This window comes from Xiphias gladius, chromosome 4, assembly GCF_016859285.1.
Source record: "Xiphias gladius isolate SHS-SW01 ecotype Sanya breed wild chromosome 4, ASM1685928v1, whole genome shotgun sequence".
In the NCBI taxonomy this organism is placed as follows: Eukaryota; Metazoa; Chordata; class Actinopteri; order Istiophoriformes; family Xiphiidae; genus Xiphias; species Xiphias gladius.
This window is the reverse complement of record NC_053403.1, coordinates 740-70319: the sequence shown is the minus strand read 5'-3', so window position 1 is coordinate 70319 and position 69580 is coordinate 740. Positions and strand designations below refer to the sequence as shown.

General features: G+C 40.0%; 8 protein-coding genes and 1 long non-coding RNA gene across 21 annotated transcripts in view; 6 read left to right on the top strand and 3 right to left on the bottom strand.

Annotated features, from left to right (window-relative positions):
- The window catches only part of ppp4r4 (protein phosphatase 4, regulatory subunit 4), an 18765-nt gene extending 13909 nt beyond the window's left edge, over positions 1-4856 (bottom strand). Inside the window, exons 1-3 of the mRNA XM_040125519.1 lie at positions 4813-4856; positions 4098-4193; positions 3868-3982 (exon numbers count right to left, since the gene is read on the bottom strand). Of these exons, the coding sequence (XP_039981453.1) occupies positions 3868-3975 (108 nt within the window). The 5' untranslated portion in view covers positions 3976-3982; positions 4098-4193; positions 4813-4856. The remainder of the gene's footprint in view (positions 1-3867; positions 3983-4097; positions 4194-4812) is intronic.
- Positions 4857-9981: 5125 nt separating this feature from the next.
- Positions 9982-15201, top strand: LOC120788864 (ankyrin repeat and SOCS box protein 2-like). The gene is made up of 8 exons (XM_040125056.1): positions 9982-10331; positions 10630-10799; positions 12363-12518; positions 12719-12964; positions 13043-13214; positions 13516-14086; positions 14319-14472; positions 15056-15201. Exons 1-8 carry the CDS (start codon positions 9982-9984, stop codon positions 15199-15201), a joined length of 1965 nt encoding a protein of 654 aa, XP_039980990.1.
- A 5924-nt stretch (positions 15202-21125) lies between these two features.
- On the top strand, positions 21126-35727 carry LOC120789233 (ankyrin repeat and SOCS box protein 2-like). 4 transcript variants are annotated; one of them, XM_040125818.1, is made up of 11 exons: positions 21126-21213; positions 21868-22280; positions 24581-24691; positions 25083-25252; positions 25336-25491; positions 26288-26533; positions 27022-27193; positions 28014-28596; positions 28896-29049; positions 29748-29888; positions 35224-35727. In XM_040125818.1, the coding sequence occupies exons 2-10, from the start codon at positions 21898-21900 to the stop codon at positions 29882-29884; spliced, it is 2112 nt and encodes a 703-aa protein (XP_039981752.1). In that variant the 5' UTR covers positions 21126-21213; positions 21868-21897; the 3' UTR covers positions 29885-29888; positions 35224-35727. The 4 variants fall into 4 exon arrangements, with proteins under 4 accessions (XP_039981752.1, XP_039981754.1, XP_039981753.1 ...); XM_040125820.1 differs by lacking the exon at positions 35224-35727 and adding an exon at positions 32501-34035; XM_040125819.1 differs by lacking the exon at positions 35224-35727 and adding an exon at positions 30886-31265.
- A 5341-nt stretch (positions 35728-41068) lies between these two features.
- On the bottom strand, positions 41069-51265 carry LOC120788824 (E3 ubiquitin-protein ligase TRIM50-like). 2 transcript variants are annotated; one of them, XM_040124985.1, is made up of 9 exons: positions 51015-51265; positions 50700-50826; positions 50257-50427; positions 48070-48165; positions 45831-46106; positions 45648-45670; positions 43914-44044; positions 43090-43271; positions 41069-42065 (listed from the first exon to the last, which is right to left on the bottom strand). In XM_040124985.1, the coding sequence occupies exons 1-9, from the start codon at positions 51113-51115 to the stop codon at positions 41655-41657; spliced, it is 1518 nt and encodes a 505-aa protein (XP_039980919.1). In that variant the 5' UTR covers positions 51116-51265; the 3' UTR covers positions 41069-41654. The 2 variants fall into 2 exon arrangements, with proteins under 2 accessions (XP_039980919.1, XP_039980920.1); XM_040124986.1 differs by having other exon boundaries at positions 45831-46061.
- On the top strand, positions 50344-52699 carry LOC120788829. The gene is made up of 3 exons (XR_005707309.1): positions 50344-50443; positions 50675-50834; positions 52402-52699. It is a non-coding gene; the product is annotated as an uncharacterized LOC120788829 (long non-coding RNA).
- A 139-nt stretch (positions 52700-52838) lies between these two features.
- ubr7 (ubiquitin protein ligase E3 component n-recognin 7) lies at positions 52839-64855 on the top strand. Of its 9 annotated transcripts, none has more exons than XM_040124993.1 (13): positions 57301-57651; positions 58381-58415; positions 58976-59097; positions 59742-59875; positions 60111-60171; positions 60497-60592; positions 60687-60740; positions 61289-61394; positions 61477-61553; positions 63381-63545; positions 63782-63947; positions 64308-64369; positions 64462-64855. In XM_040124993.1, the coding sequence occupies exons 3-13, from the start codon at positions 58981-58983 to the stop codon at positions 64552-64554; spliced, it is 1131 nt and encodes a 376-aa protein (XP_039980927.1). In that variant the 5' UTR covers positions 57301-57651; positions 58381-58415; positions 58976-58980; the 3' UTR covers positions 64555-64855. The 9 variants fall into 9 exon arrangements, with proteins under 9 accessions (XP_039980928.1, XP_039980924.1, XP_039980926.1 ...); XM_040124988.1 differs by lacking the exon at positions 57301-57651 and adding an exon at positions 57658-57821; XM_040124994.1 differs by lacking the exons at positions 57301-57651; positions 58381-58415 and adding an exon at positions 52839-52968.
- On the top strand, positions 52981-56587 carry tmem251 (transmembrane protein 251). The gene is made up of 3 exons (XM_040124998.1): positions 52981-53241; positions 55046-55513; positions 56475-56587. Exon 2 carries the CDS (start codon positions 55054-55056, stop codon positions 55426-55428), a length of 375 nt encoding a protein of 124 aa, XP_039980932.1. The 5' UTR covers positions 52981-53241; positions 55046-55053; the 3' UTR covers positions 55429-55513; positions 56475-56587.
- si:dkeyp-55f12.3 (uncharacterized protein LOC568418 homolog) lies at positions 56481-57164 on the bottom strand. The gene is made up of 2 exons (XM_040124999.1): positions 56899-57164; positions 56481-56605 (listed from the first exon to the last, which is right to left on the bottom strand). The coding sequence occupies exons 1-2, from the start codon at positions 57107-57109 to the stop codon at positions 56508-56510; spliced, it is 309 nt and encodes a 102-aa protein (XP_039980933.1). The 5' UTR covers positions 57110-57164; the 3' UTR covers positions 56481-56507.
- Positions 64856-66337: 1482 nt separating the features above from the next.
- On the top strand, positions 66338-68148 carry si:dkey-85n7.8 (COX8 domain-containing protein). The gene is made up of 2 exons (XM_040125850.1): positions 66338-66573; positions 67550-68148. The coding sequence occupies exons 1-2, from the start codon at positions 66442-66444 to the stop codon at positions 67670-67672; spliced, it is 255 nt and encodes an 84-aa protein (XP_039981784.1). The 5' UTR covers positions 66338-66441; the 3' UTR covers positions 67673-68148.
- Positions 68149-69580: the final 1432 nt, after the last annotated feature.

Below are 69580 nucleotides of genomic sequence, written 5' to 3'. Positions count from 1 at the left end.
CATGTACAACATTAACAGGACACTAAGAGCCTTCATCAAGAACTCAATGGGGCTGTGGAAAACAACTCTGGAGGCCAACTCAAAGCCAATTGCACAAGTTACCATCAAGTGCGGCATATACCAAGGTGATGCACTATCCCCGCTGCTGTTCTGCATAGGCCTGAACCCCCTCAGAGTGGCTACGGGTACCAGTTCCATAGCGGAACAACAATCAGTCACCTCCTCTACATGGATGACATCAAGCTGTATGCCAGGAATGAGCGAGATATCGTGTCACTGACCCACCTCACCAGGATCTACAGCAATGACATCGGAATGTCATTCGGACTAGATAAGTGTGGTCGGATGGTATCAAAGAGAGGGATAATGATCAGAACGGAGGGGGTTGAACTACCAGAAGGCAGCATTGCAGATGTTCAGGACAGCTACAAATACCAACACAGAGTGTAAAATCAAGAAGAAGGAACACGAGAAGATTGAAAAATACCAAGGGCTGAAAGAGGAGCTACAAAAGATGCGGGGAGTAAAGGCAAATGTGGTGCCAATGGTAACTTGAGCACTGGGGGCTGTGACCCACAAACTGGGAGAATGGCTCCAGCAGATTCCGGGTACAACATCTGAGGTCTCTGCCCAGAAGAGCGCAGTCCTAGGAACAGCTAAGATACTGCGCAGAAGCCTCAAACTCCCAGGCCTCTGGTAGAGGACCTGAGCTTGAGGAAGACACACCACATCCCCCATCAGGGAGCGGGGGTGAGAGCGAGATTTTTTTAAATATATATACATATATATATATATATATACACACATATATATACACATGTATATACACACATATGCATATATACATTTACAGATATATACACATATTTACATGTATACATACACATATATACACATATATACATATACATGAAATTTGAAAAGGGGAAACGATGGGGTCATTGTTTATTAACTATTCAGCAATATATTTCACAAACTAGTTAGCAACTTAGTGTAAAGACACCACTTGACTCTGCTCCTCCATCTGCTCAGCTGTGACACTACTCTGCTACATGTGCTACAGACAGTGCTGAGATTATTGTAAACAATGAAGCGCGCTCTGCTGGACAAACTATACAATGACACAATTTGTAACTTATCCAAAGCATCTATTTCTGCATTATGTTCTGTAAAAAAAAAATATCTGAGCATATTAGACAACATATGCCGATACCGATATATATCTGTGATAGGCTAATATCAGCCGACTAAAATTAGCCGACCAATATATCGGCCAGGCTCATTAATTACAGCTCATCCGTGTATAAAGTAATTAAAACTAACACCACTTGGAGCATTGATGCCTCAGGATTAACAACCTAGTGAGGATGATATAATATCAGGAGAACACATACTTTTACTTTGATACTTTAAGTGCATTTTGCTGATAATACTCAAGGTACATTTTCAATGCAGTACTTTGTAATGGAAAATTTTAAAACTGTTCACATTTTACTACTACTTATGCTGTAGTTATATTCATCTATGGAATGCACTGATTGCTACCTTCAGAGATAAAACGATGCCAGGCAGACAGCCTTCATCCCTGCAGCTGCAATGGAACAATTCCCATGTATGTGTGTTATATCTCTTGGAACAGCAACCTCTTCCTTCTGTACTCACTAAAGTGTATAAATGCTTACTAAGTTTTGTGTTCTTTGCTCATTGCCATACACTGCTCATTGCCGTGACCTTTGATCTCTGTATGCTTGAGACCATCTGCAGATGTTGAATTAAACTTACCGAAAAACGAGTTGACTCCTAGTACTATATGGAGCGGAAAGAATTGCCACCACAAATTTTACTTATAACAGATTGTTTTTACTGTGTGGTATTAGTACTTTTACTGAAATAGAGGATAGAGGATCAGAGTATGAACACAACTAAAATGTCCCAAAAAAATTAGCAATATAGCACGCACACACACAAATATATGAGTGTGTGTGCGTGGGAGGAGATGGGGGTGTGTGTCTGTGTCATCATGACGTTAGGGTTTCCTCCCATAAGAAGCCCCCCCAGACCCCACCCCCTCACAGCTTCGTCATCCTAGAGCCCCGCCCCCTCCACCTCCACAGAGTCAGGTGTGAACAGAAGAAGAGGAAAAGGAAGAAGAAATCACTCCGTCTCCTTTATACTGCTCTACATTTACTGTCGGACGTTTTATTTGTCTATCGGAATTCTGACTGTAAGTGTCTCGACTATATGTTTCCCTCAACTATCACCCTGCAGAACAAAAAGTAGAGTCCAACATGTATCTACTGTCTGCTAACAATCCCACAGTGCTCCACAGATGACAAAATGACCACTGAGTGGCTATCAGTGATGAAGCAACATGATAAAGATCAGCAAATGTGTCTGAAAGCTGAATCTGCAGCTCAACTCTGAGTAAAGTATAAAGGGAGTGAGTGAATGAGTGAATACGTGAATTAGTGAGTGATTTCAGAGACAACTGGAGTGTGTGTTCTCGGTGTGTAATTCTAGTCTGTCATTCTTCTTCTTGTATTCTGTTTATTCAACTGTCACATTTATAATTATTCAAAATTTGATTATACTTTTTTTTTAAACTTAAAATTTCATCATTTGGACCTAATTATCATCATCACTGAGCCTGGGCTCGGTCCAGAGTGAGGACACAAGGACACGAAGACAACAATGAATATTAGAAAAATCCGGGGGGGCTCTGCTAATCGCCCTGGTTTCTCCTGTCCCGGTCTTTGGTCTCTGCTGTCAGGTCACTGCTGCCTTGGTCTTTGGTCTCTAATCTCCTGGTTACACATACGGTAACTCTACATCTGGACTAATGTAACGACTCTGTGCTGGATCACTGTTTGTCCTGGTATCTTTACATTTTACTGTGTCGATGTTTATGCACCTTTTTATGTCACATCACACAAACACCAACGATGATAGATATTCTGTTTGTCGTCTGATAAAGACTCTTAAATGTGTTTTTGAACAACAGTGACTCAGTATCTGCAGAGACACACTTGTGTAAAAATAAACTCTGATGGAAGAACTATAAGCTGATCCACACAAAATCAATCTGTAACTGTTTTAATGACCAATTAAGTCCTAGAATATGTTTATGGTTCAAGCTGCACAAGTGAATATTTGCTGCTTTTCTTTGTCAAACATGATGTTAAACCGAGTGTCTTTATGTTTTGGTTTTTGTTGCTCGGCCAAAACGAAACGTCTTAATATCTCCACTTGGACATTTTTAAAAACAATTTTCTTATATTTATTGGACCAAATGATCTTTCGATTGATCAAGAAACTGATCATTAGCCGAAATTTTTGAGTCCATACTTATTAACATATTATCTCATTGCCCTACAGTACTTATCAGTTGAAAATATTTTCTGTTGTCCTGCAGGGACAGGCTTTAACAACAGTCCTCTTCTTATCATGGGATTCTGAAAATTGTGATAAATATCGTCACAGGTGGACGTTGATGTAAAAGTGAGAGAATAACGTTAATTCATTATGACAGAGGTCCTGACAGAGACAAGAGATCCTGAATACTGCTCTACTACAGACTGTCCACCTGTGTGTCTGTCCACCTGTCTCACTACAGACGGACAGACAGAAACTGCGTCATGCTGCGCAGATAGTGGGTCTCCCCTCTGCTTCCTGCATGGAGGCTGCTGATCTTCCTCCCACTGACTCATTCAACATGTCACATTATCGCCTCCATCATTATCATCATCATCGCTTCACATCTCACACATCACAATCTGTGATCAACACATGACCCACTTCTGTGTGTCTGACCAACTCAGTATTAATGTGACTGTATTCAAACCATCAGAGGCTGAGATGTAAAAATACCTTGAGACTCCTGCGAATCGGCCTCTCGATGAAGGCAAGCTCCTGCAGGTCCTCCAGCTGTCCGTACAGCAGGCTGGACTGGTTCAGACTCATTCTGCTGGAGAACATCTGTTCACTGGAAATGGCCCAGTTTCGCACTGGTGGTTAGTGGGAGAGCATGCGGCAGATCTCAGTGCTAACCATCCCTGATGAGAGGACGAGGTGCGAGGAGGGGGGTCGCTGTCACTAACCGTTTCCAAGGAGATCCCTGCTCGTTCAGTCCGGAGGGGGGGGCGTCACGCCAGACTCCGTTCAGAATTCTAATAATATAACGCGTCTTCGCTCATCTGCAGATGAAGAAATCTGTCAGAGGTCCAAAATGCATTTCAGAACTCAACACCGTCTATTCTTCTATTTCGCGCTCACGAGTCCTCCGACATGCAGTTATTTCAGTAAAATCTCCACTATTCCGAGGAACATCTTTTGAATAGAATATCCCAGTTGGTTAGTGTGAGAGCAGGCAGCAGATCCCACAGCCAGCCGCTGTCAGCGACTATCGGCCGAACGGTTTCCAAACCAATCCGCGCTCTCTCCTCTGCGGAGGAAACGTCAAGCTAGCCTCTGGTAAAAGAAATGAACGCTTATTTTCGCGCTAGTTAAGACACAATCTGTTAAAGCTTAAAACCGAAGAGTAGCATACATCAAAAACATCACTTTTCATTTCAGTACACCAGGCAGCACGTATTTCAATAAAATCTTTTACACCTTTTCTGCCTCCTCTGTGCGGAGGGAACGTCACGCCAGGCTCAGTTCAAAACTCGCATTACAGAATTTATTTACTAATTAATAAGAGTAAGAATCTGGGAAACCTCAAACATCAGACATGTGACAAAACGACATGATCTCCTCTTCAGTTCGGCGCACATTCAACACACTAAAAAACATTTATTCAAATAAAATCCTGACCTACTACACCCGCTTCAACTGTTCTGCCCTCTGCGGTAGGAACGTCACGCCGAACTGCGTTAAAATGTAAGCGCTATGACGCGTCTGTGATCATTTGTAAACCTTGTCATCCGTAGGACCTTAAAAAAATATATATATATTTTAGAAATCGGTAAGACCCACTCATTTCGGCCTACATTAAGTACACCAACATGCAATTATTTCAATAAAACGTTTTGGGTTCTGTCTGGTCGCTCCCACGCAGAAGGCGGTACCAAGCGGTGTCAAGCATTATAAAAGTTGAGAGTTCATTTGTATGTGAAGCTTCTTGGTGGATTTTATCAAACTGGATTTATCACAAGATGCTAAAGAACGTTTTGCACGGTATCTCCTTTCCTGCAGTTGATATTTAATATTTGTGAGTGTAGTTTATTAGAAGCCGATGATGATGTGAAGAAGATGACGAAGACTCCGCTGACACCGTCTTGACTGCATTTAAAGGTTTATTACAAAGAAGTACGGCGTCAAATCAAACATTTGCAGATGTGCTCATGAGAGGGTGTGAAGCCAATGAACCACTCTGAAAATCAGCCTTGACCACCGACTCTTAAATAGGCCAAATTGTTTTCCTAAAAACTGTCACTAACATATGGTTTCAGTCACAAAGCATTAACTCCCGGGTGACCCAGCTCGGGTTGATCAAGTCCCAGCTTGCATCCCAGCAGCAACAAGCCATGGGTCTGCCCTCTTTATCCAAAGCGACCTACTGGGTTTTTCTGCACCTTCGTTGATGGAACATATGGCCCCCCCTCTTTGCAGCTTTGGTCATTCCGAGCCCAGTCAGAGCTTTACAGTGTAAGGTCCCTACAAAACCTCGGCAGCCCACTTCAATTGGGTCGCAGCGAGCCCGCTAGCCTTGGCTTCTGCACAGCTCCACAAGCTCCTGGTATTTGGCAAGCTTCCTCTATTGGGCCTCCTCCATGTGTTCCTCCCAGGGCACTATCAGCTCCCACAAGAACACTTTCTTGGTGGAATCAGAGAAGATGACCAGGTCTGGGCAGAGAGTTCTTCTTCTTTGATATGACCAGGGAAATTGAGTTGTCTTCCTAGGACCACTCTCAGCTGTCGGTTTGGGGCTGTGATCATCGGAAGGGCTTCTTTCGAGGTTTAAGGAAAAATGATGGACTTCTTCCTAGGATGGTGTTTGTTTGATTGCAATGCTGTGGTGACCCCTTCTGCAACTGCCTTGAGCACCAGCAGTAGCTAGCGTCCATTGGCTAGGTTTGGGGCAGCTGCTGAGAAGATGTTGAAGGGACCCTTTCCCAGCACAGAGAGGCAGGAAGGTGTTTCCGCCTTGCCCCATGTGTGGGGGTTTGTTCGACTTGGCAAGGTGTCGTAGACCGCTTGGACCAGGAATCTGATGCGGTAGAAGTCTGCCTGCCAGAAATCCAACCAAATGATCCTCCACTGCAGTGTGTTTTCCCACCTTGTCTAGGCTCCTTTCTGAGTGAGTGCCACCGTCTTGCTGACCCGTACCGCCTCTGCACCTTTGCACACTTCTTCCTGGAGGAGATCTTATCGCTCCATTCCCTTGGCTTTCCTGGCCTAGCAGTTTGGAAAGTAGCCTAGGCCTTCTCACCCTGTCGCCACAGTTATGACAAGAGCCTTCTGCCTCAGCTTTGCCTCTGCCACCTGCAGCACTGGGAGCACTCCACTTCCTGCCAGTGCAGACCTCAGTGCCAGCTGCTGCTACTTTGGGGTCCCTGGAGTGTTTGTATTGCATTGCTTCTCTTGTGCCTGTTACCACGAATTCTTCTGTGAAGCCACTGAAGGGGAGCCGTAGGGTGTTGGTGGACCCATACAGAGAAGCACTGCTTAAGCTTCTTGGCAGGCCAAGCCATCTTCGCAGGTAGCTACTGATTTTCTTCTCCAGGGCTTCCACAGTTGACATTGGAACCTCATAAAGTAGCAGGGGCCACAAAACCCTGGGCAGGATGGTGTGTTGGTGTATCCAGGCCTTGAAACGACCAGGCAACCCAGATTTGTCAACCAAGCTTCAAGGTCTCCGCAGGTTTTGTGGATGGCGACTGTGTCCTTCAGGCTGCTGTCAAAAAGCTTGCCTAGGCTCTTGAATGGCTGTTCTGTCAGTGTTGGGATGGCAGTTCCTGAAATTGTGAAGTGGAATTTGTCCACCACTATATTGCTTTACCTGCCTTTTTGCATTGTATCACAGGTTGTATTGCTGTCCTTGCGATTCTTCGTGTTGACAATAAAGCATCACATAAGGCTACCAAACCATCCCATTAGACTACATGAATAAATGTTTAATCAGGCCACAACATTTTGTTCAGTGAATTGCTAATGTAACACACACTGTCCAAGTATTTCTTACTAAAGTTACCAGACACGCATAGGGGGAATTAGGTGGACCTATTTTTTCTTAACTCTGCAAAATATGAACTAAATAGCAAACTTTTGTAATTCTACGCCAGGTTCATTGTTTAGCAATGCAACACTGACATCACCAATCTAGCAATTTCATCAAACCATCACGAGAAAGAATGTTGTCTTCATAGTTAGCTAAACTGCTGTATGACTAGCTAAAAACAAGCAGGTAGCCGCTTACCTACTAACCTTAGATTTGGGAGCTCAGTCTGATTTTCCGACTCCTGTAGACTCATTAATGTTTTGGTCTCCAGGTGGGCTCTGTGCTGCAGGTGATCTACCCATTGGTGGACTGCAGCAAAAAACTGCTGCAAAGGCTCACCCCCTGGCTGCATGAGTGAAGTGATATTCCTGATTGGATACACAAATATGTTAATCTGAGAATCCCCATTCTCTACTCAGGAGGAAGTGTCAAATCTGGGATACAAATATTTTTCATTCGTTCACAAAATGTCATGCACAGCTACAGATCTTATGGTTTTAAGAATTAAATCTATTCGTTCAGATATTTTTTTACACATTCAAACATTTGTATTCATTTGATCAAAACATTTTTACACATTCACACTTGTAAATGTATTCATACAGAATGTTTTCACACAGTCAGATATGGTGATACACAGCTACAATACTTTTGACCCTATTTTGTTTCCATAGAGAAGAGGCTGGGACATCAGTGTGGGGTTAGCAGTTTGAGTAACGTCTGTGGACATTACAGTGAGGACACGCAACACTAGGTGCTGTGGGATGTAAGTCTGTGTGGGGAAGTCAAGTCAAGTCAAGTCAATTTTATTAATATAGCACCAAATCATAACAGAAGTTATCTCAGGACACTTTTCATATAGAGCAGGTCTAGATCGTACTCTTTATAGTTACGTCTACAGAGACCCAAGGCTAAGCGGGCTTCTTCCAGTTTGGTAGAACGCCATATCCTTTCAAGTTTTGGTATCGTTTGCTTCAATATGCGGGTTTGGGAGTTAAACCATGGCGCTAACCTCCTTTGTTTTATTATCTTCTTTTTTAGAGGGACAATAGAGTTGAGTGTTATTCTTATTGAGCCTGCAGCACTACCAACACGATGATCAGTGTGGGAGGGACTAAAGTTAACATAGCAGTCCTCTGTTATAGTGAAACATGGCGGTGAATTAAGTGCTGATGGAATCACTTCCTTAAATTTAGCTACAGCACTATCAGATAGAAATCTAGTAAAGACATTTTTGGCTAATGATGTGTAGTCCAGTGTAGGCCAAACAATGGCCGGGTAAAAGAGGATGTCTTGGAAAGACTATTAAATGATCAATTTTGATGCCATAAGTCAGAACAGGGTTGGTGATTGGGTTTATTTACACTCTGAGCAAAGCCAATTGAGTCTAATAATGAGATAAAAGCAGTGCTAAGGCTATCAGTATCAACATCCACATGAATATTGAAATCACCTACTATAATTACTTTATCTGTACTAAGGAGTAAACTTGATAAAAATTCTGAAAATTCAGATAAAATTCAGAAATTAAGTGTTGGGGCAGACGCAGTCTTTATGGGAAAGAGTATGTGGACGGAGTATGTATACTGAGTTAATGTCATGCGGCTCAAGGCGACACACTCCAATCTCCCATCCAGCTGTCAGAGGACCGGGTGCATTGTGGGTAATGTAGGCACCAGGTTTTGACAAAGAAGAAGAATGTGTGGAATAAAAAGAAAAAGAAAAGATTTCTGGTTCTGCTGCACAATTTTCATCCTTTCTGTCCATTGTAAGTCCGAGAGTGTTTTAGGAGTGTGATGATGAATCTGCGGAGGACTGTGTTAAACTCGTCAGTTCCATATGTGAGCATAGCTGTAATCAGGTCATAGACAGTAAAGTCTGTTAGAATCAGACAGGAAGTTTCTCAGTTTAGTCTGGTTGACTTTCAGCCAGCAAAGTTTCAGTATCAGAACTTTGGCCAACTCTCTTCTGCTGCTGGCAGAAGAGATAGCACCATCAGAGTCTTTCTGCTTTAACTCAACCACAGATTATGGTGGGTTATGTTGTTTGTTAGGCATTTTTGTTATGTTGTGTCATGTTAAATTATGTCATGTTTGTTGTCATGCTTTGTCATGTTATGTTATGTGCGTTATGTTGTATTACGTTATGTTGTGTTAGCTAATGTTAGTTATTGTCATGTAATGTATGCTTTTTTATGTTTGGTGTGGTTTGTTATTATTTTATTTTTATAAGACAAAACAACAGAAATCGCCATTTTTAGAGTTCATACAATGATCATATAAATGTCACTGATCTTTGTCAATATTTGTTCAGTTGTTGAAATTCAGTTCATTTAGTTTTAAGAAGAATTAGAAATGTAAAAACTCCTCCAGATTCAAACAAAAAGAATTGTGTTTCTGTGTTTTCTGTGTGTGAGTTTTCTGGAGCTTCTGCAGATCAGATCAACAGTTCTCGGTGTGTTTGAATATTTTGGCCTCAGGACAGAGAAAAGAAACACTGCTGACCTCCACGGCTTCCAGTCACATTCACTGACCTCATATTTACCAGCAGGTTCAGCCAAAATTTCAAGAGGTCGACTCAAATGACCTGCTGCAGTTTACGTGTAGAGCTGTTATTCATCCCAGTAACTGTGGGAAACACTGCTGATGAAAGTCTAAGAGACTTCTGCTGAGTTGTTATCCAGTATACCAGAACTTTAATCGCTTTGAACCAAACTGACTGGACCTGAACAGTTGATTCTTTCTCCACCCATTAGACCCTACATGGCAGTCTCTGAGGTGAATCTGGATGACTACAATATTTACAGTCACCTGTCCGATGAGGAGGTGCTGCAGATTGCTGTCGAGAGAAGCCTCGCTGATACACACTTTCCTCCAGGATCAGATCAGACCACATCATCGTCATCTTCATCAGCATCATCATCTTCAGACCCTCCTACCCCGGCTGCCCAAAACAAAACAAACCCAAACCCCAGAGAGAGACATCCTGACCCCTCCAGACACCTGTACTACGTACCTCCATCCCAACCTCCGCCTGCAGACCTCCCAAATGTCTCAAACTGTGCAAACCCCCCAACAGCCCTGTCACAGTTTCTCTACAAAGCCTTCAAGAGGTGAGTCAGTCCGGATTGAACATTCCAGAGAGCGAGCAAACGGCCAGCAAACATCTAAAAAGAGCCGATAAACGTCTAACAACAGACAGCTTCTGAATGTTAGCCACTCTTTGCTAACCATTTACTAGTCCTTCAACAAATTTTGGACTTTCGCTAGATGTTTGTATATGGTGTTTAGATCTTAATTAGCGGTGTCCTATTGTTTTCTAGCTGTTTGCAGTTTCTTAATGTTTTTTCTGTCTCTTTTCTGTCTCAGTACCTGGTCTTCATAGTGAGTATTGTTCTATTTTTGACTCAGAGAATTCAGTCCTTTGCAGTCTATGATTATAAATGGAGATGCTGAGGCTTTGATGGATTTGGTCAGACGGAGGTCCACGAGTCTGACGGAACCAGATGATGAAGGCTGGATTGCTCTTCATGAAGCTGCTTATTATGGACAGCTACAGTGTGTCAGGATCCTCATCAGAGGTGAGTAATGCTGCTGTTTTCTGGTACCTGATCATCAGAATGGATTCTACCTGGTGTAACTGATACTTTACACCGATTCATATTAAACTCATCATTCCTTGTAGATTTTCAGACTGGATGGTCACGGTCAGAATATTTCAAACACAAATATTTTGTTCAATTTGATTGCTCGTGCTCTTTACAATTAGTGGTCAAGTCTTCATGACCACTGTTTTTTGCCTTACTACCATGGTGGCTCTAGTGTTGAAAATATCAGTTGGTCCAGACTCAAATCTGATCTCAACATCTATTACACGGATTGTCATAAAATTGACATTCATGGCCCCCAAGAGGTAAATCATAATGACTTTGGTGATTCCCTGACCTTTCTTCTAGCCCCACCTGCAGCTGTTCTTTTTCACTTGTCCAACACTTTTGTTCATGCTAAGATACCTCTAAAACTGACTAGATTTCTAAACCTATGTACTTTAGTAGGCACGAGGGCCTTAAATTAAAATGAAAGTTAATTACAACTTAGGTTTTATTTTCATAGCTCTGGTCATCTGTTATGACAATTAACTCATCAAAGTAATTACTGACATTTGAAGAAAGTGGTAATGTTGCTAAAAAAATGGGCTAAGTGAGGCCACAAACCTGAGCGGTCAGATCAAACTGCCGGGTCGTTACAAACAAGTCTACACTTTTGTCTTCTATGAAGCTTTACTTCAGCTGCCATTCTTGATTTTGCATTACTATCTCCTGCTTGATTTAATCCCAGTGAATGTCCAGTTACTCTACGGTCATTTATTCTGCCCTGTGTACTGCCGACACACTCCAAAATACTTTGTGCTGGCTTCAACTGGCCCTAATTTCCGTGACTCTGTAATAATTTCTTGTCTTGTGTGTTCTACATGTTAAAAACTCTACTGTTTCTGCCTTGGGGCACTAATAAATTGCCGTGTCTCACTTTGGATACTTCATTTAGTACACTGACATGTAGTACACTGTATACACAGTATACTTACTGGCGTAGTGTGTGAATTTCAACAGGGCGGTGTTGTTACTGGAAATGACAATTTCAAGATGTGACTGTGATTGTCGCTTGCCAAAATATCTACTAGCGGCTTTGTTCATTTGAATTAAAATGAAAGTTTTACTTTCTTTTGTGTGCCCCATGTTTAATGCAACATGGGAAATAACACCACCATCAGTGCCAATTACGTGTGCTCTTTCCTCAGCCAACATTTTCACAAGTTTAAAAATAGGTTGGTGGTTCCTCTCCTTTTGCTATGTAGCCAAGATGGTGACCATTGAGGGTGAGAAGTGTCCATCCTTTCACACTCAACTTTTTGACCATTTTAAGTACACACTATCTGGGTTATATATACTTGTCAGTCTAAGCAAACTTATACACCAAAAATAGCAAGTGTGAGTATGGAAGAATGCAAATTGAGACAGAGCAAGTTCCTTGGTTGAGTACGTTTTCAGAGCTATGAAAATAAAACCAAAGTTGTAATAAAGCATAGCTAAACCAGGACAAGTGAGTCAAACACAGACAGTTTGACCTGTGACCTCCACCCTCAGCTGATCCCGACTCAGTGAACAGATTTAGTTTGAAGAACCAGACCGCTCTGCTGCTGGCTGCTGAGCGAGGAAACATTTCCTGTGTGGACTTTCTCCTAAAGCATGGAGCTGACCCAAACATTGCTAACAAGGACAGAGACACACCGCTGTTTGCAGGTGAGATCACATGACTGTTGTAAAGGGAATCTCGGGATTAACATAGTTCACAGGGAGAGCATCATAAGGCTTTGTGCTTTCATACATGCTAAGTTTATAAAGGCTGAGTGAGTATTCAACTGGATAGTATTGCAAATAATGTAATAAAAACCCTCTTAGTCTAAAAAAAAGCTTATGTTCTTATTGTTGTTGTGTTTTAGCCTGTGAGCAGCCAAATGAAGTCATTGTGGACTTGCTGCTGAGGTCTGGAGCTCAGGTGAATCGCTCCTGCAGTCAGGGAGGAACTGCTCTTCATGAAGCCTGCAGACATGGAAGACTGAAGCTCTGTAGGATGTTATTGGAGGCTGGAGCCAATCTACAAAACAAAAACATCTATGGCATCCAACCGTTCTTCACTGCTGCACAGAATGGACACGTCGACATCATCCACTTGCTTGCAAAGAAAGGTCAGCCATGCAGTCCTGTCCACAAATTATTTTTAGTGCCTCTCAGGAGCTTATGTTAAAGTGTTTTATGTTTTTCAGGTGCAGATATAAATGGACAGGCAGGAGATGGAGCTTCGCCGCTGTTTGAAGCCTCTAAGAATGGTCATGTTTCAGTTGTGGAGGCACTGCTTTCTTTGAAAGCTGATGCTAACCGATCCATGAAGTCCGGCCTGCTGCCTCTTCATGTGGCTGTTAAGAACAATCACACACGGTCTGAACCAATCAGAGGTTTTACTGTAGGAGTCTGAAACTGCCTGTCACTGTTTTACCTGCATCATCATCAACTGCTCTGTGTTTCACTGCTGGTTTTATTAATACTCAGACATATCCTCTGGTACTGGGATTTAAGAACTTAAAAGGAAGTCTGAAATTACAAACATCAGTCTCTTTAAATTAAAGACGCAGGGCTCACCAAAATAAGCCAGACTCTGCTGACTCTGCTATTGATAGCAAGATATATTTGGTCAAAAATAAACATGGCACACCCTGAACTCTAAATTTTGTATTTCCAGAATCGTGCCAATGCTGATCCCGGTCACCAGTAGTGTCAGAGTCCGGTACAGCGGTATCAGTCCTCTGCACATCGCTGCAGAGAGGAACAGGGACGAGTGTTTGAAGCTGCTGATCGAGTCCGGCTACGACATCAACTCAGAGCTGTCAGAAGAGTGCTCCAGGATGTACGAAGACCGGCGGAGCACAGCGCTGTACTTCTCCGTTTACAATGGGAACCTGGAGGCCACTGAGATGCTGCTGGAGGCTGGAGCTGACCCCAACCTGGACCTCTTTAATCCGCTGCTCATTGCCGCCCGGCTTGGCTGGATGGACATAGCAGCGTTGCTGCTGAGGCATGGTGCCAATGTCAACGCTCAGATCTGCACGCAGCCAACCTCGTTCCCGTCCGCGATCCTACTCACGATGGAGTGTCTGCCCATGCTCAAACTGCTACTGGACAATGGCTGCGATGCCCGGCCCTGCTTTGACTGTCCATATGGCCAAAAACCCCATCCAGCTGTGACACCCTCACGCCGACCCACTGAAGATATGCAGGTCAGTGGAGATGTGCCACTGCAACGTAGCATTCAGGTGAGTCAGGAGTATAAAGTATAAATCAGTGCATGTGTTTCCGATAAATACAGGGTGTCTTCCATCTTGTTTCAGTTCTGTGCAGTTCATCTTTGTTTCAGTCCTCTCAAAGTGTCCTCTGTCTTTTGAGTGTGTCCTCTGTCCTCTGAGTGTGCTCTGTGTCCTCTCTCCTCTCAGAGTGTCCTCTGTCCTCTCAGGCTTTCCTCTCTTAGTGTCCTCCATCTTGTTTCAGTTCTGTGAAGCCGTCTCCAGCTCGTCTTTCTATCGTGTCACTGGTCCAATCATCTCGGTGCTGCTGGACTACGTCAGTCATGTCCGTCTCTGCTCGAGGCTGCTCGAAGTTCTGGACAGTTGCAGCGACTGGGCGCCGATCAAACTGAAAGCTCGTAAGGAACAAAACAACTCTCACAGATAGGTGGCAGTTTACATAACAAGCTTAAAGGGTTTCAGAGTTTCTGTCGTCAGTCTTCCGTCTTCAGTTTTCTGTCTGAGTTATGGCTCCATACTTTCTAAAGAGGTTTCTCAGTTTCTCAGAGTTTGTAAAAAAATGTCCTAAAGGGCTTTCTCTGTGCTGAAAAAGGTACTTGAGGTTTTAAAAAGATTTATACATTCAGAGTTCAAAATTCAAAATTCCTGTAAAAGTTCTTGAGGTTTTAGAAAGGCTTTTTGGAAAAGTTCCTGCTGTATCTTACAGTCCAGCTGATCAGTTTTAGAATTCACTGTCAGTGGATTAAGTTATGTTTTAAAGGGTTTCTAATATTTCCATAAGAAACACTTGTTCATATAATCCAGTCCAGATCACAGTTGTGAGTAGTGTCTCACTCTGATTGGCTGGCTGAGCTGTGAGTGGAGCTGGCACTATCTGGGGGGTGGGACTCATGCAGCGGGACCACAGATCAGGGATCAGGTCTGTTCAGACTCAGTTATAAAAACCTCTAACCCATCCTTCTGTCTGTGTGTATGGTTCAGTTCCTCCTCATCCTCTGATGCAGCTCTGTAGGCTGAAGATCAGACGTCTAGTTGGAGTCCAACGACTCAAACTGCTCCACACCCTGCCACTTCCGGTCAGACTCAACCGGTTCCTGCACTACGACGTCCACAGCTCACTCACTTGAAGTCACCTGATACACCTGAATCAACTGATGTCACCTAAAGTCACTTGAATTTACCTACTACACCTCATGTCACCTGATACACCTGAAGAAACCTGATACACCTGATTTACCTGGGGCACATTCAGCCCCAACAAAACGTAGCAAAACATTCATTTAAACAGAAACGGTGGTGTGTTGAACAACCACTGTTGTTACGCATGTGCGCTGCCTTTTATATACAGCGGGGATTATATACACGTTGCTTCTGACTGGGTAACACTTCTGACACACCCACCAAATGACTGAAAACATACCTCAAAAGCCTGGTGCAAAGTGTTTCACATCATAGCAAAACAGTGAATGCCATTTTCAGATTGAACATACCCCTGAAGTCACCTGAAGTCACCTGATACACCTGAAACAACTCCTAAAGTTTAAGTCACGGACCTCCCGGTTAGTGAAATTAAGAAAATGTATAAAGGTTTTATAAATTAATTAATTTCAGAAGCTCCTTGCATGTAAATTTTGCACATTGCACATGTTCACATCAAAACTCATTTTGTGTTTAAATTAAACGTGTTGGTTTTCTTTTTAAGTCAGATGAAGTGTCAGTAACATTTTAGCTGTAGCCTGAGTCAAACACTGTGTCTCTGTTATATTACTGGAGCTGTAAAATAAATGTCCTGGAGATTTAAAACTCATCTTACTAGCAATCTAACTGTAACCCAGTCAAAACTGCCCTCCAATGTCCAAATACAGTGACTACATATTTGGTCAAAATTGAGTTTTGATATGTACTGTAAAAATAATTTTCGATTACAAATGTGTAATTTCTGTGAAAACAACTGGTAAAATGTGTGTTAATTGCACTCTGAGCTTTTTTGGACTGATTTGTTTGAGCTAAATTACTTTTAAATCACATATGTAAATGCATTACATTATAATTACACTTCTTAAATTGATTTCGATATAAATATTAATTGCAGTAAAAAGAATAGCATTTCCCTCCAAAATGCAGTGCAGTAAAAGTATAAAGTAGTATAGTAGTAAGTACCATAAACCTTTTCATTTATTCATTCAACCTTTATTTTAACTCGGAAATACATTGAGGTAGAGAACTAAATTACAATATAACCAAAGGATCCTCGTCACCAGGAAACACAGAAAATATATAAAAAAAAAAAAAAAATTATTCTGGTACTCTGATTGCAAACTGTTGGACAATCATCACTAAACTGATTTAGAAATACTCCTGAGTTGGTCATTTTTTCTTTTCTGTTTGTTAAAATTAAGTCAATCAGAAATGACTGAGAGGGGTCTTTTAAATTTGGCCTGGTAGAGTCAGTAACTATCTGTGAAAGATGAATAATGCCACAGACTTGTTTTAAATAATCGGCAGCAGAACTCAGCCAATTTAAGATAAAATCCACTCGTAGGATCACCTCTGAATTTTTATATGGAGCTAAAAGATCAGCTATTTCATTAATAGCTGAGGAGGAAGCAGACGGAGGAATGTACACACCAACCACAGTAACAAGAGGCTACCCCAGAATCACTCACAGTTCATCTTAACCAGGTTTCAGATAATACCACAAAATCAAGATCTATTTGTGTTATCAAGATTTACAGCTGATCCAATTTATCATGCTGAATGATGCTCCTAATATTTAAATGAATGGGACCTAAAACTTTCGTATTCTTAAAATCTAAAGGATTAAGGAAAGGGTGTAGAGTAGACTGAGTTTAAAGAAGCAGTGGGGTCAGACTTTGTGAGTGGTGCATTTAGACAATGTAGGGTTCACAGCAGCAGGAGGAGACTCTGGGGCAATAAAGATAAGATTATTAGAAATATTCTTCTTGACCCTTGAATTGACAGGTCTGTGCCCCCATAAGACAGGGGTAGCAGATGCTGTACGCTGACTATCGTACAGATCGGGGGAGCTAGAAGGGGATGTTGAATGAATACTGGGGTGGGGATAATTACCTGGTTTCTGGTGTCCAGCAGACTGTCCATGAGGTGCACAAACTCCTCATTGACTTTTGATGTTGTTGGTGCCAACAGGAACAACGACTGCAGAGGCAGAGTTACAGTATGTCTGCAGTAAGCTGCAGAGCGGTGGATGTTATATCCTTTATGCAAACACCTGGATAGCAGAAAGTCTGACTACTGTGTACCACCAATTCCCGAACCATAAAAGTGCTGACAACAAGCAGCACGGGTGGATGCCAGGCCTGAGCTTGCGTGCCTGACTGCCCGGGGGCACAGCGGGGGTGAGAGGAAGCCTGATGTTGAGACCTCCACTGCCAGGCATTGGCTGTACCTGGAACTGCAGGTTACTGGGGTTGATCGGGCTGGTGATCCCGGCTCTTGGTCCACTGAAAGCCAAGGCTTGTTGGAGTACTGTACTGTACAGAACTGTAGTAAATGTACTCAGTTACCACTCTGCATTAAGTGTTTGTTTTAAACGTCTCTATTTAACTCAGATCTGTCTTCATCTGTTCACTTTCACTCAGCAGCTGAAACTAAAAATAACACACACACACACACACACGCACGCAAACACACACACACACACACACACACACACACACACACACACACACACACACACACACACACACACACACACACACACACACACACACACACACACACACACACACACACACACTGGTTCTCCTATAGTTGTGAGGACCCTCATTTACATATTTACAGAATGCATTTTCTAGCCCCTAACCCTAACCTTAAGCATCACAACTAAATTCCTGACCCCAACCTTTAGCCTGGTTATTGTTGTTGGTCCCAATGGAGCAACCTGTGTTGGTTTAACACGTTTATCTTTATTTCCTGATTGACCAGAACATCAACTGGTCTTAATGAGATCAGTTTGAGACCTGGAATCAAATCAGAACATATCATATCTGGGAATATATGGGGTTAGATTAAGTATTAATTTGAGACAGAGTTTAGATTAATTTTCTTCTAAATCTAAGACTAAATATGGAAAATTTTGAGATTAACCCTGGAAGGATTACGGATGAACTCAAAATAGATTACAGATTACCCTGAGCCTGGACGGATCAAAGAGTTACCCAGGACAGATCTGGGATTAATTCTTAACAGTTCAAAGATCGATCTTGGACTCAGATTAACTCAAGAAGGAGTAGAGATTAACCCTGACATTTTCTCGGATAAATGTGTGATAGATCTGAGATTAAATTGGGACAGAATACATGTGAATTTTGGGATGATAAAGGATTAACGCCAATTGAGTGGGGTTTAAATTGAGACTAATCTGGGATTAATGCTGGACAGAAACGGTATGATCCCAGTTAATGTCCAACAGAGATTAAACACCTGGTCATTATTTCATATAAAACATCTTGATGTTTGTTTTAAGTGAACATTTAGAGTCTGATGTGCTGACTGTGTTGTTTGTTCGTACAACTCTACCTGTAACATTAGAGTGAGTAAAGAGGTCAGCTAGTCAACAACCTCAGACTGCTGGTCCTTAAAATAACCCTCCCTCCAACTTCACCCCACCCCAAACCCCACCCCCCCCACCCCTCCCCTACTGTCATGTGCAGACTCCATTACAGAGTGAAAACAGGCGGAAAACAGATGGACGTGTTTTAACTGACAGGAAACACTGGATTAACGAAGAAAAACTTTAAAACGAGGTGAGTATCTTGTTCAGTCATAATCTGGTTTCACTGCTGATTGTTTGGTGGTTTACTTTGGTTTAGTTGTTTGTATAAAGTTTTACTCTCAGTTTAGTTATTGATATTAAGTTTTACTGTCAGTTTAGTTTGCTGTTTTTTTGCTGCAGTTAAAGTCACAGTTTATAGTTTTTCTGTATCAGGACTCATACTGGTGTCACTGGGTTAAAGGTCAGAGCCCACTGGTTTATTAATGACACCGACGGAAGACATGAAACCAGACTAACAGACTAACTCTTAGTGCCTCCCACAAGCTGCATAGTTAATTATAGCTCACACGACACTTACTGTGTCTTTTTATTGGCATTAGAAACTACATAAACAATATTTTGACAATCAGCAAACAAACAAAACTCTTAGCTCTCAGTTCAACTTAATGTAGGGTTTGTACGGTTCTTTTCTCTACGTCTTTTCTCAGTTCATGAATCCTGTCTCAAAACAAATCAAAAGGAGTTTATCAACACAAACCTCTTTAGGATCTGAACTCAAAACAAAACAGAAAATATCAGTCTGGTCAAAACTTTCTTCATTTCGGTCAGCAATGAGGAAAATCTGTATGTGTAAAATAGACTCTTTGATCCTCTTTAATCCTGTTTTAACTTATTTTTCTTCAGCTGGTTTGGGAAACTCAGTCTTCCTCCATCATGGCAGCAGACAGCATCTCTCGCTCTGGCTCAGCAGCTCCCAGTCTGGGCTTCGAGGATTATTCTTTCTACAGTAACCTGAGTGATGAAGAAGTGCTGCAGCTCGCCATCGAGCGCAGTCTGACTGACACACACTGCAATAACGCCAACGCAACCAGCAATACAACCAGCAACGCAACCAGCAACGCAACCAGCAACGCAACCAGCAATACAACCAGCAACGCAACCAGCAATACAACCAGCAACGCAACCAGCAATACAACCAGCAACGCAACCAGCAATACAACCAGCAACGCAACCAGCAATACAACCAGCAACGCAACCAGCAATACAACCAGCAACGCAACCAGCAATACAACCAGCAACGCAACCAGCAATACAACCAGCAACGCAACCAGCAATACAACCAGCAACGCAACCAGCAATACAACCAGCAACGCAACCAGCAATACAACCAGCAACGCAACCAGCAATACAACCAGCAACGCAACCAGCAATACAACCAGCAACGCAACCAGCAATACAACCAGCAACGCAACCAGCAATACAACCAGCAACGCAACCAGCAATACAACCAGCAACGCAACCAGCAATACAACCAGCAACGCAACCAGCAATACAACCAGCAACGCAACCAGCAATACAACCAGCAACGCAACCAGCAATACAACCAGCAACGCAACCAGCAATACAACCAGCAACGCAACCAGCAATACAACCAGCAACGCAACCAGCAATACAACCAGCAACGCAACCAGCAATACAACCAGCAACGCAACCAGCAATACAACCAGCAACGCAACCAGCAATACAACCAGCAACGCAACCAGCAATACAACCAGCAACGCAACCAGCAATACAACCAGCAACGCAACCAGCAATACAACCAGCAACGCAACCAGCAATACAACCAGCAACGCAACCAGCAATACAACCAGCAACGCAACCAGCAATACAACCAGCAACGCAACCAGCAATACAACCAGCAACGCAACCAGCAATACAACCAGCAACGCAACCAGCAATACAACCAGCAACGCAACCAGCAATACAACCAGCAACGCAACCAGCAATACAACCAGCAACGCAACCAGCAATACAACCAGCAACGCAACCAGCAATACAACCAGCAACGCAACCAGCAATACAACCAGCAACGCAACCAGCAATACAACCAGCAACGCAACCAGCAATACAACCAGCAACGCAACCAGCAATACAACCAGCAACGCAACCAGCAATACAACCAGCAACGCAACCAGCAATACAACCAGCAACGCAACCAGCAATACAACCAGCAACGCAACCAGCAATACAACCAGCAACGCAACCAGCAATACAACCAGCAACGCAACCAGCAATACAACCAGCAACGCAACCAGCAATACAACCAGCAACGCAACCAGCAATACAACCAGCAACGCAACCAGCAATACAACCAGCAACGCAACCAGCAATACAACCAGCAACGCAACTAGTCAACAACCTCAGACTGCTGGTCCTTAAAATAACCCTCCCTCCAACTTCACCCCACCCCAAACCCCACCCCCCACCCCTCCCCTACTGTCATGTGCAGACTCCATTACAGAGTGAAAACAGGCGGAAAACAGATGGACGTGTTTTAACTGACAGGAAACACTGGATTAACGAAGAAAAACTTTAAAACGAGGTGAGTATCTTGTTCAGTCATAATCTGGTTTCACTGCTGATTGTTTGGTGGTTTACTTTGGTTTAGTTGTTTGTATAAAGTTTTACTCTCAGTTTAGTTATTGATATTAAGTTTTACTGTCAGTTTAGTTTGCTGTTTTTTTGCTGCAGTTAAAGTCACAGTTTATAGTTTTTCTGTATCAGGACTCATACTGGTGTCACTGGGTTAAAGGTCAGAGCCCACTGGTTTATTAATGACACCGACGGAAGACATGAAACCAGACTAACAGACTAACTCTTAGTGCCTCCCACAAGCTGCATAGTTAATTATAGCTCACACGACACTTACTGTGTCTTTTTATTGGCATTAGAAACTACATAAACAATATTTTGACAATCAGCAAACAAACAAAACTCTTAGCTCTCAGTTCAACTTAATGTAGGGTTTGTACGGTTCTTTTTCTCTACGTCTTTTCTCAGTTCATGAATCCTGTCTCAAAACAAATCAAAAGGAGTTTATCAACACAAACCTCTTTAGGATCTGAACTCAAAACAAAACAGAAAATATCAGTCTGGTCAAAACTTTCTTCATTTCGGTCAGCAATGAGGAAAATCTGTATGTGTAAAATAGACTCTTTGATCCTCTTTAATCCTGTTTTAACTTATTTTTCTTCAGCTGGTTTGGGAAACTCAGTCTTCCTCCATCATGGCAGCAGACAGCATCTCTCGCTCTGGCTCAGCAGCTCCCAGTCTGGGCTTCGAGGATTATTCTTTCTACAGTAACCTGAGTGATGAAGAAGTGCTGCAGCTCGCCATCGAGCGCAGTCTGACTGACACACACTGCAATAACGCCAACGCAACCAGCAATACAACCAGCAACGCAACCAGCAACGCAACCAGCAGCCCTGCTGCTGCCCCCATGCATTCTCACCAACCTGCCAGCCTGAACTCTGCAGCCAGAAACACCAACCAACCCAGACACAACTCCCATAATCCAACTGCAAACTACAGCTCCCATAATGCCCCTTCAACCCCGACCACTGCGCACTACAGTTCTCCAAATCCTCCAAGTGAAAAGCCTCCTGATCTGTATGTGAGGTCACACAGTTCATGTCTTGTTCTCAGATATTTTACTGTTTTGCAGAAATCGATACAGACAAGATTCTGCTCAGAGAATTCAAAGAGTCCAGAGGAGAATGGCTTTATAATTGAAAGTCTCTTTATTGAGGATGATTATTGGACAAGACTGTAATTTAGGCAGATTAAGTGTGGCGTCTGAAAAGGTAAAAAAACATAAAAAAGACTGAACAAATACAGAGATGATAATTACATAAAAGACTCCAGCTCAGGCAAATGATTGTACATGTAACTAAGAACATGCATATATAGGAATAATAACTATAGGAATAATTATCCTGCACCTTTAGCTCACATTGCAATTCAACTATTAGAACATAGCAGTCAGTTAAAGTGGCAGTCTGGAAGATTTCAGTCCTGGTTGATTTGACGACCCCTGCAGTTACTGGTGGTAACAGCAAATGCGGTTTAATAACGCATGTCCCAGATTTTCTGGGGGCACCGAAAAAACTGTTGTTGTTTTCATAAAGAAGTCAGGCAATGATTGGCCTTTTTCGAAAATTCTGTGAGCAACCATGATTTGATTTTCTGTGGCACATGGCATGAATCTGCGCAGAGCAGGGCACAGTGAAAGGAGTTGGTTACCTGGCTGAGAAGTTGGAGGTGCGCAGACTGTCGCCTGCAGTTCTTCATCTAACAGCTCACTGTGGCTGCTCCTTCTTCTTCCATTAGTCCCAGCAATATTTAAAACTGATCCACCGTCCAGAAATACCCAAAATGGCCACTGTCTTGTTTTGTAGATGCATTTTTGTTGAATGGTAGTGGTAAATGCTAAGCTCACTGATAAACACATGGCATTGCCTGTGACTACTTCATAATAAAAGTCAACTCATGTTTCACCAGTTAAATGTTTTGAATGTGAAGCTGCAGCAGGAGGAAATGTTTGGTTTTTATTAGCAATAACTTAATACAGCATTTTTTCTCGGAATGTCGCCACAGACACCCACTTCATAAAACTGCAAACATATAAATTTTGCAATACTTTCATCATTGGGCCATAGGCTCTTTCACCATTATGTTACGTAATCTGGCAACAGATGGTGACTAAAACACATTTATTTAAATACAAATCTTGAAGACTGCCACTTTATGTTCATGAAAATTCAAATCAGGAATAGAAAATCAGCAATGTAGCAATTTTCCAAAAGACTCTAAACCTAAGACCGAATCAGTTTAATAACAGAAAAACATACGTGACATAATAACATAATAAGGAAAATGAGATGTGACGGCTCATAGCTGCCAAACATCTGCCTCATAGTGAATAAGCTGGAAATAATAACGTCAAGAAAACACCCACAGGCACATCTGCACAGTAACAACAAGGAAACTCTCTTCATCCACACTAAACGGATAAATTAGTGCATCTGCTGATGATAAAAAACACAACAGACTTTCTGACAGTCCCTAGACAGACCTCAGATCAGATTTACAGAGTTGACTTCAATTTCTGATCACAGTCTGAAGATGCAGTCTCAACAGTTGGCTGTAAGGAGATCAGATGTATTGATTAGCTTCTGAGTCCCCACTAGAAGATGTTAGAAGATGCTGGAATTGAAACAGCCAATATATATAAATCACTATAAATCTAAATTAGAATATTGATATGTATTAATCAAACTGTACATTCATTAGTCATCTCAGAGTAGGAAATGAGTCCCAACAAGCCAAAAACTCTCAGAGGGACAATTGTTTGATATAACTTTTAGGACCAGAACTAAAATCATTTTATTAACTTTCTTAACCAGATAAATGACTTCTGTCTGTGCTGATATCTTGTTATGAGCTGCAGGAGATGGAGTCAGATATATTCTGTGAGAGGAGAGATCTTCATTGATGACAACAACCTTATTAAAATATTGTGTTAGCAAATTTGTTTGTGGCCGACCTCGTGCAGGATGCAAGAGAGAGACAAGGTCCTCCCAAACTTACAGAACCAGGGAAAATAAACAACCAACAATCAAACAATCAAACTTTTACCAGTCATACAACTCCTCCTCCTCAATAATAAATAATAAATACTGCATAATAAAGGCAAAACATGCCATTATTCGAAGTAGTATATTAAGACGTGAGGGCTGATTTTAGTCCCAGTTTAACTTTCAGTATGATTACGTGGAGGGATTCTAACACTTTCTTAATGTGGGTCCAGGTTTAAATTTGAGACAGATGAGCTGTCAGTCTCTGTACTCTGATCGGCTGTGGCATTAGTCTCTTTGCTCTGATTGGCTGTTGTCTTGGTGCTGTGGCAGGAAGACGTTTGATGGAACAGTCAGTCACTTCATGACGGGCTCTGGGAAGCGGATGGTGGTTTATCGCACAGCTGATGGCAGTCTGGTCCACCTTGCTCCAGAACCTGAAGAGTGAGTTCAGCTATCTACATAAACCATCTCTGTACCTGGAACCACCTATATCACCTGTTGTTTCACCTGTATCATCTCAGTAACTGAAACCATCAGGTATGAATGTTTATTACAGGGAAGAGCCATGAAAAGTAGTTCACTTTTCATGAAGAACATGTAGGGTGTTTTTTTTTTTTTTAATTTTCATGTTTTTTTCCCGAAAAAGGGGAGAGACAGGTGGAGTCAGGTGACACAAGTGGGGTCAGGTGGGACAGGTGAGGTCAGGCGGGACAGGTGGGACAGACGAGAAAGGTGGGACAGGTAATGTCAGGTAAGACAGGTGGGACAGGTGAGGCCAGGTGGGAAAGGTGGGACCTGTGAGGTAAGTCTCTGATGGGTGTATCCCCTGCAGGGCGGAGGAGCCTCTGTTCAAAGCAATCCGTGTTGGAGATAAGAGCAGAGTGAGAGCTTTAGCCAAATGTCCAGGAACCAACTTGATGCTGCCGAGTAAACCGGGCTGGCTTGCTATTCACCAGGCGGCGTGGTATGGCCAGGACACCTGTCTGAGAATTCTGCTGTCAGGTAGATATATATACAGACAAAAACAAAAACATTACATCAAAGGCCACGGGAGAGAAGTCCCTTGTCTGTGTTTTTGTGCTCAGCTCAGCCGGGGATGATCAATAAGCGAACGGAGCGCGGTGAGTCAGCGCTGCTGGTCGCTGTCAGCAAAGACCAACTACGATGTATCCAGGTGCTGCTGGAAAATGGAGCTGACCCTGACATCACAAACCATGACAAAGAGACTCCGCTCTACAAAGGTAACACTGACAGGAAGTGATGTCAGTCTCCCAACATACAGATTGATCTGAACACATCGCAGCTAAAGAGACGCAGTTCACTTGACGTCATATGCTGAGTTTACTTAGGGAAGAAAAAAGGTATTTGTCTTTAAATTATGGATGTTAACAGGAGACAGGGGTGCCGATCATTTCTGAGGCCTGGTATCACAAAATAATGAATCTGTTGTCTAATATTCTTCTGATACAAAATTATGTTGTTTTGGTGCTCAGATTTACTTTATATTTTTAAGAGGGCTTTGCCTTTATTACATAGTTTCTGGGCTGTGGAATAATACCCTAGAGTAACATTTTCAATTCTAACACGAAACTCAGATTATCTGTCAATTCAAGTCCTGATCCTATCTTCTAAACTGAGAGTAGCTGCCAAGTCGAGTGCCAATCCTGATCCTGACACTGAAACGGAAGGTAAATGTTGATATCGAATACATTAAGCTCTGACTTTGATCAGTGATTAACTTTTGACCGGAATTATGTTTGAGGAGTCTATATATACGATTTTAACAGACACCTGACAGCCAATCAGAGAAGTGGATTCCCTATGGTCAGCTTTTATTTCTATAGGTCTGAAAGAGTAAAAATTGGCATTGACAAGAAAACAATTTGTTCTGTTGTGAGCTGGTGTGATTGTGGTGTAGAGTGGAGCTGGAGGAGATAGTGAGCATGTTTCTGTGACTTTGGTGGCCTGTCCCTTTAATAAACTCTGCTACGTGTTTTTTGGTGTCCTGTCCCTGAACAGTTTTTTCTTCCTCTGCAGCCTGTGAGAGGAACAGTGCTGCGATGGTGGCAGCATTGTTGAACCATGGAGCAGCGGTGAACACTCATTGCATTCAGGGTTGGACTGCGCTGCAAGAAGCTGTGGTTCAAAACAATGTGGAGATCTGTGAGATGCTGCTGAAGGCTGGAGCCAAACACAACCTCAGCAATATGTATGGCATCTCACCACTGTTTACTGCAGCTCAGAGTGGGCAGCTCGCAACCCTGCGATTCCTCCTTAAACATGGTAAATGGATGGGATGGTTTATCTTATTGTTATTCTACTACTGCTTCTGCAAACTGCTAACTGCTACTGACAACTACTTCTGCTTCTGTTAACTGCTTTTGCTAACTGCTAATTACTGCAGCTACTGCTTCTGCTAACGACTAAGTACCACTGCTTCTGCTACTGCAACCAACATGTATCATCTGTGCTGAGTTTCAGACTGGTCACCAAAAACTAACTGAAACCCCACAGAAACACCCTGGTCCCCAGTTTGTTACCCATTGTAGTAACTACCACGGTTGCTACATGCTAACTGGTTTCAGTGGGTTGAGGCAGCCAGTAGAAACACCAGTGTAGTGAAGGGTTGTCATCTCCTCTCTCAGTATAAATACTGCTATGTTTAGAATGATGTGTGATGTCCTCACAAATAGGAACTGAGCACTGATTTAAGGATTTCCTCCACCTGAACACTGAACACTGAACCCTGAACCCTTACCCGTTCTCTGCAGGTGCAGATATCAACAGTCAGGCTGGTGATGGAGCCACTGCTCTGTATGAAGCTGCTAAAAATGGACATGAGGAAATTGTGAAACTCCTCCTCTCACAAAATGCTGATGCCAACAAACCTGGAAAGACCGGATTATTACCACTTCACATTGCTGCCCAGAGAGGAAGTGATACGTAGGCAGACTGACTATTATGTCCCCCATTTTAATAATAGCTTTCAATAATTGCTGAACTCCTCATGATCTCAAATACCATGTTTGTAGGGTTAGGAGAACTGAAGTCCACCAGACCAGAGCAGGTGCTGATGATCTGTACTTGACAAGGTTTAAAACCAGCATAGTTCTTGATTTTTTTAGGTTCTGATGTGACAGGAAGGGACATTAAAATAATAACTGACCACTACAATTTTGATTAGAAGGTCAAAGCATGGCTGAAATAATGTAACTGAATGCACAGGTATAGACCAATAATGAGGACCTCTGTTTTGTCCTGATTCAGTTGGAGTAACTAGGCTCAGGTCATCAGGATCAACAGCTGTGTAGAGCTGGGTGTTATCTGCATAGCACTGAATGTTAGTACTAAGCATATTTATTTCTGCACTTTCTGCACAAAAAAGTAGCCTGTTTGCTTTATAGTCTAGTAGCATGCTAAAACTACAAACGTAGTTGTTCTTCTAGATCAAAATCCACCAAAATTACTCAAAGGCAACACCTGGTGGAACAAAACATACTGCACATTAACAAACATCAGGACTGCATGAAATGTTAAATTGTTAATATGTTATATTGGTAAATCTGTACTATAAACATTACATTTTCTATGAAGGTGTAAGAGCAAAGGTGCAAATAACCCTGTTAAGCGGATAAATAATACTAAAAAAACACTTTTTTTCTCATGAGGAAGTTACTTCTGGATTCCTGTCAGGTGTCGGATAACGTCAGCTTGAGGTTGGAGGTTGATCTGGGCTAATTCCTGTGATTTCACCTCTTTCCAGTATTGTGTCCATGTTGATCCCAGCCACCAGTAAGGCCAGAGTCTGGCGGACCGGCATCAGTCCGCTTCATGTGGCAGCTGAGCATAACCATGACGACGTGCTGGAGGCTCTGATCGAGGCAGGCTTCGATGTCAACGCTCAGCTGTCTGAGGAACGATCAAAGCTGTACGAGGACCGCCGCAGCACAGCGCTCTACTTCGCTGTCATCAACAATAACATTGATTCTGTGTGCATGCTGCTGGCGGCTGGTGCCAACCCAAACCTGGATGTGTTCAAGCCGCTGATGGTGGCAGCGAGGCTGGGCTGCATCCAGACCGTCACCCTGCTGGTGGAGCACGGAGCTGACATTAATGCTTGCATTCCCACCCACCCCACCACCTTCCCCGCTGTCTACATGTTCTCCATGAAAAACCTCCCCATGTTCAAGTACCTGCTGGACCATGGAGGTCATGCCCTCTCCTGCTTCAACTGTATCTACGGCAGCCAATCTCATCCACCAATCAAAACCACCCGATCAGAGAGACATGACCTCCGCTACAGCAACAGATTCCTAGCAGAGACACAGTTGATGCGAGGAGTTCAGGTGACCTGAGTTTAAAATCTTTAAATAAAGAGCTACACCGACAGAGTTGTGAAGGGACGTCAGCTGTTACCAAAAATGTCCAAAAAATCTATGTCAGTTGAATGCATCTTTATTTCACTTCAGAGCAACTTGGAGATTCAAAGTATTTAATGTCTAAAAAAAGATTTGTGACCCTGTTATTGATCGACAGCTCTTCGTTTGATTGTTTGATTGACAGTTCTTTGTTTGATTGATTGATTGACTGATTGATTGATTAATTCATTTAGAGTTAATAACAGAAACATTGTAATGATTTACAGTTCTGTGAGATGATCTCAGCCCCCAGTATCTGTCGGTGGGCGGGGCCAATCATTGATGTCCTATTGGACTACGTTGGTCATGTGACACTCTGCTCCAGACTGATGGAACACCTGGACAGTTACTCAGACTGGAGCGTCATCAAGGAAAAAGCAGGTAGGTGAATAACTTATCATTAACTAATAATTCAGTCTTCAGGCAGAAACTCTTTCATCAAGGATTTGACCATTTGTGTTGACATGAATGTAATCAACAGAGTAACAGTGACAGTATAAGATTATAAAGCCTGCTCTGTACACCTGCATGAATATGACTGGATGTTACTTGCCACAGAGCTGTCAATGAGTCACTGATTGTTAAAACATATTAGAAACACCTGATACCAATAAACCAATACAAGTATGACCAGTGCTGTGCCTGAAATAATGCTATAGTTCATTTCATACTGCTGCAGGAAACGTGTCAGTAAGAAATGATGATGTTACCATATTGTCTGGTAGTTTTCCAGTGAGGTTAGCAGTTTTGTTATGGTTTTCCGGTGAGGTCACAGGTTTGTGTTACATTTTTCTAGTGAAGTTACTCGTTTGTTTTATTGTTTTTTCCAGTAAATTAAACAGTTTGTCTGGTACTTTTCCAGTGAAGTTACTGGTTTGTTTGGTAGTTTCCAGTGAGGTCACAGGTTTGGGTGGCAGTTACTGGTTGTTTTATTTTTTTTCAGTTAAGTTAGCAGTTTGTCTGATAGTTTTCCAGTGATGTTACTGGTTTGTCTGGTAGTTTTCCAGTGACGTTACAAGTTTGTTAGGTAGTTTTCCAATGATTTTAGCAGTAAGTTACTGGTTTGTGTTGTGTTTCAGCTCCCCCACGGCCGCTGATGCAGCTCTGCAGGCTGCAGATTCTGCAGCTCGTTGGATGTCGACGTGTGAAGAAGTTACCGCTGCCTGGAGGTCTGATCCGCTTCCTGCAACACCAGGAGGGATCACTTGACGACTGATGAAGTACAGCTGATATTTACTGAGTTTACCCAGTTTTTTGCAGTTTACTAGAGTACATGAGGGTCCTGCAGGCATTATGAAAATATGAAGACACTGTTTGATGTGTTTAAAACTCAGAGCACAAAAAGGTTCACATACAGTCTGAGTATTGTTCACTTGTAAAATAATCCACATCTTGATCCTCCTCTCTGTCATGATGTAGTCAGACTCGTTTTTCTAATCACTGAGTGAATACAGGATTTTCACAACACAGCACAGGAATTTCCAGGTGTTTTCAGGTGTTTTCGTGGACAACACCTGAAAGCTGACTGAAGCTGACTGTAAAAAGAGGCTCTTTGGTCATTTTTTAAATTCCAAGACATTCAACAGGTTGAAGATGATGTTTTTTAACTGGAGTGTTGTAGGTGTCATGTTTCTCTCAAAACTAAAAGCTGTTTGTTGACATCACTTTTAGAGTTGTATATTAGCTGTTTCCATGAGTTTCCATGGAGCTTCAGGTCCTCCATCCTAAACACCTAAAAATGTTCCTTTGTTATTTCTTTCATTTTGTTTTCCTTAAAACTTTTTCCCACAAATAAATCTAACAAGATGAATCCATATTAAAAATATACATTTTTCAAAGGTAGTACATTTATTTAACCTCATGTGTTTGTTGGTTCTTAAAAGCTAGAAGATCACATATCATAGAAATTATTTTTTGTCTCATCAGCTCAGTGTTAGCAGATATTGTTGTTGTTAAACTTCAATGTGTCTTTGATGTTTAAGTGGATGAATTTATTAAAACTTATGACGCTGAGAGAAATTACGAATTTTAAATAGCAAAAATGCATAACTCAACATAAATTCGTTACAGACAGAAGCTGAAGTGTGAAAGAGAAAGAAAGTGAGAGCATCATGGTTTCATAGTGTTGATGATGATGATGATGATGATGATGATAAAAATGAAGATGTGACTGTGGTTGAATCAATGTATCAGCTCTCTTTCCTCTAACATCTACAGGATCTGTCTGATCCCTGAGACCTCTGAGACGGAATGACTGGTGATCAATCAGTTTAATTATCAGCTAGATCAATATCCACACAGTGATGTCAGAGCCAAATGTTTTTATGAGACATTAAATGAGCTGAATCTCCAGGGAAATAGAAAACAGGTGCTTTCATGTGTGATTAAACAGACCTGAAGTTGTTCTTATTATAGCAGCCTGACAGTTTTACAGTCAGAGCAGATACGCTGATCATTGGTCATGAACCTGATATTAATCACTGTACATTTACTATGACTTCACACCTTTAAAACTGCAGTTGGGTGTAATATCTGACATTAAACACACAAAAACTACGAAAGAAAATCTGCTGAAATTAGGGTTTCATTGTCAGTAAAATGAGTTCAGAATGGTTATTAAATTTAAATAATTTTTATTTTGTTTATTAAAATTTAAAACTTTTTAAAGACAATTATATTAAATCTATACTGATGATACTAATACATTGTTATTAATTTTAGTGTTCAGATGACAAATTTTTATTTGAATAACTGAGTTAAATGTGTTTTCTTTTTTTAAGTAAACATGTTTACTTTTTATTAATCAGCATTTCGGTAAATGCTAGTAATTAATTTTAAACTAGTCAAATGTTCTCAAACCAATAAAGTTACAGATTCACAAATACAAACATAGGACACTGAAATAACAAGTAAAGCAACAGAGTCATTAGCAGGCCAGTGAGCACATCACACAAAACAACTGAACAAGTAAAACATTAATAAAAACTTCCAGTGTTTAGTCCATGCAGCCATGAAAAGCAACACAGAGCAACACAACATTAATGACCACAAATGTTAATATCCACATTACACACATTATCCATTTACACAGCACAATAACCAACAGTATTTATCTGAGTCATAGAAAGTGTTTAAAAGCTACATGTTAAACACTTGAGCCAACAACACAAAGTCATTACATACAACAGTGTAAATATTAATACTACTATTAAATATGAATACCACGTTGTTTATAAAACACTAGTATATATGATCAAATCTACATGAGGACAGCAGCAGATCAACAAATTAATAACAGATATGTGTAGTTTTTCTTTGTTGTTGTTTTGAGTCTTTGGATATGGAGCTAATTTCCTGCAAAAACTTTTTACTTAAAACTTAAAACTCGTTTTACAAATACCCTACAATTCACTATCAAACACAGTGTGGTTTGCTAATACAAAACACCATTAACAGATTAGTGCATTTGTTTTGCAAATACAAAACATACCTATCATTCAAATACACAACATATTTCTCTTTTCCCCCTTTTTTATTTAATGAGATGAGACATAATAGGTGAGACAAGACAAGACAGACCTTTAAACACTGGGTGACGTGACAGGCCTTAAATGAACAAAAAACAAACAAACAATGAATGAATAAATAAATAAAGGAGAGAAAAGGAAAAGGACAAAGTAAGGAAAGGGAGAGAAAAAAACTTACTTAGTTGAATTTTCCTGGAAGAGGTGTCTTGTGATGTCTGAGGTCATGCTGCTTTATGAAATTTTCTTTAATTTTTCTATTATTTTGTCTGGGTTTTTTTCTTTTTTAATTTTCCCTTTTCTTCCAGATTTTGCAGCATTTTATTTATGCTCTGTGAGGCAGGGCTGCCCACAGGCCCTGGGGATGAAGCTGGCTGTCGGAGGGTGTACCCCGTAGAAATATAGATACGAATTATGAAACTTTAACCAGAAAAAAATAAATAAATTGTATGACAAATGAATCAATTAATTGCTCTATTAAGTAGTTAATTAGATTGATAAAGTCATATCTGATAACAGTATTTATAATAGTAGCAGTAGAAGTAGTAGCATGAGCTAGAGCAATGGTGAATAGTGAAAGTACTAATAGTGAGGGCAGTGGTAATAATGATAACAATAAAAAGACAAGAAAGAAACACATGAATAGGCATGTTGATAATAGCTGAGGTATGGTGTGGAAGGAATGCAGGAAAGGATAAATAAAAAGATGGTTAAATAAATATAGAAATAACACTGACAATAATAGTAAAAGAAGTAACAAATAGTGATAATAATAATAATAATAGTTAAATACTGATAACAGTGATAATATGAAAAGCATACTATTGAAGATCCTTGTCATTATCGCCACCAATAATAATGGGGACAGCAACAACACCAACCTCAACAATAGCAAACTTTATCATAACATTAGCGTAATAACGATAATAAATAAAGGCAGTAATAATCATAATAATAGTGTGGATATATATTAAAAAGGAGTCTAGTTATTATGAAATTAGACGAAAAAACACCAAAAAGACGTTATTGTAGGGTAGGTATCAGGAGTGAAAATGAGTGTTGTGCTGTGTATGTCATTCAAGAAGTAATGCAGTTAGGATTGGCTCGCATCATTTCTGGAGCTGATGTATTTTGTGTTTAATAGATGCAGTCAGTTTTTCCATTGTTATGTGTTCTATAAAGAGGTCTATTTATACTGAGATGCTGAATTTTTCCTGCTTTTCCAGATTAGGAGGATGGTTTTCTTGGCGATAGTTAGAGCGATGAGTACTATTTGTATCCCATGGTTGGGGAGTGTGACTGATGAAAAGTGCCCTAATAAGTGGAGTGATGGGGGGAGTGGAATCGGACAGTCCAATGTGAGGGACAGTTTATCAGTGATTTCTTTGCAACTGTGTTGTAAGGGTGGGCAGTGCCAGATTGCATGGATGTGTGATGTGTGTTATGTGGTATCTTGTACTGTTTGAGTTGGAGGTTGGGTTTATTTATCATTTTGAATGTGTTTGTACAGATTTTGGTCTAGGAGTCATTGTCTAGAGATAAGGATGAATCCTTCTCCCATTCTGCAGTAGGGAAGGATATTGTCAGGTCAGTGTTGGTAAGTTTGTACAGCTTCGAATGGGCTTTATCATGTATTGTGAGCTTTGTTATTTCTTCTGTTAATGTGGATATTTGAATGTCTTTAAGTTAACCTTATGTGTTGTGACTGATTTGAGTTGTAGATACTGGAAAAAAAAAAGCTTTGTGGCCTATTCTGTATTTGTGAGCCACTTCTTCAAAAGGAATTAAAGCTGAGTTTTGGATTATTAATTGGAGCTTTGTGATACCTTTGTCTTTTCAAGTAGTGAAATTCAGCAATTTACGTTACTTTTGTACACAACATATTTTGAATACATCATGCTTTAGAAACAAATACAGCATCTCTTACAAGTACAAAAAAAAAAATCCTACAAGCCAAAAGCCATATCGCATGACGTTTGGCACAACCTTTCCACTCTGCTGAGGCTTTTCTCACAAATGTTCTGAGTAATTCATCCTCCACAACCGTAGGTGGAATTATGAGTCAGTTTAAACGTGAGGGGCAGATCATGAAAGTCACCCCCCACCTCTGACATGCGACATGCAACAAAAGTCCACTGCCAGTTTCCAACCACAGACATTGTGGTCATGAGGGGTTTGTCTTAACCAATAGGCTACAACAGCATGCTGTGTTTTTTAAATTTGATATTTTTTAATATTCAGTTGTCATTCTGCTGCTGCTTTTTATGTCACGAGAAAGTGAAAAAAAAAACATGTTTGTAAATAAAAATGTGAAAAGGTGTAGTTTTTCAGAATTTTATTTTTTAGTTAACAATTGGCCTACATGTTACTAAACTTGTGTTTACTCATTTATGTTTAAACCTGATTATGCAATTATGTTTACATGCCGCAATTTGACTCTTAATAATAACAATAATAACAGGGAGGATTATTAAAGAGTGTATTTTTGTTCCCCTTTATTTCAAAACAGGCATAATCTCCTTGGGGGAAATAAATTAATAAAAAACAAAAGTAGAACATGGTTGCTCAATAACCATACTAAAACAGACTTATGGCTGCTCACTTATCATGAGAACAAACCAGGAAATTTGGCCCAACCCTAGTTGACAGTGAGGCTTTCAACTACCAACAGAGTTGAAACCCTCACTGTTGTTTTGCTTGTTGTTTTGTTTTTTGGTCTTTTATTCTGATTTTATTGCCCTGGCGTTTATTGATTTTATTCTATACAGCACTTTGGTCAACTTGCGTTGTTTTTAAATGTGCTCTGTAAATAAATGTGACTTGATTTAAGTTGACAATGGAGTGGACGCAGGAAAAAGTCAATTTAAATCTCTATCAGTCAGAAGTGGGATCTTTAAATCAGTTCTGGTCTGTAAATACAAAGGCACGAGAAGTTCTATCATCAAACTGAAAGGTAAAAAAAATGTCAGCCGTGATTTAGATCAGACAGATGTTTGTATTTTGATTATTTTTTTCTTATTCTCTTTTCCAGTTGTCATCTCATCAGAGGCTGAACCTTTTTGATCATGAATCCAGGTGTAATCTCTTTAGAAGCCTGAAGGAGGGACAGAGGGACGACAGGATGATGGAGGGATGACGGGGTGATGGAGAGATGTTGTTCTTTATTTAATTAAGGAAGAAATCAGATTATGATGAAGCAGCTGGTCTCAGATCAGCTGACTGCAGAAAAATAAATGCTTAATGTCTTTGAACGTTTCCTGCAAACATGGTAAAAATACAGAGCTGCACCTGAATGCACCACCTCAGCTCCTCTCTCAGCTCCTCTCTCTCTCCTCCTGGGTTTTTACTGGGAATTCAGATCCGGATGAGACAGAGATGAAGCAGCATCTGTTTGTGGACCAGAACCCTGCTGACTGATCCGGACTCTGGATTGATCCTCACTCTTGGTGCAGCTGACCCAAACTAATCTGGACTGAGCTGCATTGATCCAGGATTAGGTCTGCTCAGTGTTTTAGGATGATGTTGAGTTTTTTCGTCGTGGTGTTTTTCCATTTCTTCCAGGTGAGATCTGTTAAATTAAGTAAAATAAATCTGATGAATCCCAGCAGTTTATATGAAGGTCCAGGTCCTGGACTGAGTCAGTCCGGTTCATGTTCAGGTGAGGTTCAAACCTCAGAGTTGTTTAGAAAAGTTTAGTCTGATTCTGGTTCTGGCTCAAACTGTTTTTATTCTGTTTTTAAAGACATAGATTCAACATAAACAGGTTCATTTGTTTAGATAGAACATAAACAAATAGCAGTACAACTTTCATTTAATTAAAGGCTTTATCAGCTGTAATTAATGACTATTAATAGTTAATAAATTATGTACTGATGCTTCATAGATCAGTAATATTACATCACTAATAAGACATTAATAAGAACAACTTCTGGTTTGCCAGGTTGTAGAAAATACTCCTCCAGCAGACACTATGTCTTTAAATCTCTTAAATTAATCAGTGAGACCTCTCCAATGGACTGCTTGACCACTTATCTTCTGGAAAAGAGCTGCAGGACATCTGGATCAAAATCCATCTAGAAACTGATTGTTAATTTTCACAGCTGCAGACTTATTAGTAGAACCATTTATTTATTTATTAATGAATTAATTAAAAAATTCATTCTCATTTATAAAGTTATTATTATTGTGCGCGCGCGTGTGTGTGTATCATACTGGAGAAGGATTTTCCACAACCTGGCAACCCAGAAGCTGTTCTTATTAATGTCTTATAACTGATTTGTAAAGCATGGTGTAACCCTAACCATTAATAAATCCATTACTTACAGCTGATAAAGCCTTTAAATAAATATGATGTGTACACATCAGCGCTGAGTTCACATGATAACAAAAACATAACACAAACTTTTCTAAATCAAAAGCACTTTAACTGCATCGAAAATAGAGACACTGTGCAAACAGATATGTTATTAATAGACAAACTCTGGTTCAAATCATATAAGTGTTATAAATGTGTATATGTGTATAAATGTTAAAAACAGTCTGATTTAGTATTTTATGTTTAGAAATATAGACTAAAAGCCCTCGGTATAGTCTACAGGTACTTCCTACACCGGTAAAGTAGGGCAGACTGTTTGTGAGATAAAGCCCGTGGCTCAGAACCCATGGCTCACGAGGACAAATATTATTGGAGCTAAGGTCTAAAGTTTAAAAAAAAGGTAAATGATAATTATCTTAAATTTAATCTTCACGACAGAGGGATCACCTGGTTTCTGTTTCCTATTATGTTTGCAGGTCAGATGGGGAGTGTGGCCAGATGTTGCCATGGAGATGAGCTGCAGGTGTTGTCCTTACATCCTGTTACCTCCACCCCCCCCTCCTCCTCCTCCTCCTCCTCCCCCCTCCCCCAGAGAGCTGACGTTCACAGGTAACACAGGTAAACTCACACAGGTGTGCCTTACTGTCACCAAGTGTTCAGTAATCAATATCAAGTGATCAGTGCAAAGTGATCAGCTGTTCAAGTCTCAACACAGATCCACTCAGTAACTGTTCTTGAGCTTTCAGTCATATCACATGACCTTCTTCAGAAGATATTAATAATAACAATCACAATGATAAATTGACTTTACACAACAAGCATGATTGTAGATTTTCATATTTACATCTTCGTTTCTGTCTGGTTATCAATCACATTATGGATCACGTAACTGATCACATTATTGATCAAATTACTGATCATGTTATTGATTACATCATCAATCATGTTATTGATTACGTTACTGATTGTTTGATCAGGAAACTGTCCTGTTGATGTTTAATCCCCCGGTATTCATGTAAAATAAAGACAAGTTAGTAATAAAAACAAGTTTTCTGAGGAAACAAACTGAAGTGAAATACAATAAAAAAACAAATCATTTGATTCCAGATTGACCTGACTCAGCTGTTTGAGCTTTGACCTCAAATGTATGTTATATCACCTGTGTGGGCGGGATCAGACTTTGACTGACAGTTGGTGGAGACTTTTTTTTGGATAATCTGACAGTTTAATTAGCTTCATTAAGAAGATCAGACGTGAAAACGTCTAAACTGCTTTCAGGGGGGGAGACTCCCCTCAGCTGTTTGGCTCTGGTCTGATCCAGTTTCTCTTCTAGAGACTAAACCTCTCTGTTCACTATCAATTTGTTTCTTTAATCCAGCCTGTGGTTAATAATCTGACGCCCTGTCATATTAAACTCATCACATGACCGATGCTTAACTCTGTAGAGTGTTTCATATTTTAAAGCTGCAAGGTCGGCGTCAACTGCAGTAAAAACTAATAATCTCTGTCAATCTGTGACGACCATTTGTCAGATTGTAATCTGTCAGATTATAATCTGTGTTGCTGATCTCATAGTCATGTGAAAGCCAAAACTCAGTGACTGCCTCACTGTCAGACCGGGATTTTTCATGATAATAATAAACCCATGTAACTGCAGGTGTAATAAACATAAATCAACGATAAAGTTTCCTGAGCAGGAAAAACAAATCAGCAGAAAACAAAATGTTTTTAGAATCAATGAGCCACAGAATGCATGCTGGCTCTCTCTCTGTCTGCAGCCTGACTGAGAGACACGAAGACAGACTGTCTGTCCATCACTGAAACAGACCGTTTTCAGTGTGTCTGTCTGTGTTTAATGTTTTTAAAAAAATTCAAAAAAACCTGTTGGAATAAACAAATCTGATGATCTAAGAATCAGACAGGACTGATGTTTGTCTCTGATCCTCCCACAAAAAATAACTTTGTCATTTATCTTTCTATGAATACACAGCTTACACACACACACACATATTTATTCATTAGAAAAACATCCCACATATTATTTATAAAACAGAAACCAGAATCAGAAACAGCTTTTAAAATACAAAGACAACAACGGAATTCCCACGTTCTTATCTAACATTATACACACATTAACATAATCGTGTTGTTACTGAGGGCTAACCTGTACCAGTAGTGGAATAAAACTACAGAAACAAAAATAGAAACCACATCTATTTATCCACTAATTTCTTTCTATAATAGATTAAGTTTCAACTGAAAATAAAATCAGCTTTAAAACGGAAACCAGTCAAGACTGAACCAACAGCTGTTTTCTGAATAAAGGTCGTGCAAAGAAAGAAAGTACATCTTTTATTTTGAAGAGAAGCAGCTGAATTACTGATGAGAGACCCTGTCAGACCCTGTGAGAGACCCTGTCAGTGAATTTTGTGTCTGATTCAATTAATTCTGTGGTATTGTTGTGTTTCAGGGTGGCCCTCTGCTGTTCCAGCTGAGAGGTCTGAACATCTGTCCATCCTGATATTCATCATCATCTCTGTATTATTTATCATCTTATTGATCATCATCACAATGTCTTATAGGGCACTGAAGAGGTGAGTCATTTGTGACAAATGTGTGAAAATCACATTTCATCAGATTTGATCTGTTCTCAGATGTTGTTTACATTTATATTTTTATATATACATGTGTTTTTCACACCATTCAGACATTAGTTATATTTTTATATTTTTCAGTTTTCCATATTTCTGTAAACTAGAAACCAGACTGAAAAATATTTTCATTTAACACTTTGGTTTATGATTATTTTAATGTTGTATATTATAACTATGTAAAATGAACACCATTGGTCTGTAAATCTGATTGTGATGTGAAGATTTAAAGGTCCAACATTCCCAGCAGGACTTTCAGCAGGATGTCAAGTGTTACAGACATATGTTAACCTCTCTACATATGCACTGACATGGAGAACAAGCAGGACAAAGAATAATATGGCAGCCATATTTGTAGTCCACAGAGTCATGTTTTAATAGCCCAGCAAACTGAATGATGTGTATTCACCTCAGAAGATAAGGTTTTATATCAGTGGGGTTTTAAGTGGAAACTAATTTCTCCCTTTATATTTTAACGTTTTAACAAACATCACCTCTGAACAGGAGCCGTAGGTAAGAAACTTTCCAGTTGCTCAGACAGTCATAGTGCAGGATTCGGTCTATGTTAATGAGATAATTAAAGCAGTGAAGTTACAATTTCATGACTGATTTAGACCAGAAAAAACTGCTGACTGAAGTCTGTTTACTGAAATTATTTTAACTAACAAAACTGTGAGGGAATTTGAATTTATTCACTGAGCAACAAATGAACAAACACAGTAAACATATTTCCACAGTGTGGTTTTTTCTTTGACTGTTTTCTACTGTTAGGAAACCTCTGAGGACAGAAGAGAACAGGACAAACACAGGAGGATAACAATAACAACAGGAACCACAAAAACTACAGCAACAACAATAAAAACAACAACAACAACAAAAACAACATCAACAACTCTAACCCCAACAATAACAACAACAGAAACAAATATTGTTTGATCAGTTGATCAAGCTGCTGTTTGTTTGGTTCAAATGATTTTTTTTAAATTGAAGGATAAAGATTCTGACCTCATATTGAAAAATATTAATAAACTGCATAAGTGTTTCTGTACATACATGTGTCACACATGTTTATGTTGCTACATATTCATATGTCATACATGTGTCATACATATGTCATACATGTATATATTTCTGTACAAATGTGGCATACATGTGTCATACATTTTGCTATACATTCATACGTCATACATGTTTGTATGTATTACATATTTGCTATATGAATACATTTCTGTACGTACGTTTCATAACTGAAAAAACATGTCATAAATGTATATGTGTCTATACATACGTGTCATATATATTTCATTCATGTATATTTCATTTCTGTACATACATGCCTCATACATGTGTCATATGCATGTCATACATGTATATGTTTCTGTACATACACGTGTCATATATGTATATTTATGTCTGTGTAAGTGAAGTAAAAACTCAGATATGTTTAAATGGACAAGTCTTGTGTTTGGACAAAAAGTGAACAACTAACTTCAATGTAAAAAAAATATTTAAACCGAAATTGAGTTTAGTTTTTAATATATTTTTTATTATTCAGTAAACTATTATTCAGTAAAATTTGTAATCTGATTTGATGAAAACAAAGTAAGTGATAATCTGTAATGGAAGAAGTATTGCCTTTATTTTCTGAAAGAAAAGTACTGATACTACTCTGTAAATATACTAAATACACTGTAAAAATTCATGTATTCAGAATTTTATTAAAAAAATTCAGAAGTACTATCAACAAATGTGTTTAAAGTTACCAAAGTCAAATTATTAGATGTATTTAGAATTTATTGAATATAGACAGAGCATATTAATAAATGTATTAAAACTATATTTTCCATCTGTTGGACCTTATTATTATTAAAAAAATAAAATTAAAACATTTACTCTAATAGTATTGACTCCGTATGTTTAAATATATAGAGAATTGTAATGCTCATAAAAAACATCAAACATGAAATGAGTGTACGAAACTGTTGAGTACATACATGTCAACCATGTATATTTCTGTTCTTACATGTGTTATGAATATGTCAGACGTGTAATGTGTGTCATACATGTGTGGTACATGTCTATGTTTCTGTACATGAATGTATTATACATTTTTCATACATGTGTCATATGTGTATCCAGTGTGTTATGGTACATACACATATTTTATATATGTCATATTTGAACATGTTTCTATACATGCATAGAATTTCTTTAACAGTTTCTTTAAATAGAATTACTGGTCACTAAATAAACCACCGACATCAGTCTGTGGTCTAACTTTACTTTCACTCTACTCTGGTAAAATAACAGACAACTGAAGCTAACTCACACCGGACAAATATTCTGAGATGATGCCTGAATAAAAACAGTCGCTGATTAGTGATGGATTTTTTTATTTACATATTGGAAACATTTCAGATTCACACGGTACTAAAGACACTGATGATGATCTCAGCTGACACTGAAAATATACCAGTTTAATAAAGAAGGACTCCGTCACTTGTCCTCTTTCTGGGGCTTGGGGAGGGGGAGGGGATGCTCCCTGTGAGGCTGGGGGAGCACCAGGGGCTGTTTGTTGTATCCTCGGTTGTGCCAGCAGATGTCCAGTAGGGGGTAGACTTTCCCCTGGAACTCGAGCCTGAAGCTGTAGATGAAGCCCAGCTCGTCAGGGCTGTCGCTGTTATAGAAGGTCAGACCTCCACCCTCGTAGTCCAGGAACAGTCCCACCCGGCGGGGGGGTGTCGACACTGGAAGGACCACCCTGGGTGAAGAGAAGGCTTCATAAACTCCGTCCTTCAGTCCAATCAGCCACACTCCACTCTCTGGGTTCTTCACCAGCTTGGACTTACGATTGGTCGTTCCTTTGATCAAACCAAGACGCCATTTAGGTTTGTTATCCACCTCCACCTGGATGGTAAAGATAAGAAGCAGAATAGGTTAAGAACAGAACTGCTGTAGGAATCTAAAAAAATGTGCATGTCTGTTTGCTGCAGTTTGTTGTTTCACTCGCCTTCACCTGTGAACCATTTTCACCTACATGAACAGCAGTTTACCTAAGTTAAACTCACATGTAGAGTTTCCACCATGCTCGGGAGGGCAGGTGCACCTTATTATATTAACTAATGATGACAAAGGAGGATTCCAGTCAATGACAAATAATCACTTCATTTACAAAAGTTGCAGTACAGATGCCTGTTAAATAGCAAACACACTTGGCAAGGTGATCAAATACATGACTTTCAATGAGCATGCAGGATTGGAACAAGCAAGAAGGTAGAAACTAGTTCACCACAGGAAAATATGGGGTTTACTTTCAATGGACCCACCATCCACCTTTTCACACATCAAATGTCAACAGATTTTCCAAATAGTTAGTAGATATCTCAGTTTAACAGCTAAGTATCTCTATGTGTTTACAGTTTAAAAGAGGGAAGGACTTTTTTGTATCTACATATAGACCGTAGACATCAGGCCTGTAGCAGTTCATTAAACAGTGGACACCAAATTCAAAAGCAACAACATTTTTTATAGAGTGACCACAGGATTGTATTCTTCATTCAGGACACTAGGTTGTAAAGTGTTCATGGTATATATCCAGAAGCATTCTCTTTTCAATAGATATTTTTCAATGTCACCACCTGTATGACTAATTTAAGTCCTGATGTGTCAAAGGGCGGTGGAGGGTTCCATTGAAGCAACCCCATATTTTCCTGTGGTGAACTAGTTTCTACCTTCTCTCTTGTTCCTGTATTGGATGCTCACTGACTGTCATGTATTGTATTGTACCTTGTCAGGTACAATGCTAATGATGTGGTTGTTGATGGGTTTACTATCTGAAAGGCAGCTATACTGCATGATTATGTCACTGATGAAGGCTGGAGGGCCAAAAACGTCTCTCTTGAGTGGGATCCTCACTATCAGCAGATTTTACCTCCCAGTAGTGTTTCCCAGAGGAGAAGCCTCGGTTGGCCAGGACACAGTAACTGTAAGTGAACCTCTCTGGATTATCAGGAAGTCTCCGCAGCAGAGCCCCGCAGACCACCACCGTGTCCCCATGATGGAGCTCCAGCATCGGGTGAGCAGTTTGAGGATCCAGCTTCAAAAGCTCTGGTGCTGATGGAAGATGAATATTTATTACAGATAGATAGAGACATTACCACCAGACTCCATTCACATTCTTCATCTGCTTAGTTAGCGAGTTTAAGTCAACAAGCTGTTTAACCGCCTAATTTCTGGTGAAGACATCAAATCAGCTGTTTAATAAGAGAAATTTAACTGGCTGTTTTCTGATAAAGACAATTTAACCAGCTAATATATATCAAAGACATTTTAACCAACTGTTCCCTGTTGAAGACATTCAACCAGCTGTTTCACAACAGAGACATTTAACCAGCTGTTTTATAACAGAGACAATTAATCGGCTGTTTTCTGATAAAGACACTTAACCAGCTGTTCTATCACAGAGACATTTAACCAGCTGTTTTACAATGAGGATATTTAACCACCTGTTTTCTGTGAAGACATTTAAATATTGAACAGAAGAACAATTTGAGATGAAAAGTGGTCTTTGAGAATCTATAGACTAGCTGATTGTGAGACAGTAAATATAAATGTTGAACCGAATGAACTGATTCTGACTTCAAAGTCAGGCAGACAGAAGGACAGGTACAGAGACGGGTACAGTTACAGAGATGGGGACAGGTACAAGGACCAGGACAGGTACAGGTACAGGAGCTGGGACTGGGACAGGTGTACCTGGCAGGACTTTTCGATGTAGTCTCTTCCACACGGTGAGTTTGATGTCGTTGTGGTTGAAACCTGGTCGGAAGTTGACAGAGCTGAAGAGTCTCTCCTCTCTTTGCTGGAGCTCCTTACTCTCTCTGAACCTGAAGATATTAAATATTTATCACTCAGTGTTTTATTGGTAAATTAGTTAATTGACAACATGTAGAGATCACATTTCTCTGAAATTAACTTCTCTGCACTGGCCCGCTGTAATATCAAGAGTATAATTTAAAAATCCTCCTCCTCACCTACAAAGCCCTTAATCGTCAGACACCATCTTATCTTAAAGAGCTCATAGTACCCTATTACCCCACTAGAACACTGCGCTCCCAGAATGCAGGCTCACTTGTGGTTCCTAGAGTCTCTAAAAGTGACTCTAGACCACTCTAAAAGCTTTCAGTTATCAGGCTCCTCTCCTCTGGAACATATCTTCGAGTTTGCGTCAGAGAGGCAGACACCCTCTCCACGTTTAAGAGTATGCTTAAAACCTTCCTCCTTGATAAAGCTTATTAAGCTAGGGCTGTCTCAGGCTTGCCTTGAACCACCTTCTAGTTATGCTGCTATAAGCCTAGACTGCCGGGGATTTCCCATGATGCACTGAGCTCCTCTATCCTCCTCTCCTTCTCCATCTATGGGCATTCATATCCCATTAATGCTTGTTACTAACTTGACATCTTCTCTCTCCGGTGGTTTTGTGCTTACTAGTCTCTCTCCCTTCTCCTCTTGTGGTTTTCTGCAGGTATTTTTGCCTCTGGAGCTGTAGAGTCTGGATCTGTGACTGCAAACCACCTATTGCCCCCATGATCCTGCTCAACAACCACTGCTATTATTATTGTTATTATTAGTCTTCTTCTTGTTGTTCTTATTCTTCTTATTATTATACCAACTTTATTTATTATCATGAAAATATTTATTATTATAACAATACTGCCAAAGTGTCAAGCATAACACGATTTAATAATGAGATGAGAAAAAAATAATGTAATTCATTAAGTAAAATAAAATAAACAAAAAAAAAAAAGAAAATGATAGTAAAAACGTGTTTGAGTGTGTGTGTTTGTGTGTGTGTGTGTGTGTGTGTGTGTTCCATATGTATAATAGGTTATGTAAAGATTATTTGTAAGATTCAGTGATGTTGTTATAATTAGGGTTCCCTCAGTTTGTGACATGCAGTCACATACTGTGCAGCTAAGTCTGCTGCATGTCCCTCTCCTAATAGAATCTGTTGCTTTTCACTGTCATCAGCTCTGTAAAGTTTGAGATTAACAAATCAAATTTCTTGAAGCAATCCACTCTGATATTATTCTACAGTATTTACTAAAATGTGAGACTGTATTACTATGCAGTCTCATATTTAAAGAGGAAGTGCATCTCTGTCTCCACCTCACCTCACCTGTCACGCGCTGACCACAGACTCTTTCCTCCGTTGCTATCCACGACTTTTTGTGTCATCCTTTCTCTATAGTTAGACTGTGTTCACTGAGTCCGTATTTGGTCAGGATCTATTTCAGCTTCTTACAGTAAAGAGATCATCCGCCAATGTTAAATTCATGGTTAAGGGCCAGATAGCAATTACACTTGTTTTGAATTTTAGTTTGATGTGTCTGAAGTGTTCGTTTTTAATGTCAATAATCTCTCTCTCTATATAACTATACACTACATAAATAAAATCGTCTTGACTTGACATGTTGAGATGTTTGTTACCTTGGAGCGATTGATCCGTACTTCTGTAAACAAACAGAAAAAGATAGACATTGACAATTATAAAGCCTCACCAAGGATGTTGATTGTATTCAAACATCTTGTGGTTGAGTTGAGTCTGGAATAAATACTCAATTTACAAAAACTACTCATTTCATTGATAAGTAACTCAAAGACTAGCAGTACCATGATGAAGTCCAGGTGTCCCTCATTGCTCAGGTCCTGCAGGGTGTTTTGGGCCTCCTGCATCCGATTCAGGTTCTGGTTTAATTGGTCTGTCTGGCTCTGGAGGGATGAGATGAGGACAGAGGTGGCTGTCTCCACTTGCTGCATGAACCCCGCCTCCTCCACCTCCAGACAACGTCGGAGTTCACCAAACTCCTTCCTCACCACCCACTTCAGCACGTCAGACTCATTCTGATTGGACAGAGAGCAGCAGCGAAGATCGTCACCTCCTATTGACTGAGAGCTCAAAGAGAAACAGACCCTGTATTTAAATGCAGAATGAACTGAGATCAGTAATATCCTCAGAGAAACTCTGGTGAACAAACAAACTCCTTTCTGAGGTCCTCATGATGTCCAGCAGACAGTGTGATTGGTTGATCAGGATACACCCGAGCACACCGCAATTACTCATTCAGAAACATGAAAGAATCATATGAATCTTACAGTGTGGTTAACTGTGAATCTTTATTATTCATTGTGATGTAATGCTCCCACTAGGTCTTAAAAGAGTTCAGAATTATGTTAAATTTTGACCATGTGGTCCATTTTTTCTTTAAATGTAAGTCTAATGTTGGCTCTTACAGTTTGACGTGTAGTTAATAACTTTGGCCATCAGGTGACAGTGTTTATGTAGGCAACTCTTTAAACACTGCTACCTTTAGATAATATTTTCAGGAAGCACCACATAAATTTTCATTGATATGCAGATGACACCCAGCTGTATTTATCTGAGAAGCCAGATGAAACTAATGGGGTATTCAAACTTCAGGCATGTCTTAAAGACATGAAAGCCTGGATGATCTTTAATTTTTTACTTCTAAATTCAGACAAAACTGAAGTTATTGTACTATTGTACAGAAACACAATATCTTATCATATTGTTACTTTGGATGGCTCCCAGTTCTACTGTAAGGAACCTTGGGTCATTGTACCTTAACATGTCCCTTGCCTCAGACATAAAACAAGTCTCTAGGACAGCCTTCCTCAACCTTCGCAATATTGTGAAAATTAGAAACGTCTTGTCTCAAAATAATACTGAAAACCTAGTCCATGCATTTGTTACTTCGAGACTAGACTACTGTAATTCCTTATTATAAGGATGTCCTAATAACTCTGTGAAAGCCTCCAGTTAATTTAAAATGCTGCAGCATGAGTACTGACAGGAACTTGGAAAAGAGATCATATTTCTCCCACGTTAGCTTCTCTGCATTGGCTTCCTGTAAAATCCAGAGCAGAATTCAAAATCCTTCTCCTTACATACAAAGGCCTTAATGACCAAGCTCCATTTTATCTTAAAGAGCTCATAGTACCCTATTACCCAACTAGAACACTGTGCTCCCAGAACACAGGCTTACTTGTGGTTCCTAGAGTCTCTAAGAGTAGAATGAGAGGCAGAGCCTTCAGCTATCAGGCTCCTCTACTGAGGAACCAGCTCCCAGTTTGCGTTCAGGAGGCAGACACTCTCTCCACATTCAAAAGTAGGCTTAAAACCTTCCTTTTTGATAAAAGCTAATAGTTAGGGCTGTCTCAGGTGAGCCCTGAACCATCCCGTAGTTGTGCTGTTATAGGCCATGGCTCCTTGGGGTAACGCCCATGATGCACTGAGTACTTTAGTAGTAGTAGTCATTAGTGCTTCTGTCATTGCTGCTGTTTTTATTAATAACATTATTACACCTATAAGTATCACCATCGTTATTATCATTATAACGACCATGCTGACAGTGCTTGAATTCAGGGTGGAACTGTTGGGTTTCTGTCTATATTGTTAAGTCCTGACCTGACTCTGTAAAGTGCCTTTAGATAATGTATGTTATGATTTTTAAATATAATTGAATTGATCTGTATTGACTGTTAAAGTTCATGTTGGGGTACCTTTGATTTTTCCATGTTGAACATCTGTTTTTTTATTCTCCACATAAACTTTTTCTGTCACTTTTCATGGGTTAGGGCTAACCCTATCCCTTCAAGAGACGTTCTCTGAACCTGTTCACATCAGGTTTTAACACCTGTGATTTCCAATGGTTGGACAACGAATCTTTTGAATCACATCTTTTCTAGTATAGGAGATTTTGTTAATGGTTCCCCCAGCTGTGGTAACAGAGGGTCAAGCTGTATTTGCCCATTAAACATATTTAAACAACACATCATTAAAGACTAACACAAACAATAACAATAAAGTGTAAACACAGACGTTACCCACAGTGATCCTGGATTTGTTGTACGCCATTTTACAGATCTGATCCTCCAGTTTACGCTTTTGATGCTGGAACTCCGTCATCAGACAGGAAATGTCCTCCTGAGAGACAGACAGACAGACAGACAGACAGGTAAAAGACATTCATTATTCTTGTGGAATCACTCATTACCCTTTCAGAAGTCCACTTTACTCTCAAAAATGTAACTTTTTACTCCATCCATCCATTTTTTGCCACTTATCTGGGGCTGGTTCACAGTGGCCCAGCAACATCTTCTAGCTCCTCCTGGAGGATTTTGAGGTGCTCCCTCACCAGATGAGATATATAATTCATCCCGGGGTCCCCTATGTGTCTTGAAAACCTCCAGAGGGAGTCCAAGAGGATCCTGATAAGATGTGTGCATTAATGTGTCCTGGGCCACATTGAAGGACTGCCCACTCAACTGATGTCCTCTGTGTAAGCTGATGTATGTACTCATTTGCAAACAAACACAAGTTGTACAAATAGCGTAAGCTAGTTTTCTCCAAGACATTTGAACATTCTGAAAAGCCTACAGAGCCTACTTACAAGTGCGTCAAACAACTTGAGCAATTTCGTTTGTTTGGCGCACGCCAAGGAATAGACCCATTCGGCATTGTTCTGATTTCTTCTTCCTCTTCTTCTTTCTGGTAGACTAGGCGCAGGCAGTGCACTGCTGCCTCCCACCAGTTAACAACAACAACACATTTGGTCTTTGCAAACAGAACTGATGCACATGTTTATTTGCATATAGAGAGGGGAGGTGAGATCCGATCAAAAGTGGTCACTTGAGACGCATGTGGGGATGCCTTCTAATGCCAGGTGTGAACTTACGTACTAAGAGCTGTCCAGCTGCGATCAGATCAACCAAGACGCATGTTAATGCCAGGTATGAGCAGGGCCAGAGATCAACTGGTGAATCCAGAGCTTCACATTCAGGATAAGCTCCCTCTGAGCCACCACAGTCTGATACTGTGGTATCGGTGGATTGGTTCTGAGTCCACACTACTGCTGACTCAGAACTAATCCACCTGTTGATCTCACCATCATCTGACCCTAACTTAGGTTCCACACTAAGCCAGGGTCTCCTTTCAGCAGACTGATAGACGTTTTCCTAGGGAGGCTGAGCAATGTGAGACCTTGAAAGATAATTCTGTAGTCTGCCTTATTTGTAAACCTCCACCCCACTGTTTTGTGACAGTTTGTCAAAGCTTCCTTGAAGCCAACTGAAAATCCTTCTGTCCTCAACTGTGAGCCACTGGAACCACAGCAGAGACTTTAAACATGGCCCACTCAGTACCCAAATCCATTAAAATTCCTCTGATTGTGGGAGCTGAAGACATTGTCTAACCCCAACCAGCACCTCTCACCTGGGCAACTCGCTATTGCCCAGGTGCTGTGGGTAGAATTGAGCCCAACTATATCTGTTTGGTACTGCTTCCCCCGTTGCACTAACTCCCTACCAGAGAGCTGACGACCATAGTTATAAAGACGTCTGAACATCCAGCTGAATCATAGCAGCCATTTTCTTAAGTTCACTGTTTGTAGATATGACCCAAAATGGCGACCGCACAAAGTCAGACAGGAAGTAACAACTTTCTGCCAGAGGTCAGATGCTGGTGAAGGTCACACCACATTCAGTTAATTTGTGTAGCGTTAAGGTGATTTTCATAAACATTTACAATATGTGACCTTATTGTTGTTAAACTGAAAGCACAAAGGTCATATTTGATTTGTGTAGCACTTTAAACTTAATCTAACTGTTTGATAATATGATGTGAACTAATGGCTGCTTATCAGCCCCGTATCAACAGCAACACACTGTTCTGGGTTTAACTTTAACTGTCAATGAACACTTATGTTCTCAGGTTTGAGATCCAAAGTTTCCACAAAATCAGTAATAATAAGAAAAATCTTATCCATAAATGGACAGAATATTAGTTCATTTTTCATTTATACACTTTGCAACCTCAGAGACTGAACTTCATGAACATACAAATCTTTATAAATGTACATACAGAAATTCGGGCAGCTGTAGACAGAGCTCACAGGTATGATTTTGTTGATTTTATACCTAAATGTATCTGTAGATGGAGCTCACAGGTGTGATTTAATTTTTTCATACTTTCATGAAGCTGTAGATAGAGCTCACACGTGATTTTATTTTTTCATACCTTCATGCGGCTGTAGACGGCGCTCACAGGTGTGATTTTGTGTCCGCGATGAACACCAATGCTTCCACAGAGGCCACAAATCACCGTTTGTTCGTCCTCGCAGTAAAGGCTGAGTGGGTTGTGGTGCTGAGGACACGACTGCAGCTGAGCTCCACCTGAAACACTCACTTCCTGTCAGGAGGAACAAGTATGTTAATAAAAATATCTTTTATTGCTTTAACTCTTTTTTATTAGTTTTAATAACTATTTTAAATAGTTACTATTTTATTAACACACTGAAAATAATAATGTAAATATTTTATTTATATTAAATATAAATGATGCTGAATATAAATACTGTAAATAATCATTTGTTTGGTCAGATGCTTTATAAAAACTGCTTCATATTTGAGTTGAGGACTTTTATTGTGTTTTACAGGTAAACTGACCACAGGTGTTCTTACCTGCAGAGCCTCAATGATTCGAGCCAAACTAACGTTGGGAGGAGGACTGTCTCCGTCCACCGCACAGCGACACACAGGACACTGCAGCTGGCCAAGCAGGTCCATTGTCATGGAGCGCACACAACACCTGAACAGGTGAGGACAGGACAGGTGGGGTCAGGACAGGACAAGTTGGGTCAGGACAGCGTAGATGAGGTTAGGACAGGATAGGACAGGTGGGGTCAGGAGAGGACAAGTTGGGTCAGGACAGGGTAGGTGAGATCAGGACAGGTGGGGAGAGGATAGGTGAGTCCCATCCTGACCCATCCATCTTACCTGCAGTAGGAGTGTCCACACTGTAACATTAGTGGTTCAGTGAAGACGTCCAGACAGACGGGACACCTGAGCTGCTCCTCCAGACTCTGACGACGCTCCATATCACTGATCCCCAAAACTTGGACCAGGGGCTAGCAGGACCATCACCAACAGGACCAAAAGCAACGGAACCAGTAAAATCCTAGAGAGCAAAGTCCTCATAAAAACAGACCATCCAGACTTCAGTTAAACCAGTTAGACTGAAACAGAGTCACTTCACTGCTGTTGGTTTATGTTTGTGCAGCTGAGCTGACTGTATTTATATATGGATGTTTTTTTCTCTTTTTTTTGATGTAATTGGGTGGACAGAAAGAGTGGGTGGAGCCAGAAGTAGATTGGTCCTTCATGTATAAAGTGTTTTTAAAATGTTGATAAATTTAAAAATCATTAGACAGAAAGTAAAGCATTTTTTTCTTCTTCGTTTAAAATAAACATACTCAGACTGTGGAGTTATTATTATTATTAATACAATCATTCATGTTATTAATGTTATTAATATTGGAGGTTGTGACTCGGCTGGTTTGACCAGATGTATTCCAGAACGTTTCTGATAATCTGCTTCAAAGCTGCTTTTATCTGATAAGCCGACACCTGAAAGTCACCTTTGCTTGAGAAACAACACGTCTCCATGGTAACAGTATTACAAGGGAAAAGGTTTCCTACATACAACAGCATAACACACAATGACCAGTCCACATCACACAAGATCCACCAGTCCACATCAGACCAGTTCCAGTCCACATCAGACCAGATCTTATCCTGTTTGTCAGATTTCCAGTTGTTATTGTTTTGCTTTCTGGTTACAAGAGAGAAAATAATTTAAAATTCTTACCAAATCAAGAGGCTGCAGGTAAGAGGAAGCTCAAACTGACCAGTCACAGCTCATGTTTTCTTACCTGGGGCCTGGACCATTAAGTGAGCTCAGCTAAGTCTCAACCTCTTGGGGTTACGTGCTTCAATGATTCTAACATCAAAACTGTCACTAACATATGGTTTCAGTCACAAAGACTTAACTTCCTTTTCCAAACTGTGAGGCACCTTCTGAGGACCTTTGACCTAGGGCCTCTATGTAAACACAGCTTTACATATGTTAACATATACCCCAATGGAATAAGAGTAAAAGCATCGACACTGTCAGGAATCCTGTCGGGAATCGAAGAGTCTTTTCTCAATTAAAAAGCAGCTTTAATCATTATTACGTATTGTATTTAGTGTCATGAACTCTCATCTGATTGTTAGAAGCTATGTTTTAAAACCAGAGTGTAAAATGAAAGTCTGGAACAGAAAAAATATTCTACTGACCTGTACAAATACTGCTCTTTCTTACTTTACTGTCGGAATCCTGTAGGAATGATTACATCATCTGATCAGTCATCTGGCTGGTCGGGCAGGTGATCCTCTGAAGTTAACAGGTTAGCCCTGCAGCATTGGTTACCATGGAGATCTGCCCCAGTAACCCTGGAGATCTGCCCCTTGAAAGTGAACTAGCTTTGTGATACCAGAGAATCTGAGGTCAGCTCACAGAGGCCGGGACAACAGCTTTATGCACAAATTTTTCATTATTATTAATTCTCCTCTTTTTAGTGTATTTATAAGTTTAAAATTCAACTACATAAGAAATGTTTCTGATTGAAGTTGTTTTGTGATTAAATGAGTTTATTTTTGGTTCAATAAAAGAAACCTTTATTTAAGTGGCCACTGATATTTTCACCGTTTTTTTTAATTATTATTAAAGGATGTTGTTTTGGCGTCCAAATAAAACAAAAATAAATGCAGGTGAATGACGTAATCCAAAGGTGTCAGATGGCCAAACAGGAAGAGAGAGGCGAGATTTCCCGGAACCACCGGGATCCACTTCGGTCTAGAAACGAGTCTACGGCGCAATTTTAATTTGAAAGAATCAGCACAAAGGAAGGTGAGAGCCGATAAACACACGAGCTAATAGTCTAACAGGCTGCTAACAGGCTTAAAGGCTCGAACAGGCTAACAGACTACAGACAGGCTGCTAACACTACAGACAGGCTGCTAACAGGCTAACAGGCTAACAATCTTAGTGTAAATAAACAGCCAGCAAGATGGAGGTCTACAGGAAACATTACAGCGACATTCATCAGACTGAGTTAAACCTGTATGAAAAGTGAAGGGAGTATGGAACAGAGATTCTAGAATTCTGCTACGGTGAACCGAGGTCAGGTCAGATTTAATGGTTTTAACGTTAAAGCTGGGGTCAAAAATGTGTCAACAGCGGTAAAACTGGCTAAAAATGAATGGAGTTTGGAAGAAACAATCTGCTGGGTTGAAATCACACCCGTTTTAAATGTAAAGTTTATGATATATATATACATACATACATACACACTGTATGTATACGTGTATATAGGCATATAGACACTGACGATTTGAATTACCTAAGTATTGAGGAAGAAAGTATTGATCAGTATTGATAATGTTTTCACCATATATTGTTTATTGATTCCCCCCTCCTTACTGTATGCAGGATGATCACATTGATTGTTTGGTGTCTCTGACAGGGGGATGGGATGACGTATTGATTATTGATTGGCCATTGATTATCTCTGGGGAGTATGGAGGATGGACTGATGTATTGATTTCTGACTTGGTATTTCTTTCAGTACAGATGATGTACAGGTGATTTTTCCTTTCAGTGTTAGAGATGTATACAGTGGCATGAAAAGGTTTGGGCTCCCCTGGTCAAAATTTCTGATACTGGCAATAGGTAAGTGAGTAAAAGACGAACTGACTTCCATAAGGCAGAAAGTTAAAGATGACACATTTCTTTAATGTTTTAAGAAAGATTACTTTTTTATTTCCATCTTTTATAGTTTCAAAATAACAAAAAGGGTAAAGGGTCCAAACAAATGTTTTGGCCACCCTGCATGCTCAGTACTTATTTGATTTTTTTCAGTTCTTGTTTTTGGAGATTTCAGCCATTCTTCTTTTCTAAAAGCTTGTAGTTCTGTGAGATTCTTGGGCCGCCTTGCATGCAATGCTCTTTTGAGGTCTATTAACAGATTTTCAATGATGTTTAGGTCGGGGAACAGTCAGGGTCATTGCAAAAACTTCAGCTTGCGCCTCGTGGATTTGGGGTGTGTTTAGGATCATAATCCTGTTGTAGAAGCCATCCTCTTTTCATCTTCAGCTTTTTTACAGACGGTGTGATGTTTGCTTCCAGAATTACCTGGTATTTTATTGAATCCACAAATTACTCTTCCATGAAGGTCATATTTGTGCAGGTGTCACTGCACAGTAGAACAGTGCGCCACCACTCCAGAGTCTGCTAAATCTTCGTGGAAGTCTTTTGGAGTCGAATGGCAGTTTTGATTTGCCTTTCTAGCAATCCTAAAAGCAGTTGTCTTTGAAAGTTGACCTCAACCATTCCTGTCAAGTGCCATTTCTTAATTACATTACTAACTGAGGAAACGACTACCTGAAAACACTTTGCTATCTTCTTGCAGCCCTGTCCTGCTTTGTGGGCATCAATTATTTTAATTTTCAGACTGCTTGGCAGCTGCTTAGAGGAGGCTGCTGATTTCTGGGACAAGGTCTGAGGAGTATTTATAAACCTTTGAAAGTTTGCATCACTTGGCCTTTCCTAACAATGAATGTGAACAAGCCATAGCCCTAAGAAGCTAATTAAGGTCTGAGACCTTGGTAAAAGTTATCTGAGAGCTAAAATCTCTTCGAGTGTCTAAAATTTTGTTACGGTGCTCATTTGCTTTTTTCACTCTAAACTTGTACAAATTAACAATAATTCACTAATATGGCTAAAAATGTTGAGAATGTCTCATCTTTAATTTTATGCCTTTTGAGATCAGTTCATCTTCTACTCACTTAACTGTTTACAATAACAGACATTTCGACCAAGGGTGCCCAATCTTTTTCATGCCATTGTAGAGGATGTACAGGTGATGTGATGATCATGTACTGATGATGTTTTGATTATTGATTGGTTATTGATTATATCTGGACAGTATGGAGGATGATGAACTTCCGTCAGAGGATGGGATGGGTGGGCGTGGCTCTCTACCTGGTGCTCAGCGTCATGGCGGTGTACTACATCTTTGAGGTGCACACGCTCAGTTTGGAGCGCGTGCAGAGAGGTGGGGTCAGCCCGTCAGCTCCACCCCCTTCCATCACCTGGTCTCATCTGCCATCGCTTCCTGTCTGGATGTGGGCGTCGGTCTTCCTGCTGCCATACCTGCAGCTCTTCCTCTTCCTGTTCTCATGCACGAGAGCTGACCCCCGAGCTGTTGGTTACTGCGTACTTCCTGTCTGCATCACCCTGCTTTGCAGCCGCCGCCCCACTGCCCAGACACTGACTAATCACAGGGCAGGGTCAGTGATTGACACATAGAGAGGACCAATCGCAGAGGCTGCAGCTGCTCCGAACTTTTTGTGTTGATGTTTGTGATGTCACTTCCTGTGTGCCTTTTTAAAAAGTAAGACTCTTGTCAGATATAATCCTCCACACTGTCTAGCAGGGACTGAGTTCAGGACTGCCCTCACTGTGGATTGTCAGACCCACGAGCGTTGCCCTAAGTATTGACTGTTAGGAGAATCCACTCTGTCCCCACTCTGGAGTCTCAGCGTCTATCGTTTTTCCAACCCAGTTTAAATGAAACCAAACCTAGTTCTGTATGATGAAAGCCTTGAAAGAATGACCAGGAGCCCTAACCCTAAGCAATATTGAAGTGGGCGTGGTTGTATCTAAACTAGGTTGAAAAAAAAAAAAAAAATACAGACGGACTCTCAGGTTCAAGAGCGCTCCCCTGAGTATTGACCTTCAAGCCCAACAGTTGTTTGTGCCTCAGTCTGCAGCTGTCAATTAATGTCCTGTTGTTTTGTCATTGAGATATCACGGACAGTCCTGTGCTGTGATTGGCTGGAGGGTATTTGATATGGTGATAGCAGCACCAACGGTTACTTTAACCAGTTGCCTCGGCTAGCTGCAGGTTAATATCTAGAACAGAGGTTACTTGACAGCTGTTGGCCAATCAGAGAGCAGGATATTCTGTGGTACTTTTCTGTAATAACATGAGTTACATGACATGCTGGTTATCATAACAACTTTATTACAATATCAATATAATAAAAAAAAAATGAAATATAGACGTTTTTAATCTGAAAAGATTGATTTTACAGAAGTGACAGCAGCGGTCCAGTCAGACATTTGCCACCATGAACTGATTCTGGATCAATGGCAACTGATTGGCGAGTAGTGATGATTAGAAGAAGAGGCAGAAGTTTTTAAAAAAAAAAATCACATTTTATTCTTAGTTTTTAACTTAGACACACCTGTACAGGTTTATTGAGTTTCTACCCATTCGTGTAACTGATCACCTGCCATTATCCTCTTCAGTTCAAACAGGTAAAATTGTGATGTCATCCTGTCTCAAACAGAGTCTTCATGTGTCCTGAGGTGTTCCAGGTGTTTCAGGTTTTGGATCTTTTAGCTGGAGGTTGTAGCTCAGAAAATTGAGAATCCTCCGGCTCGTCGTCTTCTTCATCACTATCCTCCTCGTCTTCCTCACCTGCATCAGTTAAAACACAGGTGAATCTGAAATCCGCTGAACAGGTACACTGACAGGTAACGGTTTTGTTTTAAGTACGATACATTCGTCTCAGATCTGTGGATTAGAACAGGTCCGTTTTATAAATTTACCTGAGCAGTCACGTTAATAAAAGACATGAAACCCTGGGAAATTAACCGGCGGGTATTTTTAACCGAATAAGGTGTTTCCAAACAAGAAAACATTTAACACATTATCAGTAAATAATAATAAGACATTAGCTCTGTCATAGTTACTAGCAGTAGGTTACTCACCCTCTGCGCAGTCTCCGCGGGCTTTTTCACGCTCCACCAGCTCGCTGAGAAGCTGTGAGACATTCACGTTCAGTTCGTTTATTCCGTGGATGAGAGAACTCAGATTGTTTTCTACTTGAACGCATATTTTCTGTCTCTGTCCATCCCTCAACTTCAACTCTGCTAACACCGCTACGCCCGCCATCTTTATTACGACATCCTGGGTCGTCATCACGCGGTGTCTGATGTCTTCCGGTACTTTACGTAGAGTCACGCCTCCAAGGCATAACTCATTCAGACATTAGGTCTCCAGGACCGTATTTTCTTTTTCTTTTTCTTTTTCTTTTTCTTCTTCTTCTTCTTCTACTTCTTCTTCTACTTCTTCTACTTCTTCTTCTTACTAGTAGTAGTAGCTGCAGAAGCAGCATCAGCAGTAGTACTCAAATTATAGAACGCTTGAGCTGTTAGAAAGACTTAAAATAATGCGTATGTTTATTTACAGTTTTTATTTTACAAATATGAAATAAAACAGATCACAGGACCGATATGTGATCTATTACACAGATCAGTGTTTAGTTTTATCAGGGATTTAATTGAGTGTATGATTTTCTCTGTGATTAGTGAACGCACCGCATTGCAATTTCCCCTGTCACACTTCAATTGAGTTCTTCGGTGGATTTTTCGTTTTTACTTCAGTTTTTTTTACTAGATGACCTCTGACCCCAGAATGCCGCCAAATACGACCTGCGGAAATACGCCGGAAGTTGTCATCAGGTAGCAGTAGCTAGCAGTTTGACAACAAAGATCCGATCAGCTGAACATAGAACGGAGCTGATTATTGATTATTATTGATTATTATTGATCATTTTGGCGGCTGCTTTAGTTTGATCAGAAGTTGTGTAAACTGTCCGGTTACATTTCCGGTCTGGTCCCAGTTGTACTTGGTGAGTTTGTGTTTTTATTCAGAGAGCCTCCACCGTTAGCATTAGCATTAGCACGGAGAGGAGACAGTTGTGTATATTGAGGAGGCTGACTGATGCTGTTTTCTGATTGATCGGCAGCTGATAAGACTGAGCGATGACCTGATTAAACTGAATTGAAACACACACACAGATAGACAGGGAGAAAAAGACCCTGACACATAGACAGAGACTGAAGGTGGCGCTGTTTATCTCATCCTGTATACTTCAAATAACAGACAGTGGAATCAGTAGAGACAGGCAGTAGAGAAGTGTTTCTGTTGTTTCGCCTACCTTCATTGATATAAATTGGGTGGACAAAATAACAGAAACCCTCGGTATAACAGTACAGTTCAGCAGCACAGACTCAATCCTTCATGATCCTCCGAGTGAGTCGACACCTGTGGGAAAGTCTGAACACAGGCTGAACATTGGAACCGTCATGAACAAAAATGTACTATAGGGCTGGTGGATCAGACAGACTCAGTTTTAGCTGATGGAACTAATAAACTACCAGCTGTGTGTGTTACTGCTTCTGCTGCAGGTGTGAAGACCTGCTGTAACTTTGGAAGTGCGCAGGTAATTCAGTTGACACAATGCATTCTGACCTCTTTGGTTCTGCCTCTCCTCTAAATTATTCATCCAGTGGGAAATGTTGAATAGTTCTTAAATGTGGAAACAGGAAATTAACCATGAGGTTTGGAGACCTACACACAGGTGACTGTTAAATCCTGCTGTCTGTCGGGAATGAAGGTGTCCAGCTGTGCAGCTTCTGTCTGCTTAAGGCACTGTGTTTCTTTTCATTTATTCACATTTTTAACTCCTTGTGGTTTATATCCACTGCTGCTGTTGTTAACTGTTGATCTCTCTGTTCACAGACCTGTCATAAACCTTATTTATTTTAATGTTGTATTTATTTGTTTATCAAACAGAGTTTAAATGTGTGATGAGCAGATGGTGTCTCTGTGTTAACTGAGAACCTGATTTTGTTAGCGTCTAAAAATATTTTCGTAAAGTGTCAAAATATTTCCGGTTCTTTATGAAACCCATTAATTACCGTGACTGTGGCGGGCCGCCACCTGGAACGCACACATACAGTCTAGGTAAGACTGTTGTTTGTTTGATTGTTTGTTTTGTAGTTAACATGTGTGAGGAGCAGACATTGTCTCTGGTTGATGTTCTGGAGGAAGATGAAGAGCTGGAGGAAGAAGCTTCAGCTGTTTTGGCAGGAAGTGACTCAGATCACTGCTCTTACCCTCAGGTTAGTCTTTATATACAGTATACACTATAATATATAAAGGGAGTTTTTCCTTGACACTGTTGTCAAGGGATTGCTCATGGGGGAATGTTGTCTCTGTAAATACTATAAAAAGTATGGTCTAGACCTGGGTATATGAAAAGTGCCAATGATATAACCTCTGTTATGATTTGGTGCTATATGAATAAATAAGATATGCGTTATACTGTTTATATACTGTGTACACTATATATGTACTTCATACTGTTTATATACATTGTCAACTTTATGTACTTTTTAGTTTAGAGTGCACTGTGAATTCTCCTTCAGTATCCAACACACTGACCAGCAGATGGCGGCATCATCATCCTGTCATTATTATCATTTTTATCATCATTAGTAGTAGTAGTAGCAGCAGTAGTACGAGTAGTAGCAGCAGCAGTAGCAGTAGAAATAGTAGTATTCATCTTACTGAGGGGTCAGTGTGTAAGGATGTCTGTTTAAAGGTGAGAGGAGCTCTACATATAATAGTGTGTATCCCTGTGTGTTTCTTTGTGAGTTTTCCTCTGAGTATGTTTCTGTATATACATACATGTGTGTATATGCGTGTGTGTGTGTGTGTGTGTGTGTGTGTGTGTGTGTGTGTGTGTGTGTGTGTGTGTTTTCAGGGCTATGTGAAACGCCAGGCTCTGTATGCCTGTAACACATGTACACCAAAGGGAGGAGAGGCAGCAGGAGTGTGTTTGGCCTGTTCATATAAATGTCATGAAGGTCATGACCTCTTTGAACTCTACACCAAGAGGTGAGCACTCACCTGTCAGTGTATAATATGTATACCAAATAAATCATCGCTACAGCATCAATACCTCATCAATACATCATCACTATATCAATACAGTATTTATGCATCTTTAACACATCATCACTAAAAATCTGACTTTGTCTCTGTTTCAGTAGCGTTTAAATAGATTTTAATATTTATATTTATAAACATAAATCTTACTCTGTTTTTTCTTCTTCTTCTGTGTTTCCTGCAGGAACTTTCGTTGTGACTGTGGAAACAGGAAGTTCACAGAGCTGCAGTGTAAACTTTACCCTGTGAGTTCTGATCAAATATAATGAGTACTGATCACACATGACTTTACTAATCTGTTCACGGTGCCCATGAGACAGTAACACTGCAGGTGTGTACAGATTGTCCTCATAAATACCTTAAAACCTGTCAGGTCTCCAGATGGTTATTAACAGTCCTTAGCTCTGATTGTTGAAGTGATGTTTATATTTAAAATCACTGCAGGATGTCTCTAATGTTTTTCAGAATACATAAATAAGTAAAAAGGTGGTTTTCACAATGCATGATCTGGTCAGGTTTCCTCACTCTGTCATAAAGGCAACACTGTATGTGTGTGTGTGTGTGCTTCAGGATAAAGATGAGGTCAACAGTCTGAATAAATACAGTCATAACTTCTTTGGAGTTTACTGTACCTGTAGCCGGCCTTATCCAGACCCAGATGACCAGGTGAGAAACACAACTGACACTCGCCTGTTCTCCAGTGGTATTCAGGTCTCTTTACTGAAGCTGTCTTTCTGTAATTGGCTGGTTTTGTCTGCAGGTGGAGGATGAGATGATTCAGTGTGTGGTCTGTGAGGACTGGCTGCATGGCAGGGTGAGTTCATGAAAAGTACCTGACACAAATAACAGCTGTACACCTGTTTTAGAGACTATAAAAAAACAAACTGACAACAGACAGGTGCACAGGTGATATGAATTACACCCCGTTGACACACACAGACACATACGCACACTATTGCTATCAGAGTGACAGGTGTGTAACTCAAATACATCCTGTGCTCCTACATCACCTGTCACATCTATTGGTTGTGACATCACAGTCCCAAGGTTTTCCTTCAGTCCACATTTATTATTTACATTTTACATTTACAGAGCATTCCAAACGTTCCTCTTCAGCTTTTTTGTTCATTTCACGTTTCATAAGAATTTATTAAAAAACTCTAAATGGAGCTATGTGTTTGTTGTAGTGCCCCCTGCTGGTCAACCTTCACTGACTTCACCTACACCTGTATCTGTATTTGCACCTGTATCTGCACCTTTACCTGTAGCTCTACCTCTAGCTGCACCTGTACATGTGCCTGTATCTTTACCTGCACCTACACCTGTGCGTGTATCTTTACCTGTACCTGTGTGTGTTTGCAGCACCTGGGCTGTGTAGTACCAGACTGTGTGGAGCTGCAGGAAATGATTTGTGAGTCCTGTATGAACAAAAACCCCTTTCTCTGGACCTATGCTGCTCACCTGGCAGGTAAATAATCAGGTTACACTTGCTGTGTCATGTGTTTCCTGTGTGTAATGTACTTCCTTTGTGAGATGTACTTCCTATTCAGTTCCAGGTGCAACAGTGCAGTTGAAGGAGGAAACAGGAGGAGATTCAAACACAGATGTTCCTAAAAAAGAAGAACAGGTGAGAGGATTAATCTGGTTAAAGTGTCTTCATCCTTCAGAGTTGATTTGGACACCCTGTGGTTACCATGGTAACAGCAAGTGTGTAATTATGCCGAGAGATAATTACTGAATTTGAACACACTGAATAGATCTAAATGAAAAATACAAAAAAACATGTTTGGAGTTAAAGAAAGTGATTTCATTTTAAAACACTGGATCCAACTGCTGCATATGCTCAGATCAGCCAGGTCCAGAGACATTTAACCGTCTAATAAATTAAAATAAATATTAAATGAAATATCAGAGACAACAGGTTTTTACAGGTCAGTTTGAATGTAGAAGTACAGATCTGAAAGTCTAAAACTGTTTATTACTGACAGACGTCTGTTACAAACAGCAGCTGGTGAAATAAAAGTGATCTAGTTTCAATAATTAAATAGATGTTTGATTCAGTTGTGTGAAAACTGGTGAGTTATTAATAAAAGGTTCAGTTCAGTCTGTGCTGTTTGAAGTGTTTAAATCAAGTTAATATGTTTATGAACAGGTTTATTCAATCAGTAAGTAACACAGATCATCTCTGAAACATCTGATCAGTGTGATCAATGTGATCACTTCTGATCAGACTGTGAAAACAGTTTCAGTTTATCTGCAGCAGTTTACATATTTTGTGAGGACTGTGGATGAGCAGCTGGTTCTGAGTATCTGAACTAACTCTAACATCATACTGACAACTCACTGATCAGTCTCAGTTTGTTGTTGCTGCTCACGTTGTCTGTTCGCTGGTATTATTGATAATATTAACGATCTATCTGAAATAGTTTTGCAGTTTAGTTCCTCACACTGCTCCACTCTCAACATATTCAAAGATCCTCAAACTCCCGAATAAGTGTCTGGATATCTTTGTAGAGGGCTTATCTTTGCTGGATCAGATTGAAACTAACTGATGTTTTTACTTTAACTGTTATTTTATTTTTTCTTGATGAACTGAAGTGAGTTTAGATTATTTTCTGGACTGACTGTTTCTCCACTGATGGAGATCAGGACTCACTTTTTTTTTTTCTACTTTCCCAAGTTTAACCAAGTTTGACCTGTTTTTAAAAAAAGAGAAGAATTTGAGTTGGTGTTAGACATGTTTGATTTTCTCTCTAATCTGCTTAAATATCAGTGTACGTGTAGAACAATGTGAACGGACTGTCAGAACAAAATGAGATTGACATCAGGCAAATAAAGACAATAATAATAATAAAAACAATAATAATACAGTCAAACTGTCACAACAACTGTAAAACCGACTCTACTCACTGATCTGAGATCTGTTTGAGTTATTATCTGAGCTGAAGTCATGAGAGTCAACTGATCAGTTTCAGATTCTACTATGGCCAGTAGAGTTTAATTAGTCAGTTAATCAAGTATTTTCATTATCATCAATATTTTGATAAATGATTCATCATTAAAGTGATTTTTCACTGCTTCCAGCTTCTCTTTCTGATGTGACAGAAAACTGAATATTTTAGTTTAAATTATGACCTACACACAGACTGATTATTGATCTGATGGTCTGGAGTCAGATAAACACAATCCTGTGTCTGAGCTCTGCAGGCAGTTGCCTTGTCCTCATGGCTTGGTTTTTGCTCTGATATGCATTGTCAGCTGTGAGACCTTATATAGACAGGTGTGTGCCTTTCTAAATCGTGTCCAGTCAATTGAATTTACCACAGGTGGACTCCAATCAAGGTGTAGAAACATCTCAAAGATGATCAAGTCATGATTCAGTCTGTTTACATCTGCAGAAATATGACTGTTCACTCTGATTGATGTGATTGATTAATGATCAGTAATCTGTCAGGTCGATGATGTCATCGAGCCCAGCTGTAAGCGGAGCCGTGAGGAGGCGGAATCTATCTGCGGACTGAAGGAACTCCAGGGGATTGATCAGAAAAGAGTCCAGTCAGGAGCTGTGTTCTGGCCGTCAGCGTGGCGCTCTAAACTCTGCTCCTGCAACACCTGCCAGGTAACATTCACCTCTCTTAGTTTCTTTTGGCCGAGGCACTTATGATGTGACTTTGAGGTCATGGATTTGTTTACTGTGTAGTTCAGTTTCTTTGATACTGGATATCTGATAAATGCATTGAACACCTAAAGAAGAAGCTGATCGTCCTAAGGAGTATTTAAAGTACAGCTCACATCTTTAATCATAAGTTATCTGTCTTTAACATACTTGTCTCTAACTGACCTCTGTCTCCTCAGGAGCGTCTATCTGAAGCTAATCTGTCTTTCCTGTTGGATGAGTCTGACACTGTACTTGCCTACGAGAAAAAAGGAAAGAACAACGAACAGAAACAACAAGGACACGACCCTCTGATGTCAGCGCTGGACAACCTGAACCGAGTGCAGCAACTCGAGATCATCCATGGTACACAAAACTACAAGCACTACACATAAAACTACTAAAAGTTACCACACCTGGAAATACCAGTACCACACATGATTGTCCAAGCACCACACGTGAATCTACAGGTGTCACACATGAATATGCAAATATCGCACTTGGGACTACAGTACCTCACATGAATCTACAAGTACCACACAGGGACCTACAGTACTACACATGATTGTGAAAGTACTGCTCATGGAACTACAAGCACTGCATATGAATCTACAGGTTTTGCACGTGACTCTAAAAATATTGCACGTGAAACTACAAGAGCCACCGTTTCATGTGGCTGTCGGCCACATTTGTGTGTTTTTCTGACAGTGAGTTTGTTTGTTTCAGGATACAACGACATGAAAACTGAACTGAAGGACTTCCTGCAGAGATTCGCAGCTGAAGGAAAGGTCAGTTTCACCCTAAAGGTGACCTCTCACCTGCTGACCTTTGACCTGCCAACTTGACTCCTGATGTTGTGTGACTCTTTGTTCTCTGATAGGTTGTGACTCCTGATGATATCCGTCAGTTCTTTGAGCAGCAGCAGAGTCGCAAGAGAAGACGAGTCGACGCTGGACGTTTCTACTGCACCTGATCACCTCTGACCTTTGACCTCCAACTAACCATGTAATAACCATTGACCTTCTCCTGATCTCCTTCCTGGGATCGTCCTACATCATTTCTTCACATTTCCTGCTGAAAAGCTGATGTTTGTGGATTTTCTGGACATTTTAAAGTTTTTATCCTCAGTTTATTTAGATCTTTGAGACACTGAATTTCCTGTTTTTAATGTTTGTGTTTCAGAGGTCAAAGGTCACCAACATTAATGTCTGTTTGTGTTCTCTCTGTGTTTCCTTTTTAATGAAAACCAATAAAACTGAACCACAACACCAACATGGAGTCTGGTCATGTTTAGGGATCATTCAACAGGACTGATCAATTATAGTGATTATTGATTAATAGGAAGTGTTAAATCTCTGCTGGTTGTTTTAAATGAAACAAAACGCTCCCTGAAGGAGATCAAAATTAAAACTGCAGTTCATAGCGTCTGCTGTTGAGATCCTAGTGACTGCTGCAAAGCCAGTGTTAATAGCAACTGCCTAATGAGAGTTTGGGAGGATGTTGCTGAAAACATCGACTTCCCTGAGTCAATTTGAGATTGTAAATTGGAACTTCTGGTTCTGGTTCCTGCTGCCGTTGTTCACCACTGGTCACACTTTGAATGAGGAAAAATAGAAGCATCCACAATTTGATCCAGTGCCTAACACAGAAAAGACGTTTAATGTATAGGATATTTACTGAGCAGATCAACTGCAGCCAGCTGTGGAAACTTAAGATACTGTTCAAACATTGAACACCTTGTGCAGAGATGAAGACACAAAGTTAAAGGGGTAAGGTAAGATGGTAATGTATTGACATGCTGTAGTTTCCTCTACGCTCTTACTATTGAGTACAGCAGAAAACTAAAACAAAGCTGTCCTTGATCTTGCTTTATTTTTTCATGTGACAGGGCTCAGAAACAAAACAGTAAATCAAGGTAATCAGATTAAAATATCCTGTTGAAATATGATTGTACTTATGTTTCTTCTCCTTTATATATGAGGTTACAAGACTAAAAGTTTGGAAACAACTGGTTTAATATCTGTTTTATAACATTATTTGTTTTTATGTAAAATCTGTATAGTAACTGCAGCTGTCAGATACATGTAGTGCAATAAAAGTACATCGTTTTTCCTCTGAAATGTGGTGGAATAAAAGTATAAATTAGCAGAAGATGGAAATAGTCAAGTACTAGTATCTCACAGCTCTGCAAAAGTACAGTACTAGAGTAAATGTTATATCCCACCTCTGCTCAGTTTATTTATTATCCTGAAACTGTCTCTTCTGATTTTTTCTGAAGCTGAACAGATTTTAACCTGCAGGTCTGTTTCTGCACATCAAACACTTTATGACATTAACCCTTCATCCTCCATAACGTCACTCATTCTTCCTCCATCAGTCCTTTTCTTCTTCTCTGTCAGTTGTTTGTTCTGCAGAGAAAATGTAATCAGCTTGATTGTTCCGCTGGAGACCAGCTGCTTCTTACTGTTTTTCAATTCAGTTTTTTAAGATGATCTTTTGGATAAATTCATGTTTCTGTCACGTCAACATTTATTTCATTGATTCTGTGGTTTCTGCACTAGTTAAACTCAGTTTGATCTTTTCAGTTTAATCTGCAGATCATCAAAGTACCAACTTTAGTCAGCTGTTTGCATTTGTCCAGTCATCAGTCTGCAGAGACCCCCCCTTCCTCTTTCTTCTCCCTTCCGTCATCCCCCTGCTTTCCCTCTCACTCCTCCTCTGGTCCTCCAGATACAGCCTCAGTTGGACTGAGGAGCTCAAACTGAAAACATCATAATCAAATTGAGAAAAAACAGGTACTCAACATCAGGCAATCAGAATTAGTCAGCTTCTCAGTAAGCAGGTGCCAGTTGCTGTGACGATGGTGAGTGGTGTCCTGAGGATGATTATGGGAAATGTTTCAGTGTTGACTTTGGCTCGTCCAAAAGAAATCCTGAAGGCGACAAGGAAGATGATTTACAGCAAACCTCCCAGGAACAAGATCGGAGCTGCGGTGAGTCTCTGAAACTAATAACTAACGTAATGACTAACTAAAATACTTGTCTATAAAAACCATGTTTAGGTGTGTCCATAGTTTGACTTGATTTAAAACTTCAGACTGCAGCAGTAAAGTCACGGTCAGATGATTCAATTATTAGAAAAATGTCTGTGAATATTTAAAGTATTTAATACTCATCTGATGAAGAACTTTTATTCTGATGCTCATTTCACACAGCAGCAGCCAGTTAAAGATCATTATCAATTATGTGAAATACATCAGAAAAAGAAAAAATAAGAAAAATTACATTTAAGATAGTGGATGTTTTTGTTGAACTTAGTTCAATTCAAAAATACTTTCCTTGTTCCTCTGGGGGAACAAAGTTAAAACATATACAATACTAATCTGACCATGTCAGAAATACTTAAAACAAAGCAGGTTTACAAGGTTAATGGCAGGGACTGATCCACATCTGGACCACAACTGGTCCACCGCTTGTCAACAGTAACCCAAAAACATGAAGGAACATTGGATCAAAAAGTGTCCAAGTGTGTTCGTAGTGTTGGTTTATGTAAACATTGATAGTGAAACCTATTACTTCAAAAATTCAGACAGAGACAGGATAAAAGAAAACATCAATTCAGCTTTTTTCAGCCCTGAGTTTTGTCTGCATGCTCCCAGCAGGCTGCAAAACCTCTGACTTCACTCTAAAAACACTTGAATATATAATCTGGTCTAACTAGTGCGCAGACTTTAGGATGAGATTAATATATTTCTGTGTTTTTTTATTAAAACTCTTGCATCTGAATTTAAAAAGGTTTAAGTGTTTGAACAGAAAAAAGTCATTAAAGTGTTTTCGTTCTGTAGATTTTCTTTATTCTTTGTTTTTCAGTTTCTCCCCTTTGAAGTTTCAGGTGGATCTCTCATCTGATTGCTTGTAAAAAAACACAAAAAACAAAGGCTCAGATTGGTTGTTATTTGTCTCTGACAGCAAAGTTTCTTCGTCATGTCAGTGTTTGCGGTCGCCATGTTGACTCCAGCTGCCTGGATCCTTCATCACCTGCCAGAGTACCGGCAGAGGTCCAAACAGGATCAACAGCGTCCCAGGACGTGATCTTCATCTTTGTCATCTTCTTCCTCCTCTTCCTTGGCACAAACAGCTGGATGTTGTTCATTTGTCAATATATTTTAAACTTTAATTAACAAATGTATCAGATACATACATTTCATGTTGAATCATTGAAAGTGAACTTCAATCAATAAACATTTTGTCATGACATCTATAGAACAGAGCTGTCCTATCAAACATGAGAGCAGCCTGTTTCTCTGCTCATGGTCGTTTCTTTTATTAAAATTAAAGATGTTTGATGTTGCTGCTTCTCTCTGCTTAAAAACACTAGAATCTGGACTCTGGACAAACAGGAACTTTCCGAAGTAAAATAAATGCTTGAGCTTGTGTGTTTGTATTCGAGCAGGATGTTTCTGTTTGTTTAGTTTTCTTCTGCTGGATTTACACAGTTAATCACTTCCTGTTTGTCTCAGTGGGAACTGATGTTCTCAAACTCATTAAACCTGAGTGGAAGACATCATGATCTTCTTACCATGCCCCACAGTCTGTTTCACTATAAAATTGTATTATTTTATTTGTTTATAAGTTTATTTAACATAAATAAACATATGGATTTTTCCATCTGTAGTCTCTGGACAGATGTTACAGATTCAACCTAAAAACAGAATAAAAGAATAAAATTGAAAAATCATTTATAAGCCTGCAATAATAAAAAGAGAATATTAATGTTAGTTAAAGACATCACACAGGACAGCGTTATATTGCATATTAAACATGGAACATAGAGACATAGTATGAAACATACAAAGCAAAGAGGAATTAAGATTGGAATCAGTTGATTTGAATATAATCAACTGATTATCTCTGAGCTGAAATAAAACTAACTTAAGTCAACAAACAAAAAGTTTTGCACATTAAATGAATCTGTCTTGCAAACAGTTTAATATTGAATAAATCATCTAGTAAAATTTTCTTATCTCATTTGACAAATAAAGAATCAGATCAAACATGCAGTTCACTGACGAACCAAGTCTTAAATGATTAATATAAGAGTTGAAGTTAACAGGACATGAAAAGTGATGATTCATCAAATCAGCTGAGAGGAAAAAAAAAGTTTACACAGGTTATCTGGGTTATTTATTTTATTGTTCATAAGAGTTCATATTGTGACAGTCTAACCTGTCAAATCCCACATGTGAAAGTTATAGTCTTATCTATCTACAGTCTGTGGTGGACACTCGCCGGTAAGTATGACTCAGCTTCATTTCAGTCACAAACAATTATGAAGCAGCTGCACTCTTCAGTTCACTGTCCGTTAGCGGTGGTTAGGTAAAATAGCAGTGAAATTCAATAAACATTATGATAACAGTGCATTTGATGTCTGTTCATCAAATGTCCAGATATCATCCAAAACTATGAAAATACCTTTGAGGTTCATCATCATGTTACCTCAGATTCACGGACTTTAACTGAAATAAAGCTAAAACACAAACTGACAAAGATTTAACAAAAAATACACTGAAATTAAACAGAAAAAGTGAAGATAAACCGTAAATAAAAATGAACTCTGCAGGTGAGGAGAAAAATCAAACTGATTCGAGAATAAAACTGAAAATAAAACGCAGATTAAACCATCAGGTGGACCTTTATGTACCTGATGTTCTGACCAATGAGAGCACATGGTGTCATCGCCATGGTAACCTGCAGATGATGACACCACAGTGATTATTGTTTCTGTTCAGTCAGTGTTTGTGTTATTTTATGCTTGTCTCAATGAACCGCGTATTCATTGAAAACAATGTCTTAATCATGACGATTTAATCTAAATTTATCGTTAAATTACAGCCATCTTTTTAAAACCACCTTAAAATATAACTGAGTAAGAAAATATAATATATAAGAGAAACACGAGACAACAAAAAACAAAAAATGAGAGATGAAACAAGCGAAGAA

Coding starts and splice junctions, on each gene's coding strand:
- LOC120789233 (XM_040125818.1), top strand. CDS start 21,898: ATGGCAGCAGACAGCATCTCTCGCTCTGGCTCAGCAGCTCCCAGTCTG. Junction 25,253..25,335: donor TCTGAGAATTCTGCTGTCAG/GTAGATATATAT, acceptor TTTTGTGCTCAG/CTCAGCCGGGGATGATCAAT. Junction 26,534..27,021: donor GCGATTCCTCCTTAAACATG/GTAAATGGATGG, acceptor CGTTCTCTGCAG/GTGCAGATATCAACAGTCAG.
- si:dkey-85n7.8 (XM_040125850.1), top strand. CDS start 66,442: ATGGTGAGTGGTGTCCTGAGGATGATTATGGGAAATGTTTCAGTGTTG. Junction 66,574..67,549: donor GGAACAAGATCGGAGCTGCG/GTGAGTCTCTGA, acceptor TGTCTCTGACAG/CAAAGTTTCTTCGTCATGTC.
- LOC120788864 (XM_040125056.1), top strand. CDS start 9,982: ATGGCAGTCTCTGAGGTGAATCTGGATGACTACAATATTTACAGTCAC. Junction 10,800..12,362: donor TGTCAGGATCCTCATCAGAG/GTGAGTAATGCT, acceptor CTCCACCCTCAG/CTGATCCCGACTCAGTGAAC. Junction 12,965..13,042: donor CCACTTGCTTGCAAAGAAAG/GTCAGCCATGCA, acceptor TATGTTTTTCAG/GTGCAGATATAAATGGACAG.
- tmem251 (XM_040124998.1), top strand. CDS start 55,054: ATGATGAACTTCCGTCAGAGGATGGGATGGGTGGGCGTGGCTCTCTAC.
- ubr7 (XM_040124987.1), top strand. CDS start 58,529: ATGAGGTTTGGAGACCTACACACAG. Junction 61,554..63,380: donor TTCCTAAAAAAGAAGAACAG/GTGAGAGGATTA, acceptor GTAATCTGTCAG/GTCGATGATGTCATCGAGCC. Junction 63,546..63,781: donor GCTCCTGCAACACCTGCCAG/GTAACATTCACC, acceptor CTGTCTCCTCAG/GAGCGTCTATCTGAAGCTAA.
- LOC120788824 (XM_040124985.1), bottom strand. CDS start 51,115: ATGGAGCGTCGTCAGAGTCTGGAGGAGCAGCTCAGGTGTCCCGTCTGT. Junction 50,428..50,699: donor GAATCATTGAGGCTCTGCAG/GTAAGAACACCT, acceptor TCCTCCTGACAG/GAAGTGAGTGTTTCAGGTGG. Junction 45,671..45,830: donor GACACCTGGACTTCATCATG/GTACTGCTAGTC, acceptor GTTTGTTTACAG/AAGTACGGATCAATCGCTCC.
- si:dkeyp-55f12.3 (XM_040124999.1), bottom strand. CDS start 57,109: ATGACGACCCAGGATGTCGTAATAAAGATGGCGGGCGTAGCGGTGTTA. Junction 56,606..56,898: donor CCGCGGAGACTGCGCAGAGG/GTGAGTAACCTA, acceptor TAACTGATGCAG/GTGAGGAAGACGAGGAGGAT.